Below are 72089 nucleotides of genomic sequence, written 5' to 3' on the forward strand. Positions count from 1 at the left end.
ACAATACTCCAAATTATTTTCATAGATCTATCCCCACAATTGGTTAGGGATTTGATCTAGGGAAAGAGCTTGGAGTATTGTAGGATTTCCTACCTTTCTGGCAGCATACACATTCAGATCTATGAAGACTATACATCATAATTTATCTTTTTACGCCTTTTTTTTATTTGGAATGATTTCTAGTTTGGCATTTGTTATATAGGTGTTAATTTATATTTATGTTTGTCTCTGTGGGCTTTTTAGCAAATAGTTAATAAACTTTGTTTTTAGGGGAATTTATGGTAGTTGAGCTGGCCATGTGTGCAGCAAGGACCAGGACAGCAGGGTATGCAGCAGGGCAGGTGTGAGCAGGTGCGCGGGATGCAGTGACAGACAGGAGGCAGAGCAAAGGGTTAACAAGTTTAGTAACGGGGGAATACTCCACACAGGGTGGTAAAGGGTTAAACAGGGGATTAAACAGTTCAAATGGCAAAATATATTGTGAGTTGAAGAACAACGGTTCAGATAACAGCAGTTCTGATCAAAGTCAGTGTTTCCTAAGTCCATGAAGTAAATAGCACCGACAACGGCTGGCGCAGTGTCTTTTCCAATGGGGTCCTATGGGCAACAATGCCCCATCTTCTGGCGGCAGCGGATGGTCTCCGGTACATTCCGCTGAGCCTAGTCCATATGCTACAATGGCTGACAAGGGTGCGGGCCATGGTACTGTATGAGCCCAACATGGCTCAGCAAATATAAACTGGCAAAACTCAGAGCACAAGTGTCAGTCCCATACCAAGTCCCTCTAATGTGGCCCGTGCGCTGTACTTACAGGCCCAAAGCTTTTGACACCTTGTTCTCTGTAGTCACAGGGCAGACACTGCATTTTCTTCTCCCTCACTGGTCCCTTGCTGCTGGTGTCAGGAGATGGCGGACGTTGGCCTGCATGATGCTGATGCTCCCAAGACTGAACATTTCTCTTCCTGACTGCTGCTGAACATGCAGCTTCCCTGAGCGCAGCAGTCCCTCTACCTCTCTCTCAATTGCTGCAGCACACCCAGCTTCACTTCTGGCAGCGGTCCCTTTTGAGATGGTGGGGCTGTTAGAATCTGTTTAGTGTGTTACAATCCGCCATTTTCTTGTGGAGTTCTGGCTGCTGGTCTTTTTCCTCTGGTGCTGGGTTTGTCTTGGGTCAGGTGTTTGTTTCACTCTTTATTAACCAGCACCTGCCTCCCAGTCCTTGCTGGACAACTGCTTGAGCTCTAGCTTGGTGCTTTGCTTAGTGTTCTGTGTGTGTTATTTGTGCAATGCTGGTACCTCTGGTTCTGCTAGCCTTAGTTTCTGTTTTCTATTGGTTTCTGCAGCCCTCTCTGTGTTCTCTACTAGGAGGTGACCCGCTTCTGTACCCAGTCCTTAGTTCTTTTAGGGTACCCCTTTCCCTTATCTATAGGTCTTCGCTTGAGATTAACCTTGGATCGTCGGTGGGTCTATTCGCAAGGAATGGGTCACCCACTCCATCGTAGGGTTTCAGCCTAGTCGTAGTGCATTGTCAGTTTTCCCCCTTCTACCTTAGTCCTGTATTGCAGATCCGTAACTGGGGCCCTGTTGCAGTGCCGGTACTCAGTGGGGAGGGGATACGGAATGCGCCAGCCGCCTGACTGCGCATTGCCCTCTGTTCGTGCCAAACTCCCCTGCTGCAAGCACTTTTTCCTTTTATCCCCTGCCCCTCTCAGTCAGGAGGAAGGTCCACCCCACTAAAGCTTCCCCCCAGGCAACAGGGGAAGGTCCGCCTCACAAAAGCTTCCCCCAGGCAACAGGGGATGCAGCCTAGATAGTTCTGGCCCTGGCAAGTAGGTACCCGTGGTCCAGTCATCCCTGTTGTGAATTTGGATTCTGGGCTCCCCCGGTGGCTACTGGTGGAATTGAACTGGTGTCTTCATCTTCTCTGTTCACCTGTTTCCATCAAGATGTGGGAGTCGCTATATAACCTTGCTGCTCTGTTAGTTTCTTGCCGGTCAACAATGTTATCAGAAGCCTCTCTGTGCTTGTTCCTGCTCCTAGACAACTACTAGATAAGTTGGACTCTTGTCCATGTTTGTTTTTGCATTTTTGTTCCAGTTCACAGCTGTAGTTTCGTTACTGTGTCTGGAAAGCTCTTGTGAACAGGAATTGCCACTCTGGTGTTATGAGTTAATGCCAGAGTTTTAAAGTAATTTCTGGATGGTGTTTTTGATAGGGTTTTCAGCTGACCATGAAAGTGTCCTTTCTGTCTTCTGCTATGTAGTAAGTGGACCTCAAATTTGCTAAACCTATTTTCATACTACGTTTGTTATTTCATCTCAACTCACCGCCAATACATGTGGGGGGCCTCTGTCTCCTTTCGGGGTATTTCTCTAGAGGTGAGCTAGGACTAATATTTTCCTCTGCTAGCTTTATTTAGTCCTCCAGCTGGTGCTGGGCATCTAGAATCAACGTAGGCATGCTACCCGGCCACTGCTAGTTGTGCGTTAGGTTTAGTTCATGGTCAGCTCAGTTCCCATCTTCCAAGAGCTAGTTCCTATATATGCTTATGCTATGTTCTCTTGCCATTGAGATCATGACAGTTTGACCGGCCACAAAGTGTTAATTGTTTGGGCTGAAGCAGGAGAAAAAGAAGTGTTGAAGGGAAATTTTTTTTTTTTTCCCCTCAGAGTTTTGCTGCCTAGCCCTTAATTGCTGTCTAGCTGCTTCTTACCTCCTCTTAACCCTTGAATGGCTCTGTGTCCACCTGTTTGTAATGGATCTTCAGAGTGTAACTGCAGGTTTGAATAATCTCGCCACGAAGGTACAATATTTGCAAGATTTTGTTTGTCATGCACCTGTATCTGAGCCGAGAATTCCTTTGCCGGAATTTTTCTCGGGAAATAGATCCGGGTTTCAGAATTTTCGAAATAATTGCAAATTATTTTTGTCCCTGAAATCTCGCTCTGCCGGAGACCCTGCACAGCAGGTCAGGATTGTGATTTCCTTGCTCCGGGGCGACCCTCAAGACTGGGCTTTTTCATTGACACCAGGGGATCCTGCGTTGCTCAATGTGGATGCGTTTTTTCTGGCCTTGGGGTTGCTTTATGACGAACCTCATTTGGAGCTTCAGGCAGAAAAAACTTTGATGTCCCTATCTCAGGGGCAAGATGAAGCGGAAATTTACTGCCAAAGATTCCGTAAATGGTCTGTGCTTACTCAGTGGAATGAGTGCGCCCTGGCGGCGACTTTCAGAGAGGGTCTCTCTGATGCCATTAAGGATGTTATGGTGGGGTTCCCTGTGCCTGCGGGTCTGAATGAGTCCATGACAATGGCTATTCAGATCGATAGGCGTTTGCGGGAGCGCAAACCAGTGCACCATCTGGCGGTGTCCACTGAGAAGTCGCCAGAGAGTATGCAGTGTGATAGAATTCTGTCCCGAAGCGAGCGGCAGAATTTTAGACGGAAAAATGGGTTGTGTTTCTATTGTGGTGATTCTACTCATGTTATATCAGCATGCTCTAAGCGCACTAAAAAGCTTGGTAAATCTGTTTCCATTTGCACCTTACCGTCTAAATTTATTCTATCTGTGACCCTGATTTGCTCTTTGTCATCTATTACCACGGACGCCTATGTCGACTCTGGCGCCGCTTTGAGTCTTATGGATTGGTCCTTTGCCAAACGCTGTGGGTATGATTTAGAGCCTTTGGAGACTCCTATTCCTCTGAAGGGGATTGACTCCACCCCATTGGCTAATAATAAACCACAATACTGGACACAAGTAACTATGCGTATTAATCCGGATCACCAGGAGATTATTCGCTTTCTGGTGATGTATAATCTACATGATGATTTGGTGCTAGGATTGCCTTGGCTGCAATCTCACAACCCAGTCCTCGACTGGAGAGCTATGTCTGTGTTGAGCTGGGGATGTAAGGGGGCTCATGGGGATGTACCTGTGGTTTCCATTTCATCATCCATTCCCTCTGAAATTCCTGAGTTCCTGTCTGACTATCGTGACGTCTTTGAAGAATCCAAGCTTGGTTCGTTACCTCCGCACCGAGAGTGCGATTGTGCCATAGATTTAATCCCGGGTAGTAAATACCCAAAGGGTCGTTTATTTAATCTGTCTGTGCCTGAACACGCTGCTATGCGAGAATATATAAAGGAGTCCTTGGAAAAGGGACATATTCGTCCATCGTCATCTCCCTTAGGAGCCGGTTTTTTCTTTGTGTCAAAAAAAGACGGCTCTTTGAGACCATGTATTGATTATCGGCTTTTGAATAAAATCACTGTTAAATATCAATACCCATTGCCGTTGCTGACTGATTTGTTTGCTCGCATAAAGGGGGCCAAGTGGTTCTCTAAGATTGACCTTCGTGGGGCGTATAATTTGGTGCGAATCAGGCAGGGGGATGAGTGGAAAACCGCATTTAATACGCCCGAGGGCCACTTTGAGTATTTAGTGATGCCTTTTGGTCTTTCTAATGCTCCGTCAGTTTTCCAGTCCTTTATGCATGATATTTTTCGCGATTATTTGGATAAATTTATGATTGTGTATCTGGATGATATTCTGATTTTTTCGGATGACTGGGACTCTCATGTCCAGCAAGTCAGGAGGGTTTTTCAGGTTTTGCGGTCTAATTCTTTGTGTGTGAAGGGTTCTAAGTGTGTTTTTGGGGTACAGAGGATTTCCTTTTTGGGATATATTTTTTCCCCCTCTTCCATTGAAATGGATCCTGTCAAGGTTCAAGCTATTTGTGATTGGACGCAGCCCTCTTCTCTTAAGAGTCTTCAGAAATTTTTGGGCTTTGCTAACTTTTATCGTCGATTTATTGCTGGTTTTTCGGATATTGCTAAGCCATTGACCGATTTGACTAAGAAGGGTGCTGATGTTACTGATTGGTCCCCTGATGCTGTGGAGGCCTTTCGGGAGCTTAAGCGCCGTTTTTCCTCTGCCCCTGTGTTGCGTCAGCCTGATGTTGCTCTACCTTTTCAGGTTGAGGTCGACGCTTCTGAGATCGGAGCTGGGGCAGTGTTGTCGCAGAAAAGTTCTGACTGCTCCGTGATGAGGCCTTGTGCCTTCTTTTCCCGTAAATTTTCGCCCGCTGAGCGGAATTATGATGTTGGGAATCGGGAGCTTTTGGCCATGAAGTGGGCTTTTGAGGAGTGGCGCCATTGGCTTGAGGGGGCCAGACATCAGGTGGTGGTATTGACTGACCACAAAAATTTGATTTATCTTGAGACCGCCAGGCGCCTGAATCCTAGACAGGCGCGCTGGTCATTATTTTTCTCTCGGTTTAATTTTGTGGTGTCATACCTACCGGGTTCTAAGAATGTTAAGGCGGATGCCCTTTCTAGGAGTTTTGAGCCTGACTCGCCTGGTAACTCTGAGCCCACAGGTATCCTTAAGGATGGAGTGGTATTGTCAGCCGTTTCTCCAGACCTGCGGCGGGCCTTGCAGGAGTTTCAGGCGGATAGACCTGATCGTTGCCCACCTGATAAACTGTTTGTTCCTGATGATTGGACCAGTAGAGTCATCTCTGAGGTTCATTCTTCTGCGTTGGCAGGTCATCCTGGCATTTTTGGTACCAGGGATTTGGTGGCAAGGTCCTTCTGGTGGCCTTCCCTGTCACGAGATGTGCGAGGCTTTGTGCAGTCTTGTGACGTTTGTGCTCGGGCCAAGCCTTGTTGTTCTCGGGCTAGTGGATTGTTGTTGCCCTTGCCTATTCCTAAGAGGCCTTGGACGCACATCTCGATGGATTTTATTTCAGATCTGCCTGTTTCTCAGAAGATGTCTGTCATCTGGGTGGTGTGTGACCGTTTTTCTAAGATGGTCCATTTGGTTCCTCTGCCCAAGTTACCTTCTTCTTCCGAGTTGGTTCCTCTGTTTTTTCAAAATGTTGTTCGTTTGCATGGTATTCCTGAGAATATCGTTTCTGACAGAGGGACCCAATTCGTGTCTAGATTTTGGCGGGCATTCTGTGCTAGGATGGGCATAGATTTATCTTTTTCGTCCGCTTTCCATCCTCAGACGAATGGCCAGACCGAGCGGATTAATCAGACCCTGGAGACATATCTGAGGTGTTTTGTGTCTGCTGACCAGGATGATTGGGTTGCTTTTTTGCCATTGGCGGAGTTCGCTCTCAATAATCGGGCCAGCTCTGCCACTTTGGTGTCCCCGTTTTTCTGTAATTCGGGGTTTCATCCTCGATTTTCCTCTGGTCAGGTGGAATCTTCGGATTGTCCTGGAGTGGATGCTGTGGTGGAGAGATTGCATCAGATCTGGGGGCAGGTGGTGGACAATTTGAGGTTGTCCCAGGAGAAGACTCAGCTTTTTGCCAACCGCCACCGTCGTGTTGGTCCTCGGCTTTCTGTTGGGGATTTGGTGTGGTTGTCTTCTCGTTTTGTCCCTATGAGGGTCTCTTCTCCTAAGTTTAAGCCTCGGTTTATCGGCCCGTATAGGATATTGGAGATTCTTAACCCTGTTTCCTTCCGTTTGGACCTCCCTGCATCCTTTTCTATTCATAACGTTTTTCATCGGTCATTATTGCGCAGGTATGAGGTACCGGTTGTGCCTTCCGTTGAGCCTCCTGCTCCGGTGTTGGTTGAGGGTGAGTTGGAGTACGTTGTGGAGAAAATCTTGGACTCTCGTGTTTCCAGACGGAGACTCCAGTATCTGGTCAAGTGGAAGGGATACGGCCAGGAGGATAATTCTTGGGTGAATGCATCTGATGTTCATGCCTCCGATCTGGTTCGTGCCTTTCATAGGGCCCATCCTGATCGCCCTGGTGGTTCTGGTGAGGGTTCGGTGCCCCCTCCTTGAGGGGGGGGTACTGTTGTGAATTTGGATTCTGGGCTCCCCCGGTGGCTACTGGTGGAATTGAACTGGTGTCTTCATCTTCTCTGTTCACCTGTTTCCATCAAGATGTGGGAGTCGCTATATAACCTTGCTGCTCTGTTAGTTTCTTGCCGGTCAACAATGTTATCAGAAGCCTCTCTGTGCTTGTTCCTGCTCCTAGACAACTACTAGATAAGTTGGACTCTTGTCCATGTTTGTTTTTGCATTTTTGTTCCAGTTCACAGCTGTAGTTTCGTTACTGTGTCTGGAAAGCTCTTGTGAACAGGAATTGCCACTCTGGTGTTATGAGTTAATGCCAGAGTTTTAAAGTAATTTCTGGATGGTGTTTTTGATAGGGTTTTCAGCTGACCATGAAAGTGTCCTTTCTGTCTTCTGCTATGTAGTAAGTGGACCTCAAATTTGCTAAACCTATTTTCATACTACGTTTGTTATTTCATCTCAACTCACCGCCAATACATGTGGGGGGCCTCTGTCTCCTTTCGGGGTATTTCTCTAGAGGTGAGCTAGGACTAATATTTTCCTCTGCTAGCTTTATTTAGTCCTCCAGCTGGTGCTGGGCATCTAGAATCAACGTAGGCATGCTACCCGGCCACTGCTAGTTGTGCGTTAGGTTTAGTTCATGGTCAGCTCAGTTCCCATCTTCCAAGAGCTAGTTCCTATATATGCTTATGCTATGTTCTCTTGCCATTGAGATCATGACACATCCCCCTTACACTCCCCTCTCCTTTAACTCGCCATTCCATGGGTGACAGTTTTTCATGCTCCTTTATGTTCTTTGGAGGTGGGACCGATGCCCACAATTTTTGCATCCATTCCTGCCTCTCTTGCACCACATTCTGCCAAAAGAAATTGTCCTGTGCATTCTGCAGGGGCAAATCACCAGCATGTTCACACGAAGTACCTTTAAGCTCCTCTTGACTTTGCTCATTAGGAGTACTCGCAACTTCAGGTTGAGTGGTAGACTCAGGTTAGGTCAGGACAGGAGTACGTCCGAGTTCGATGGAGCAGCTATCTCTGGAGTTTCAGGCCTATTTACTTCCCTTGGATTAGCGGGCGGCAAACTATCCACTTCAGAGAACGAGGCAAGGGATTCTTCCTCATCACCATCGGGAACCGTAGGAGTGAGCATTTCAGGGACACTTGACACTTTCTCCCCTTTTTTCAAGATCTTGTGGTAGGCAAGGTCTCAATATACTTCGGTGGACCACTTGGGTAGGTGTCCCTTCTTCCCCTTCGGGTTGAATCTCACAGACGGGACCATTGGATCCAATTTGGCATTCTACCTGATTCACCTCCACGCGATGGAGCAGCGCAGACTTCTCACTGTAGACAGTGGACATCTTCTCCCTCTCTTCCCGGCATCCAATGTTGTAGCTCTGTCTGGCTCTGGGTGCAGCTCCCCTCTGCTCACCATACCATTTCCTCCAGGGGCAGCGCTCCCTCAAGTGGGCATGACCTTTGGAAGGGTGAGTGAATCTCCGCAGTCGGCTGTCTCTTGTAGGGCAACTTCTTAACAAGTATCCCATTCCTCCACACATCCAACACCCACTTCTGCGCCTGTCTGGTGGATGCTTTGGTCTGGATCACCGTCCTCCCTGAGAGGCATACCCCCTTTGTAGTCGCTCTTCGCCCCAGGATATGGAATTAAAATTTGGGGTTGCTGCTGGAGTTTTTCTTATTTTCCTCATCTCTCCTAAAATGTCTTTCATCTCTTGCCATAAGTTACCCTGGGATATGGGAGTTGACTCCAAGGCAGCAGCAAAGGTTTCCTTTAGGCTTTCGATTTTTGCCCTCATTTTCAGCAATCCCTGCCATAATTTGTGGGACCACTCCGGCTCTTCCTCATTCGGAGTGGGTACTAAACAGCTCCAGACCAACCCTGCCAAGGCTGCTGTTCCCTGCACTTGCTCCCTTATGCGTGCCTCTGTCCCGATTTCTGAAAAAGTCTTGGTGGATTAGCTCATGACACGGGCACAGCAGGTAATCTCAGAAGTAGAGCCGGATGTATGGATACACACAGGATCATTGGGTATTCAGATAAGCTGGGCAGCAGTACTCAATATCAAGTTGAAGCTACAAAAGCAAACAAGGGTGTATAAAAAGATAGACAAAATCCTGCGATCCCAATGTAGCGCAGCTGTGTCACAGTGACAACACATGCATGGAGAGCCCAACACACAGGCTCTCCATGCATGTGTTGTGACTCCTTGCAGAGAGTGACATGTTAAGCATGCCAAGATGAGGAGACTTAAAGCCGCAATACTCCTCTGGGAAATATGCAAATTGTTTCTTCAGAGAGAAAGAGGACTAGAACTCTACTGCTACCTATTGGAAGTAGCAATCTTAACAGTCAATGTTGACCCTTTAACGAGCCTTGTCACATGACTTAGGATAAAAGCCAAACCAGAATCTCAATTTGCAGACACTGTTTTGGGGTACTTCCCCTCGTCAGTGCAAAGTGGAGATCTGGTTTGGCTGATTGAGAGGCATCTGACCAGGATCCAAGAAGTATCTTTTCTCTTTGCGGAGAGTGACATGTTAAGCATGTCGAGATGAGGAGACTTAAAGCCGCAATGCTCCTCTGGTAAATATGCAAATTGTCTCTTCAGAGAGATGCCTCTCAATCAGCCAAACCAGATCTCCATTTTGCACTGACGAGGGGCAGTACCCTGAAACACAGTGTCTGCTAATTGAGATTCTGGTTTGGCTTTTATCCTAAGTCATGTGACAAGGCTTGTTAAAGGGTCGACATTGACTGTTAGGATTGCTATTTCCAATAGGTGGCACTAGAGTTCTTGAAAAAAAAAACAATTCTAAAGCCAATCCAAACCCTAACACAAGCCTAGCCTTAACACAAACCTAACCCAACCCTAACCACAACTCTAACTCTTACACAACCCTAACCCGGCTCCTAACCCTAACACCAACCCTAACTGCAAAGTATGAAAAAAATTACAAACATTTTATTTTATAATTTTTATCTAACTAAGGGGGTGACATTGGGAACTTTGATTTTCAATTTTTTTACTTTCATCACTATGATAGACCCTATCCCAGTAATTAAAAGGAACCAATAGGAAAATTTCCCTAATGTTGCCGGGTACCAGCCAGCAGATCTTGGCGGGCGCACTGCGCATGTGCCCTCCATTTTTTTTCCAGGATTATGATGCGGAGTCCCAGGGGACAGAGCAGGAGGGAGCGGGAATGGCAGAGGTATCGGGGGGTGGGTCAGGTGTCCCAATTTCTCTCTTCTCTGATAAGTTAGATCATATCAGAGGCAAAAGAAAATAATTTTAAATCAGACTTTTTTTTATGATCGCTGTTATCCAGTGAATAATGATGATCAAGTGACAGGGGACAGTGAAAACCAGCCCTGATTCTGTTCTCCAGGGGGTAGCTGAGGCCCTAGAGATTTGATGATGCTTGGGAGTGCCATACTCTTATTTTTCACAGTTAAAAAGCGGCACTGACTACTAAATACCCTTAACTGCTGTTAAAAGGCATATCGGCAGTCGTTAAGGGGTTAAAGAAGTGCTGTTGTGAATTTTAAACACTCTTGTGATAGAGAATGTATAACTGGTGGAGAAAGGTTGAACTTGATGGACTTGTCTTGTTTCAACTTATATAACAATGACATCTGCTTTAAATGTTGGTATCTGAGCAATTTTTTTCAAGATTGTTGCTAATCATTGCTTTGTGTGCACTTCTAGACTCATAAAAGAAGAAAAAAAGGTCATGTATTTATTGTTTTATGTCTTCATATAAAGAATATGCTATCTTTTTTAGAATTGTGCAATGTACTGTAGTCCGGGTTCACAAAGGTCTGATTCTTGCTTTATTTCTGAGAGAGTGGATCATTAATAGTTTCAGCTAAAGCTGAAGTCAACTGTACATATCCCATGACACTCCACATCGGGTTAGAACGTTAACTGTACAAACTCAAATTTGGAGTCTTTCAGTGGAGCTGTAAGAAAAAAGTAATCAGATACCCTCTTAATTATTTCTGCAATTAAATGTTCTCAAACTGACAAGGTCCAAAGTATCTTCTCCGGCTTACACTTGGTAAAGCAATGCGGAGTTAGATAATTAGTGAATCAGCAACATATAAATGATGATGACTCTGTCTGAAAACTCAAACAGATAAGCTTCTCACAATGAAAAGTGGAAGGTTGCAGCCCCCCGTCAGGTTGAGAGAGCTAGGGCATTTACTGGATAAAGCCGATGCTTATTAGGTTAATGATGACATATTTGGATGTTCATGACAGGTTCACTTTAAGAAGAGAAAAACTCCACTTTCTTTTCTCCCTATTTATAATACTATAGTACAAGTCATCTCAATCAATGAGAAACGTATTTAAAACTGTAAAATATGTTAATGCTATGTAAATATGCAATATATACTGTATATATCTAACTAAAAAGGTGCAAGTACCTTAAATATTTCATTGACTAAAATGAAAATCTTCAATGCCCCAAGGAAAGATGTAGATATGTTAATTTGTATAAATCTAAAACAAACTCCATTTTCTTGATAAGCAAAAATCAAGCTTTGCATATAATCTTTATTTATATAACCCTAAAGCTTCAGCAAACTGTGCAAAAATGAATTATAGTATATGCCATACGTTTAACAGGTGTTTTAAAGTATGCAATAGACACTTTACCCATACCATGTAAGCATACTTAGCATGTTATAACAGTTATAACCTGAAGGGTTTTTTTTATATATATTTTTGCATAAAAAAATACCTATAACATTTGTGGCGGATTCAAACAATTTTAAAAGTATTTAAAACTCTAAATGGTCATTGGCTTTTCAACAAATGTAGGCTTGTTTGAAGGCCAAATAAATAACAAAATTGCAAGGTACCTAATGTACCTAAATTTATATTTTCAGCCTGAAAAATCACTAGAAAAGTCCTGGCCACTTAACGCATCTCTTTTGTCTAAATGAATATCCAGTATAATCTGTTTGAAGCAGAGCAAATGCAGGAATTACAGGAAGAGGAGGTGGGTCTCTGTCTTCATGCTCCTGCTCTCATGTCTGTCACATTGCATATAGGCATAACGAAGAGGCCGGCTTTCACTTCAGGACAGGTAAACTATTGAACTGTTACAGGCACAATAAAGGCAGAAAAATAAACTGGTTGAACTTCTAGCATCTATAGTGATAGCAGAATGCTGATAAAGAGGAACCACCTACTCATTTAGTGTGGATGGCAAGTTACTTAACATGAGTGCCTGAACAGTTCTTACAGTTGACTTAGGCTGGTTTCATATTTGTGTCTGTGTGCTGAGCATTTCATCCGCAGCAATCCGAATGCGTCATGCGTACCTATCTTTAACATGGTGTACACAGGGACATCCATTTGCATTAGTTCGCATGCGTCAGCGTATGTATGCATTGTTTCTCGGTGTGCGGCGGGGTCTGGCGAAGAGAACACGTTGCATTTTTTGAGGGGGAAAAAATCCGTTAAATATGCGCAGTCATGCGCATGTGGATTAGTGAGTCAAAAAGACGCATTACTGTCTATGGAAACGCATGCATACGCAAGGACATGTGTACGCACTTGCGTTCAATATGCATGCGTAATTTTAATGAGTTGGTCCAGGAAGTGATTCAACCACCTGCTAACTATAGCTTTATAAAAGGAAGTGTGGACACTGCAAGGCAATAACTCTCTGGATGATAGCAGAAGACTGGCTATGTAAGTATAGAACCTTTGAAAATGTCTGTCTCTCTCACTGCTGTTTGTACTTTGCACTAATTTTTTTTCTGTTACTTTTAGACTTGTCGACTCTCCTGGTGCAGTGGTTGAGTCCTGGTGCAGTGGTTGTCTCCTGGTTGTCTCCTGGTGCAGTGGTTTTCTCCTGGTTGTCTCCTGGAGCTGCGGTTGTCTCCTAATGCTGCTTTATGTCCTGGTGAGGACAACACTGTCTATGTAAGTATAGAAGCTTTGAAAAGGACTGCCTCTCTCAATGCTTTTTCTGTTACTTTTAGACTTGTCAACTCTCCTGGTGCAGTGGTTGTCTCCTGGTTGTCCCCTGGTGCAGTGGTTGAGTCCTGGTGTAGTGGTTTTTTCCTGGTTGTCTCCTGGAGCTGTGGTTGTCTCCTGATGCTGCTTTATGTCCTGGTGAGGAAAACACTGTCTATGTAAGTAGGAGAAGCTTTGAAAAGGTCTGCCTCTCTCAATGCTTTTTCTGTTACTTTTAGACTTGTCACCTCTCCTGGTGCCGTGGTTGTCTCCTGGTTGCCTCCTGGTGCAGTGGTTGAGTCCTGGTGCAGTGGTTGTCTCCTGGTACAGCGGTTTTCCCCTGGTTGTCTCCTGATGCTGCTTTATGTCCTGGTGAGGACAACACTGTCTATGTAAGTATAGAAGCTTTGAAAAGGTCTGCCTCTCTCAATGCTTTTTCTGCTATTTTAGACTTGTCAACTCTCCTGGTGCAGTGGTTGTCTCCGGGTGCAGTGGTTGTCTCCTGGTGCAGCAGTTTTCTCCTGGTTGTCTCCTGGTGCTGCCGTCTATCTCTGACCTGTGCTGACTGCTAATGCTGTTGGATTACTGCCTGTGATGTAAGTATTGGTGTGCATGTTTATTTTTTTTTGTCGACATTGTGTTAGGATCTTAACAAGGTTAATTTTTCTTCTCTGTTCTTTTCTGTAGTTGACTGCTGCCTGCTCTGTTATCAAGCGAAGAACTGACTTATTCCCAGGGTGGACTTGACAAAGATTATGTAATCACAATTGCTATACTGATTGGTATGTATTGATTGGCAATACTCCACATGTGTTAAATCATGTAATTTTTTTACAGGTACCTACTAGAGATTTAGAGCAGTCAAGTGGAAATTAAGCTTCCCAGGAACGTCGGGCCCATGTGTCTCAGGAGGAAAGACGGGGTGTAAGTAGTCTTTTCATCAGAGTTGTACTACAATTTTTTTTGCAGTTTTAATTACAATTCTTTTTTTCCAATTTTCTCTATAGGTTTCACAATGGGAAGAAGCCACACTGGTTATAGACAATGAAAAACTAATCCAGAAGAAAAAAAAAAAATGTGACAAAACCAGCTCACCTACTAGGCATTTGTTGTGGGGAAGCCCGGATGACGTGCAGTCTTCACGTGAAGCAATAGAACAAATAGAGGAGAAAATCCAGCTTCCAAAAATATCAAAATTTATTGAAGATAAAATCCAGAGTCCAAAAACATGGTTCACAGGAGAAGAAATAGCAGCAAGCTACATGTTTCGAACAATAAGTTCTTTTTCAAAGCTGCTCACCATGCACCAGAGTGAGGTTTAAATAGCAGCTGTGAAAATCACAGTGAATCACTCCACCACCTGATGCAGCAGTGATTATATACAATAAAAACGCAAAAATATCACAAAAAAACAAAGAAATATATAATATACATATGTAAAACATATAGTACAACTAGACAATGTGGATCTCTCAGTAATGAAACATAATTTCCTTGCGAGCATTTAAGCCCATAGGATAGCAAGTGTTAAGGTAAAACATCTAATAAGCTTCACGCGTCATTAGACGTCTCTTCAAGTCTCCTCCTCTGGCTGTCATCCCAAGCTTCTCAATGCCGACAACCCGAAGGAATGCAGTATTTCTTTGATGACTGGTAATAAAATGCTTAGAGGCATGAGAGACAGAACGATTATTATTAGTAGACACAACAATATCAGTGATATGTTCAGAGATACGCGTCTTTAACATGCGAGTGGTACAACCTATGTAACTTAATTTGCATTTAATGCATGTTATCATATAAACCACATTCTTGCTATTGCAGTTAATAAATTGCTGGATTTTATGTTCTTGTTTATCACTGCTATCAGTAAAAGAATGCGTGACAACGGAATGGGCACATGTGCGACATTTAGAAGCACCACAGTGATAAAAGCCTATATGGTGTAACCATGTATGGGAGACTTTACTGGATTTAAATAGGCTGGGTGAGAGAATGTCAGACAAAGTAGTAGCCTTTTTTGCAATCACCTGACAGCCTGAAGACAGAATTTCGGAAAGAATCTCATCCTCATATAAAATAGGAATGTTTTTCAAGATAAGAGATTTAATATCGTTGTATTGAGGACTATATTTAATAGAGCAAAAGGTTTTTTGATTTTGATACAATTTATTCTCCTTATTCTTTGATAACAGCATATCGCTGCGTTTTTTTTGTTGTACTATGTTTTTAGCTCTATCAAGAGACCAATTAGAATAGCCTCTTTTTTCTAATTTTTTACAACACAGATCGGTCTCTTGCTTTAAAATACTAGCATCATTACAATTCCTGGTTATTCTGGTAAGCTCGCCCACTGGTATGGACTTTATTGTATGTCCAGGATGGCTGCTGGACGCATGTAAAATGCTATTACCAGAAAGGGGTTTGTGAAATGTGGAGGTGGTAATAACATGGCCCACAGTACTGCACAGTGTCAAGTCCAAGAAAGAAATCATATGCGGATTATGACTGCATGTGAAGCGAAGATTGAAATCATTAGAATTGAGATGGACAAGAAACTCTGGTATGGCAGACACATCGCCACTCCAGATAAGGAGTAAATCGTCGATGTATCTACCATACCAGAATATGTCCATCACAAATGGGTTACAGTCCGAATAAAAAAACAATTCCTCCCAATATGACATTACCAAATTAGCAACGGATGGTGAGTGTTTACCTCCCATAGAAACTCCTTTGCATTGGAGAAAGAACTGCTGATCAAAGGAGAAATAATTATGAGTCATTAAGAAAAAGATAACCTGTATAACATAATTGCACAAATCAATAGTGTAGTTACTGTACTTATGCAGATGAAATTCAAGTGCTTGAATGACAATATTTTGTGGAATACAGGTGTACAATGAAATGACATCACAACTTATCCATTGAAAACCATCACACCATGCAATATTAGAGAGCTGATGTAAAACATCTCTTGAGTCTCTCAGGAAACCTGGAACTCTCACAACCAATGGCTGTAGAAGAGAGTCCACCCATTGGCTTAGATGTTCCGTTAGAGAACCCATCCCTGGTAATATAGGGCGCATTGGTGGAGGTGTAATACCTTTGTGTACTTTGGGTAAGCCATACATTGTAGGTATAGTGGGGCAATCAACCTTGAGATACTCAACATGTGTTCTGGTTAGAACACCCAAAGCTGCACCTTCATCTATCAAGCTGAACAGTTCTTTTTTGTAAGCCGATGTAGGATCTGACGGCAGTTTTCTATACGTTGTGGTGTCATTCAAAAGATTGTTCATTTGATCCTTATACATCGATGTGTCCATGACAACAATCAGACCACCTTTGTCTACCTTTTTTATAATGATCTGGTCCATTTTTTTAATTTCCTGAAGAGCTCTGCGCTGCTTCCAATTTAAATTACCTTTATGTGTTCTGTGCTGGACATGTGTGTCTAAAGATCTCAAATCTCGTTCAATGACAGCTTGAAATCTGTCCATGCAGTCCACTCGTGATTGAATAGGGTAAAATGATGGATTTTTTGTTACAAATTGATCAGCTTGATTTACATCTCGGTTTAAAGATACATTAGACCCATTCAAGTCATTCAGATTTCTCAAAAGACATTGTTCATTAAACGTAAGGTCACAAAATTCATTCCTGACAGCAGAGGTATCCACAATGGCAGTAGATTCCTGTTTAAAAAAATGTCTTTTGACTGTCAAATTGCGAATAAATCTGTTGATATCTATCAGTGTATGAAATAAATCAAACCGTTGATCCGGTGCATATTTAAGTCCCAAGGACAACACTTGCAATTGTTCAACTGAGAGATCACAACTAGAAATATTTAAAATATTAGAAAAATCACCTGAAAAAGATGTTACTTTCTGTTGCGGGTAGCCATGCGAAAGTTTCCTGCGGTGTTTGCGGCCCCCGCGCCTCTTGCGTTTTTTTAGTTGAATCTTCTTGGTCTACGGTGGTAGGTGTTGGTGTTAATACAATAAAGTCCATACCAGTGGGCGAGCTTACCAGAATAACCAGGAATTGTAATGATGCTAGTATTTTAAAGCAAGAGACCGATCTGTGTTGTAAAAAATTAGAAAAAAGAGGCTATTCTAATTGGTCTCTTGATAGAGCTAAAAACATAGTACAACAAAAAAAACGCAGCGATATGCTGTTATCAAAGAATAAGGAGAATAAATTGTATCAAAATCAAAAAACCTTTTGCTCTATTAAATATAGTCCTCAATACAACGATATTAAATCTCTTATCTTGAAAAACATTCCTATTTTATATGAGGATGAGATTCTTTCCGAAATTCTGTCTTCAGGCTGTCAGGTGATTGCAAAAAAGGCTACTACTTTGTCTGACATTCTCTCACCCAGCCTATTTAAATCCAGTAAAGTCTCCCATACATGGTTACACCATATAGGCTTTTATCACTGTGGTGCTTCTAAATGTCGCACATGTGCCCATTCCGTTGTCACGCATTCTTTTACTGATAGCAGTGATAAACAAGAACATAAAATCCAGCAATTTATTAACTGCAATAGCAAGAATGTGGTTTATATGATAACATGCATTAAATGCAAATTAAGTTACATAGGTTGTACCACTCGCATGTTAAAGACGCGTATCTCTGAACATATCACTGATATTGTTGTGTCTACTAATAATAATCGTTCTGTCTCTCATGCCTCTAAGCATTTTATTATCAGTCATCAAAGAAATACTGCATTCCTTCGGGTTGTCGGCATTGAGAAGCTTGGGATGACAGCCAGAGGAGGAGACTTGAAGAGACGTCTAATGACGCGTGAAGCTTATTGGATGTTTTACCTTAACACTTGCTATCCTATGGGCTTAAATGCTCGCAAGGAAATTATGTTTCATTACTGAGAGATCCACATTGTCTAGTTGTACTATATGTTTTACATATGTATATTATATATTTCTTTGTTTTTTTGTGATATTTTTGCGTTTTTATTGTATATAATCACTGCTGCATCAGGTGGTGGAGTGATTCACTGTGATTTTCACAGCTGCTATTTAAACCTCACTCTGATGCATGGTGAGCAGCTTTGAAAAAGAACTTATTGTTCGAAACATGTAGCTTGCTGCTATTTCTTCTCCTGTGAACCATGTTTTTGGACTCTGGATTTTATCTTCAATAAATTTTGATATTTTTGGAAGCTGGATTTTCTCCTCTATTTGTTCAAAAACTAATCCACCTTGTGCAAGAGTGAGTACCGTTGTGGGACACCCATGACCGTCAGCACTCCGATAATGTGGTGATTCGACGTCTCTGGGAAGAAGTGGCAACATCGCTGCTGGCTGATTGGGACTGTGCCACTCCACGTGCCAGAAATGATTTTGGTAAGTATTGCAATGTGGTCTGACACGGCAGTGAACCTGTTAATGTATGTGCATTGTTTTCCAATTATTTTTTTCTTTTTTTCCCCCTTCACAGTGAAGAGAATCAAAATCCGTTGGTGCTCTATGAAGGACCGCTTCAACAAGGACATGAGAGAGGAGATTCGAGTTCGAAGTGGTGCTGCTTAAAGGTTACAGAAATACAAATACCACCGGAATCTTGCGTTTCTGAGGCCTGCGCTTGCTCAGCGAACGCAAGTAATTTTTATTTTTTTTTTATTTATTTTTAATAATGTTTTTTTTTTCTCACACAGAACCTGGAGCAGCACAACACAACCTGGATCTTTTCACTAATGTTTTTCTCTTTTCCACACAGAACCTGTTGCAGCACAACACAACCAGGATCATCCTCTGTTGAAGCGGCCCCTCATCTACCAGCCACTGAACAGATGCAGTCCCAATCATCCACTAGCGATGGAGCAACCTTGCAGACTTCACAGGCTGGGGAACAGGCAGCCGGTCGATCAGGTTTTTCCCTCTCCCAGCACTCTGGCGCTGTTTTTGCTGGGTGTTCTCATCAGCGGCAGAGGGCCTGGGAGAGGCCAGGCATGCCCGAGTTTATGCACTTAAGCTCAATATTCCAGGATGGGATTAGGGTGCTTGGTGATAGACTGAAGAGTGGGTTCACCCAAGTGAACACACTTTTACATAATGTCAACAAACGCCTTGACGCCTGGAAGCTGACCTTGAGAGACCGGCGCCAACTTTTTTTTTCTGCAATAGAGCGAAGCGTGTCAGAAAACCTTACACCTCAACTCCAGCTGAACGTCATGCAGGCGTGCCAGGCTGCTTACAGCTACGCATTGCAGCAGCAGTCCCAGCAGCAGTCACAAAGCTACAATGAACAGGCCGGAGGATATTACCAGCAGCCCATCTATTTTCCAAGTCCCACAGCACTGAACTGTCCTCCACCACTGCCGCCTCCAGTACACAGAGCGACCACGCTGCTGAGTTCATCAACCCTGCAACTGGCAGTATCCACCATGCTCCAGAGTCCAGCACCCATGCAGCCAGCGGTATCCACAATGCTGCCCACTCCATCACCCCTGCCCAGTCCTGCACCCTGCAGTCAGCAGAATGCACAATGCGGCCCAGTCCAGCACCATGCCAGATGACTGCTACAGAGGCCACCACTCCCACTCGGCCAAGAAAACAAAGACACAAAAAAATATTTCCATCAGAACGTAAACCAGGGGCCAAAAAACCATTCCTCCACCTCCACCCTCACCTACCAATTTGTCACTATCTTCCCTTGTGTCTGTGTCTGTCCCTTTCAGTTTGTCTATGAATTTCCATGATTCCACTTTGTCATCTATCCCCAATATCTCCACTGCCATCCCTGATCAAATCCTTCAATTTGTTGCCCCTTCCCCTGTAGACCCCATCTCACCCTCACGTAAACCCCGATGCAAAAAACAATCACCCAGACCTTAACAAATATTGTTTGCTAAATTTTGGAAAATAAAAGTTGTATTTTGTTTGCACTATATCTTGTTATATTTGTATCATATTGCGCCGCCACCCCAAACACACACATGTGTATTGTATTTTTGAGGGAAGGTATTTTATTATTTAACTCAGCAAGCATCAAACATTAAAAGTAAATTTTATCATTACATGCAGGGCCAGCTCCAGGTTTTTGAGGGCCCTGGGCAAAAGAGTCTCAGAGGGCCCCCTCTTTAACACATACCACCATTCATGATGCACAGATACAGCAGAGAAATATAGATATAGTACAATGCCAGATTTTACTTCTTACATGAGTGATAGCTATTGTAAACTCTACAATACCATACAGCAGGGGGGCTTTATATAAGTCAACCCCTTCTATGCCAATTTTTGTGATCTACTCCCTTTTCTTCAGTTACCAGTAGGCATTTTGTTAGCTGAACTTGCTGCAAAGAAAAAACTGCATACATTGAATATGACAATTTTTTAATGGAAAACTTTTTAAAGTAAACATTAGAAAGTATTAATGTAGAACATTTGTAAAAGTGCAAACTGGGTAGCATATAGCACAGCCACATAGTATATAGCAGAGCCATATAGTATACAGTACAGCCACGTAATTTATAGCACAGCCCACATAGTATATAACACAGCCCATGTAGCATATAACACAGCCCATGTAGTATATAGCACAGCCACATAGCATATAGTACAGCCCATGCAGTATATAACACAGCCCACATAGCATATAGCACAGCCACATAGTATATAGCACAGCCATGTAGCATATAGCACAGCCATGCAGCATATAGCACAGCCCACATAGTATATAGCCCAGCTACGAAGTATATAGCACAGCCACATAGCATATAACACAGCCCACATAGCATATAGCACAGCCACATAGGATATAGCACAGCCACGTAGCATATAGCACAGCCATGTAGCATATAGCACAGCCCACATAGTATATAGCCCAGCTATGTAGTATATAACACAGCCCACATAGTATATAGCACAGCCACGTAGTATATAGCACAGCCACGTAGCGTATAACACAGCCCACGTAGCGTATAACACAGCCCACGTAGTATATAGCACAGCCACGTAGTATATAGCACAGCCATGTAGTATATAGCACAGCCACGTAGCATATAACACAGCCCACTGTTGTGAACTCTGTTTCCGGGCTCCCTCCTGTGGTCATGAGTGGTACTGTGTGAGTTCTCTCTTTGGGCTCCTTCTGGTGGCTCTTTTTGTTATTTTGCAGGTTTCTGGCAGGATCAGCTGTCTCGTCACTGCTAGTTAGGTTTCCTATTTAATCCACCTGGTCCTTCATTCCTTGCCTGTTGCCGTTGTATTCAGTGCTATTCTGATTGCTCCTGTCTACATCCGTTATCAGTCTCTCCAAGAGAAGCTAAGTTCTGTTTGCTTATTTTTGCTCATCTGTGTTCAAGATGTTTCCTAGTATATGATGAGTTTTTGTCCAGCTTGCTAATATGTGATTTCCCTGCTTGCTGGTGCTCTGGGGTGCTGAGTTGCTCCCCCCACATCGTTAGTTGGTGTGGGGGTTCTCGCATTCTCTGCGTGGATATTTTTGCATAGGGTTTTTTACTGACCGCACAGATCCCTTGCTATTTTCTGCTATCTAGCGTTAGCGGGCCTCATTTGCTTAACCTGTTTCATCTCTGCGTTTGTCTTTTCCTCTTAACTCACCGTTATTATTTGTGGGGGGCTTCTATATCTCTGGGGGATTTCTCTGAGGCAAGTGAGGTCTTTACTTTCTCTTTAGGGGTAGTCAGTTTCTCAGGCCGTGAAGAGACGTCTAGGATTTCAGGAAACGTTCCACGGCTGCCTATAGTGTGTGCGGTTAGGATCAGGTTTGCGGTTAGTCCAGTTACCACATCCCCAGAGCTCGTCCTATTATTTTCTACTTAGCTGGTTAGATTTGTGATCCTAAGCCACTAGGATCAAAACAGCCCACATAGCATATAGCACAGCCATGTAGTATATAGCACAGCCCGCATCCCCCCGAGAATGGCCCCACAGTCCAGTACTCACTGTTATAGTAAAAAAAAACACACTCCTCACCTTTCCTCATGCCTGCGCTGCTCCCTGCCTCTGTCTCAGCGGCTGCACTGGCTGGCACACAGTGAGTGTGTGATGATGTCATCGCGCACTCCTGCAGTGTGAGAGGCAGAGCGGGGAATGATGGGAGAGGGAGCGTCAGCTGACGTTCTCTTCTCCATCATTACTTTGAACTGTACAAATATTTACAAAAAATTTAGATCCCAATTTATCAAGGTGTTTGTGACTTTGACAGATTTTACATCAGTCTCTTACAGTTCTACAAAGGCGGAGGTTGGGCGGGACAGGGAGATGTGAGGCCAGCCTAGCAAATACATCTAAATTTAATAACTAGAATCTAAAAGTCATTAATATTTTCCTGAACTTTTCCATCATGAATGGCACAGTCAGCATGTAATGTACATACCTTCCTTCTGCCTGAAATTTTGGGATTTATTGTAATACTGCTGGATATGGTGGAATAAGTTGCTTTAAAATCTATCTGTCTTATCTATATATATGAGGCATCGTGATTACTCCCTAATCCCGCCCCCTGCACAGTAGCTTTGCCCCCCCACATCAACACACACGATCCCGCCCCCCACCACATTACCACACACAATCCCGCCCCCACCACATTACCACACACAATCACGCACCATCACATAATCCCGCCCCCACCACATTACTACACACAATCCCGCCCCCCACCACATTACCACACACAATCCCACCCCACCACATTACCACACATAATCCCGCTCCCCACCACATTACCACACATAATCCCACCCCCCACCACATCACCACACACAATCCCGCCCCCACCACATTACCACACACAATCCCGCTCCCCACCACATAATCCTGCCCCCCACCACATTACTACACACAATCCTGCCCCCCACCACATTACCACACACAATCCCGCCCCCCACCACATTACCACACACAATCCCGCCCCCCACCACATTACCACACACAATCCTGCCCCACTACATTACCACACATAATCCCGCCCCCCACCACATTACCAAAGATACTCCTGCCCCCCACCATATTACCACACACAATCCCGCCCCCCCACCACATTACCACACATAATCCCACCCCCCACCACATTACCAAAGATACTCCCGCCCCCCACCATATTACCACACACAATCCTGCCCCTCACCACATTACCATAGATAATCCTGCCCCCTGCACAGTAGCTCTGCCCCCCACCCCATCATCACACATAATCCCACCCCCACCACATTACCACACATAATCCCGCCCCCCCACCACATTACCACACATAATCCCGCCCCCCACCACATTACCAAACATAATCCCGCCCCCCACCACATTATCACACACAATCCCACCCCCCCCACCACATTACCACAAATAATCCCACCCCCCCACCATATTACCACACATAATCCCGGCCCCCCACATTACCACACGAGGCTCCGTCCCCACAACATTACCATACGAGGCTCCGTCCCTCCACATTACCACACGAGGCTCCGTCCTCACACATTACCACATGAGGCTCCATCCTCACACATTACCACACGAGGCTCCATCCCCACACATTACCACATGAGGCTCCGTCCACACACATTACCATACGAGGCTCCGTCCCCACACATTACCACATGAGGCTCCATCCTCACACATTACCACATGAGGCTGCATCCTCACACATTACCACACGAGGCTCTGTCCCCACACTTTACCATATGAGGCTCTGTCCCCACACATTACCATATGAGACTCCATCCCTCCACATTACCACACAAGGCTCCGTCCCCACACATTACTATACGAGGCTCCGTCCCCACACATTACCACACGAGGCTCCGTCCCAACACATTACCACACGAATCCAGTTTGCTTTTGATTTTACATAATGTGAATAAAATGTATTAGTATTATTCTGATTTTTAATTATTATTATTATTATCTTCATTTTAAGTTAATTTACCACCTGCGTAAGCGCTATTGAATGTTGTCATTATTTACTTTAGTTTAATCACTAGCAGCGTTAATTAGATAGCAAATGAGCATGCCGAGCATTAGCTGGCTGGAAACAGCTAGTCTCTATATATATGACCAAACTTTATTTATCTAGTATGTCTGAGAGAATATGCTGGAATTGAAAGTCAACAAATTGTGTCAAATTAGGCTGGGAAATTAGAATTGCATCAAATGTATTTTATGTGAATTGAATGTGCATTATTATGCTAGGAGGCCTCTTCATCCTGCAGACCATGTTAAACACAGGCAAATCAAAAAATATATACTCACCTGGCATTTACCTGTCCTGCTGCAGAGCCTAGTCAGTGGTGAGGATACCACAAGGGGGAGGAAATTGCTGTGAAGTGCAAGAAAAAAATAAACAGGAGTACTGCCAGTAGGAGTAACCAGAAGGTTACAAATAACTTTTTTTTAATATTGGACTAAAACATGCTGTATTTCTAAACTGATCTGGTTTCTTTAGCAGGCATTTGTACAAGACACCGCACAGGAAAGAAGAAAATGCCATAATGAACCGGACTATATATCTACATTCTACTCACCCATCAGCTACACTGACAGTTGGAGACTACTCAAGGATTTGTGACCTGGGTACTCCCTGCAGGAAATTCCAGATCACTGTAAAGGTAAAAGGGTGAATATCATGATGACTACAGCCAATCACACAGGTATATGATCATAGACATCTATGCTTCCCTGGATAAAGATCCTGGTTTGGATGAGGAGTCAGACAGTCGGTCCACAGAGACCAGACGTCTAGTAGAGACAGGAAAGGAGCAGAGGAGAGATTTGAGGGCTCCAGGAGGCTGTAAGTAGGCCTCCAAGGAGCCAAAGCGTAGAAACCGGGTACCGGGAGCCCGAGGGTAGAGTGGAACTGTAGGACACCTAGCAGAATCGGAGGGCACAGAACTACACTTATACTGCCCAAATTAAGCCTGTGGTAGAGCAGCACCCTCGAGCCTGGAGTCTCTGTGCAAAGACCCCAGAAGGAACAGCTCAAGCTGCCTACCATACAGGTACCTGTCCCAGGACAGGGGAAAGAACCAGGACCTTGTTAGGACATTACAGACAGCAAGGGACTATAGCAAGGGCACAGTGGAAGGCTCCCAACCTGACTTGCCAAGGGGATTCCACTTGTTTCCAGGCTGCCTGGTTTCCTAATGTACCTGTTGCCGCTACCCTGGACTGTGGCCTGCCAACTACAGTAAACCAGGTAAAGACTTTACAACTTGTGTCCTTTACTCATTGAACATCAAACGCCATCATTACCATACACTCTAGGACCCCTGGGGACCCTGTTTCATCTGGGGTAAGCGTCACCATCATTGCTGCAACAACATCCCCCAGAGGACCCCTTTAAAGCAGCATTGGTCCCCCTATTGACTGAAAACCACAGGTGGTGTCATGACAGACTTATTCACAATTCCCCTTTAAAGACCGTTCCCCTTTACAATGAGTACCCAGGGCACGGACCAAGTCGCAGCCACCATGACATCCCCTTTAAGCGACCGGACCCGGTGCCGAGTACCCCAGGCCCTGGTAGGGCGGCTCATCTTTTTGGAGTCACGAACAGGATTTTGCACCCTGGCATCACCAGGAACTGTGTGCCAGAGACTGTGACAGTTTGTTTGAAAACCGTGATTGCCGTGCCGTGTGGAGCGCGAGGGGGAGGAGACGTACCTTTGTGGGCAGAGCTGGCCGAAAAGAGTGCGAAGAAGGAAAAACGGGTGCCGTGCAGCCAGAGGAATGCCGGAAGTGAAGACGCCGTGCAGCGAAGCCAGAAGTGAGGACGCCGCAAAGTGCTGGACGGAGCATCGGAGGAACCGCTGCAGACTCCGGAGAGGAGACCCCGGCTTTTACCAGGTTAGCAAGGGGGACGAGCCATGTCTGACATGGGAAGAGGATTAGCGCCGGTCGCAGGCGCAGGCCCCATAGTACCCCCAGGCCCCACAGCAGATGCACCCGCAGGCCCGATACCGCTACCAGGCCCTGCAATGCCCGCAGCTCCAATAAGCCGGCCGGACTCCGCTGCCGCCGCGACGCCCATAATGCCGCTGTCCATGCCATATATTCCTGGAGCAGCTTGGCTTCCACAGTATTCTGGAGAGTCCCATACATTAAATGACTTTAAGGAAAGGCTCTGCAGCCTATTTGAAGTTAATCAGAGTATCAGAAAATTAACATCTTAACTGGCCAATTGCTTGGTGTGACCCTAAGAGAGGTAAAATCCTGGCCAGATGTGGAAAAAAGGACTGTGCAGCATATCTTTGCTAAACTCAAAGTCACCTTTGACACCCACACCGCTGCAGAAATAAAAATTAAGTTCTTCAGGTGTAGGCAGAGAGCACAAGACAGCATACCGGACTATGCCCTTAATTTGCAAGAGGCACTCCTGGCCATCAAACAGGTTGACCCTAGCAGTGTACAGGATGGAGATGGACTCTTAAAAGAGCAGTTCATTGAGGGAGGCATTCTGGCCTTGCAAAACCCTGACCTGGACATTGTACAATTTAAGGACTGAGCCATCCGGGTGCTGCACGAACCTCAGCCCAGCCGCACAGTGCCCCCTAAGCATCCAGCCCTCACCACCAGGAGGTGGCATCATATCAACAGGTCCCTGTTGAGACCGATGCGCAGGTCCTAGATGATTCTTCCACAGGACTACGCCTCCAGGTGCAAGAGCTGACCAAAAGTGTTGCTGCATTAGCCCGGACCATACAGGAATCCCCTAAGGAGAAGATCAAGTTGGCTTCCAGACCGTAGGATGTTCCCTGGTGAGGACAAAAGAGGATCCCACCGACCAGAGGGAGAGACGACGACCGCTGTCACCAGGATGGATGATCCATCTGTCGCTGCAACCAGGCAGAACACCTTGCAAGGTACTGTCATTTAAAAGAGCGATCCCTGGGGCAGAGGGCCAACCCCCAGGAATAGGACGACCAGGCCCACACAACTGGCGAGCCCAGTACGTTGGAGGACAACCAGCTCTCCCCATTGTGATCGACGGCATCCCGATGAACGCTTTGTTGGACACCAGTTCTCAGGTTACATGGTAGTGCGCCTTTTTTGTCTTTATAGTGGACACCAGTTCTCAGGTTACAACTATGCCTTACATTCTTTATAAGCATTATTGGGCTGACCCAGACATTACCCGTGGCCCAGATAGTGATTTAACAATAGTAGCCAGTAATGGTCAACCTTTGCCGCAGGTGGGATACAAGGAGGTCACCATTAAAGTGGAGCGGGTGAATTAAAGTCCCACGGAATGGTGATTGTTGATATTGACCGACATGAATGTAACCCCATGATGACCATTGGTACTAATGTTATTGAAAATTGTCTTGGTTCCAGTGAGCAGAGAGTCCTACAAAAGGAAATCAGAGCCCTGGTACAGAGACAGCAGGTAGAACTATCTAGAGGAGAAATTGGCAGAGTCACAGTGAGAGATCCAATCCCCATTGCAATACCCTCCAGGAGTGAAATGTTAATATTGTGTCAGGCAGCAATAGGCCTCAGAGGTAAAGACTACCAGGCCCTGGTAGAACCTGTGTATTCAGATAGTAGGCCCCCAATCCTGACAGCCAGAGGGGTGGTTGAAGTCCACAAGGGAAGGGTACCAGTACATGTCCTTAACTGTGGAGACAAAGAGGTCCACTTAACCAGATATGCCACACTTAAAAAACTGTTTACTGTTGATAATAATGTGATACAGGCAACAGAACCCTTGGTCCCGTCCAACCAGGCAGAGGACAATGGCTCTGCAGGACAAATGGAAGATTGGTGTCAGAAATTACACGTGGGCACTGACTCTACACCTTCACACCAGAAACAAGGGGCTTACCGAGTGGTCCATGAGTATGAACAGGTATTCAGTAAACACCCACTAGATTTTGGGCAGGTAAAAGGGGTACAACATAATATCCCCACGGGAAGTCATCCACCCATTAAGGAGAGGTACCGGCCTGTATCTCCAGCTCATTACCAGTGTGCCAAAAGTATGTTGCGAGAGATGAAGGAGGCTGGGGTAATCAGAGTTAGTTGCAGCCCCTGGGCAGCTACATTAGTCCTCGTCAGGAAAAAGGATGGCACCATGAGAATGTGTGTAGATTATAGGCAGATAAACTGCATTACACACAATGATGCATACCCGTTGCCTAGAATAGAAGAGTCATTAGCTGCCTTAAAATCTGCTAATTACTTTTCCACCTTGGATCTCACTAGTGGCTACTGTCAGGTTCCCATAGCAGGGGCGGATAAGGAGAAGACGGCCTTCACAACACCAATAGGTCTTGCTGAATTTATTTACATGCCATTTGGACTGTGCAATGCCCCAGGAACATTTCAGAGAGTGTTGGAGTGCTGGCCCAAGAACTTCGAAACCGTCTTGTTGTACCTGGACGATGTCATAGTCTTCTCCAAGACATATGAGGACCACCTGAAGAACTTGGCCGAGGTGTTTGAAGCTCTGTCTAACTTTGGCTTGAAGGTAAAACCATCTAAATGTCACCTGTTGAAACCCAAAGTGCAGTACCTGGACCATGTGGTAAGCTCTGAAGGAGTGGCACCAGACCCTGACAAGGTCTCTGTGATGAAGAACTGTCCGAAACCCAGTAATATCCATGAAGTCCGACAGTTCCTCGGGTTGGTAGGCTACTACAGAAGATTTATTAAAGACTTCACCAAGATAGCAGCACCACTGCAAGACCTGATAGTGGGCCAATCTAAGAAAACCAAGGGTAAGAATACCCCATTTGGCTGGAATGACAGGCTGGAAGGATCCTTCCCTCGGTTGAAGTTGGCTCTCATGGGAAATAAGGTACTGGCCTACCCAGAATATGACCAATCGTTTGTGCTGTACACGGATGCCAGCAACGTGGGATTGGAAAGACTACTGTCCCAGGTACAGAAAGGCAAGGAAAGGGTAATTGCTTATGCCAGCAGGAAGCTTCGCCCTACTGAAAGGAACCCCAAAAATTATAGTTCCTTTAAGCTGGAGTTCCTGCGCATGTCATGTCTCCCCCTTTTATGTGGGCTCCCGCGCTGAACTCACATCTTATCTGGCACATGTCAGCTGTTTTGAACAGCTGACATGTGCCCAGAACAGCCGCTGGTGAAATCGCGATCCACCCGTGGCTGTTAACCCTTTAAATGCTGCTGTCAAACTCTGACAGCAGCATTTAACGCACGCTTCCGGCAATTCCGCTGGAAATCCCTCCCATCAGTGACCCCATCACGTGATCGCGGATCATCAATGGGTCGGCATGACAATCAGAGGTCTCCTGCAAACCTCTATGGTTGTCACTGCCAGATTGCTATGAGCATAGCCCGGTGGTGGCGCTCATAGCAAGTCAGCAATTCTGCTACATACAGGCATTCTGTTTATCATCTGTATGTAGCGGGGCCGATCGGGTTATGGCAGCTTCTAGTCTCCCATAGACACTATTGAAAAATGGTAAAAATAAAATATTTTAAAACTGTTAAAAAAAATAATAAAAATATAAACGTTAAAATCACCCCCCTTTCGCCCCATTCAAAATAAAACAATTAAAAAAAATCAAACATACCAAATATGTGTATCACACTATGACACTGTTATAAAAAGAGAAAGATAAACTTAGGTACTCAACTTAAATGAGATTTTTGTGATTTTATTGTAGTCATCAAAATAAACGTTTCAGCCTCAATGCCTAGCCTTCTTCAGTAACTACATGCAAGAAAAAGTGTATTTACAAAAATTATAACAAACAACATGTTGGACAACCAACGTGTAAACAGTGTATAACAAAATAAAGTATATACAAAAAAGGGGAATATATTGATAAGGCCCAATAGTACATTTGAGATACATAGGAAGCAGAGAAAAACGTATTATGATCAGAGAATATTAGTGAACAATTACTCAGGAGAACAATCGGTCAAGCTGGAATATGCACCCAAGACAAAATGGACCCCATTAATAAGATAAACTAAATAAGGTAAGCCGTTTAACTGAAAACATACCAATTTCCATAGGGAAGATATAGAGGCGTCCTTTGGACGTGGTGTGAAATGTACGGCACTAGTGCTGCAAAAGGTGAAAAAAATGCAGCAACAGTGAGTGCCCATATATAGTATATTATATGGTAGTGCACAGGTGGCCGCATAGTAAGTAGTAGAATTACCAGTATACACTGCTCAAGGTAATGAAGTCCGGATAAAAATGTCCACAATAAGATATCTGCAAGGGAATGTGATGGGTCCTTATACAGCAGGTTCCGGAGGTAAAGGTGGGCGGTCCATTTTGTCTTGGGTGCATATTCCAGCTTGACTGATTGTTCTCCTGAGTAATTGTTCGCTAACATTCTCTGAGCATAATACGTTTTTCCTTGCTTCCTATGTATCTCAAATGTACTATTGGGCCTTATCAATATATTTCCCCTTTTCTGTATATACTTTATTTTGTTATACACTGTTTACACGTTGGTTGTCCAACATGTTGCTTGTTATAATTTTTGTAAATAAACTTTTTCTTGCATGTAGTTACTAAAGAAAAACCTCATTTAAGTTGAGTGCCTACGTTTTTTATCTTTCTCTATATACGGCTTTGGACTCTACTAAGGCACCATATCCGGATAGTGCATGCAGTTTTCTCTTATACTGTTATAAAAAGAGCAGCTGTTATCAGTGTTGCAGTTCATTCAATACATTTGCTTTTGGAACTCCTTTTTCCAGTACATCCCTACAGAGGGCATGCCAGGAGTTTTTCCTTGATCTATGATGGGACAGGATCACAGAGAGGTTAGAAAGACCATCCCATCTCCACCCTCCAGTGTTTTTTCTGAAGAGTGCTTCAAGACGCTAGAATCTAGAGTGAAGTTACCTTTTGTTGTAAAGCTTTGTGTTACGGACTTGACAAGTTCCGGCTTTTCCTTCCCTGCCAAGCAGGTCGGGACTGATAACTCTTTGAGTAGAGGTCCTTCAGTCGCTGTATAAGAGTACAGACTCAGGAAGTCTTGGCCTTCCCTTCCACCAGTATAACATTCCAGGGCTGACACCTCTCTGTGTAGAGGGGTCCCTCAGCCAACAGTCAGTAGATCTGCCGCAATAGTGCAATATTCCTGCATTATTCCTCCCTTCATGGGGGGCTCTCAGCATTATCAACTCCTCCTGTTAATCTAATGGTATCTGGAAGCTACGGGATGGTGTGGAGGCAGCACAGATATGTGCATTGTGTAAATGCTGTCTCGAAGGGCTAGGCCTCTGGGCTGATTCTAGCCACATGCCTTTATGCTGAAACTGGGCCTAGGGCCTCATGTGCTGAAGTTTGACTTTAGATATTGAAACTAGGCCTTGGACCTCTGGGCTAAAAATATACCGCATGTATGGGCTAAGTCTTTGGTTTGACTTCAGTTTGCCACATGTCATAGCTACACAGGGCATCATGATTGGATTTCAGAGTTTAACTTATGCCAAGACCTCATGTTTGTCCTCTTTTTGTGGTTGAACACCACTTAGATGTTTCCAGTGTTGTCCCGCCAGACCGATATCAGTCTAAATGCAACATATGTATGAGGGCACATGGTTTTAATACCGTACATTATCTCTGTGAAGATTGCCCTCCAGCTGCACCTCATTAATTGGCTCCTTCAAGTGGAGCTAGTCTGACAATTGAGATGTAACACTTGAAGTGAAAGCACAGATGAATTACTCTCTTAAATGTAAGTTTGATCATAGTCTCGTGACTAGCTCATTCAAGCGCAACCCTTGCCTCATAGTGCCTCCATGCCTCATAGTGCCTCCATGCCTCTTAGTGCCTCCATGGCTCTTAGTGCCTTTGTTCCCCTTTGGGTCTCATGCCTCCAAGCCTCCGTGCCTCCAGCCGCTAGCTATGTGTTTCTGGCTTCATGTCTTCTGCCTTGTGCCTCTGGCTTTATCCCTTTTGCCTATTGTCTCTCGCTTTGTGTCTTGTGCCTTGTTCCTTGAGCTTAGTGCCTCATGCCTTGTACATCTTGCTCCATGCCTCAAGTCTGGTGCCTCTGGCTTTGTGCCTCATGCCTTGTGTCTCTGGCTTCTTTCCTCGTGCCTTGTGTGTTGTGAATTTACCTTTTTGGCTCCCTCTAGTGGTTACTAGTGATTTGACTCTGGGAATGTCTGCCATCCCTTGTATGCTCACCTGGGTCGTTAGGTCAGGGGTGTTGCTATATAAGCTCCCTGGAGCTTCAGTTCAATGCCTGGCAACGTTGTAATCAGAGCTAATCTGTTGTGCTCTTGTCTACTGATCCTGGTTCCTGCTAGATTAAGCTAAGTCTGCTTTCTTGCTTTTTGCTATTTGTTTTTGTTTGCATTTTTGTCCAGCTTGTACATAATCTGTATCCTTACCTTGCTGGAAGCTCTAGGGAGGCTGGAGTTCTCCTCCCGGGCCGTTAGACGGTTCGGGGGTTCTTGAATTTCCAGTGTGGATTTTTGATAGGGTTTTTGTTGACCATATTAGTTATCTTACTACATTCTGCTATTAGTAAGTGGGCCTCTCTTTGCTAAACCTAGTTCATCTCTGTGTTTGTCATTTCCTCTTACCTCACCGTTATTATTTGTGGGGGGCTTGTATCCAACTTTTGGGGTCTATTCTCTGGAGGCAAGAGAGGTCTTTGTTTTCCTCTTCTAGGGGTAGTTAGTCCTCCGGCTGGCGCGAGACATCTAGCGACCAACGTAGGCATGTTCCCCGGCTACTTCTAGTGTTGGCGTTAGGAGTAGATATATGGTCAACCCAGTTACCACTGCCCTATGAGCTGGATTTTTGTACTTCGCAGACTTACTTGTTCCTCTGAGACCCTCGCCATTGGGGTCATAACACTTGTGCATCTGGCTTTGTGCCTCATGCCTCTGGCTTTGTGCTTCATGCCTCTGACTGCATGTCTTGTGCCTCTGGCTGCGTGCCTCATGCCTTGCACCTCTAGCTGTGTGCCTTGTGCTTCTGGCTGTGTGCTTTGTGCATCAGCCTGCGTGCCTCTGGCTTCATGAATCTTGCTTCGTACCATGTGATTTATACCTGGTGCCTTGTACCTTGTGCCTCTGGCCCTGTACATCCAGCTTGCACTCCTGACCTCGTGCACCTGGCTTCTGGGCTCGCACTTCACACCTTGTGTCACTAGCCTTGACTCCAGTAAAAGATACTTTGTTTCTCTGGACACAGCTTCCTTTGCATCATTCCTTGGAACTTGGCTTAGCCAAAAGAGCAATGATACTTGGATTGACCTAGTATTTCTTCTGTTCCAAAACATAAGTCTCAATTCAGCTACTGTTCATACCCTGTCCAGTCAGAAGTGTTCTGACTTGGCCCTTAATTGCTAAATTTGAGACACTGTTTTATAGTTATGGTTGAAGGGAGACATTGCCGCTACCTCCTCTCTGCCAGTGCCCACCAAAAGCAGTGTGCCACTGGTTGGGGAAGTTGGCCCTGGAAGCCCCGAAGCTGCAGCTACTCTAATCCTGGTGAACCAGGGGAAGGGTGAGACTCTGTAATTTGTGTATTTCCTGGGACTGTAATATAATATTATTGACTATTGCTGATCCAATAAATTATCACTGTAGTATGTTACTGGCACTCTGTGTTGCCTAAGTAGTATTTTGCCCACGGGAAAGAATTGAGAGCGTTCTGTGGGATGAGTCCTGGTCCATGCGGTCTCATGGGATGTAGATGAGAGCACCCACTAACCCTTGTGTTTCCACAGAAGGCATCCAGATCCTCTTTGTACATATGTCATAAATCAACAGTAGAGTATCCTGTGTTGGAGAGTCCCATACTCTCACTACTCTTACAGTCAATAATTCACAGTTTCGGGGTCTTGCAGTAAAGAATTCATAGTCTCAGGCTCTTACAGTTAGGAATTCATAGTCTCACTTCCCTCACAGTAGATAATCACTCACTGCGTTTGAAAGAAACCTTCTTTTCCTATAGCTATACATGATAATCACTGTCACCGCTGCAGACCGGGTATAAAAATATCATTGAAAAATATTCGAGCTGTTCCCTCATTTATTTGCACATGGTAGTGGGTTTGCCTTTTAGACCTTTAATTTCACCAGGCTGAGTGAGCCCAAATTTGATAGCTTGTCCTGTTTAGTAAACATAAAAAATAAAAAATTGATAGTGTGTCTGCGCTAATCACTAGTAAAGAGGCAGATTCAAATTTAGTCTATCACATGTGGTAAAGGGTTATTCTTACCAGCCACCTACGTTTTACCAAGGTCCTGTTTTAGAAGCCAGCTGTAGATATAACAAATCAATTCATGAATTTTCTTCCTATAAATATGTATATGGCACGACGAATGGTAAGGGCATTTTTTCAAGTCGTTTTCATCAATTAGAGTCCAGACTCACTGTTTTATTAACATCGGTACCATAGTGGAGATGATCCATACGTCTCCATTAGGTGGTCGGATGATGAACCCAGCTTTGGTAATAATGGCAGGAAATGTTCCCTGCCAGATTGCATATTTCCCTTGTCTTAATAAGGTCCAGGTCCTTACTTGAGTCCTAGTCTGTGGACTTCCGAGTGTGTAATGTATAAGCATACCAAGGCTCTGCCTATTTATATATACAGTATATACTAAAGTTTATTGATTTGCTCTTTTAGCAATCCAGGGCCTTCGTCCTGCAGGATTCATTGTGCTGTGTAAGCTGGTCTGTAACTATGGTTTAGTTTGAGCCCAGGAGGACCAGTGACAGAAGAGTCCTGTGTTCTTAAGCACATGCAAGTTTATCATTGGACAGCAACAGTCCTCATTCATTTTGTGCTGGTGGCTATCATCATACTTTTTTTATTTATCTTTGCATATTTCTATAATTGTCTATATTTTCTTTTGATCTTGAAGATTAATTGCAATATGTAACCTAGTACTTGCCTGGGACTATGGTCCTTTAGGGCTTCTGTACACACCCTGGTGTTATTTCTCTGGTATTGCTACTGGTGTCTTGTCCAGAGGGACATACTGGAAAAAACAGAATTAGACCTACCGGTAATGTTGTTTCCAGGAGTCCATCCTGACAGCACCATGGAGAACGTCCTTCCTTCCTTATAGGGACAGGAAATGCATGAGAGGTTAAAAGTCTCCTCCCCACCCACATCCCCAGTGATTTTCCACGTACCATCTGGATGGATGCAATTGTTATTTATTCAAACTCTGTACAAGTTTAACATCACAAATACTAAATTTAAGGGAGGGAATTACCCGTGCTGTCAGGATGGACTCCTGGAAACAAAATTACCAGTAGGTCTAATTCCGGTTTTCCAGGACGTCCCTCCTGAGAGCACCATGGGGAATACCAAAGTACTCTGAATTTAGGGTGGGACTACAGCTTGCAGAACCTTACAGCCATAGGACAGTTGATCCCTCTCTAAAGTATCCAGCTTATAATGTTTACAGAATATATTTAGGCTAGACCAAGTAGCTGCACTACCAATTTGATCTACCGAGGCACCTGCCCTCTTGGCCCAGGAAGTTGCAACTGCTCTGGTAGAGTGGGCCCTTAATCCTACCGGAATGGGTAACCCCTCAGTTTTGTATGCTAGGGAAATGGCGGTTGTGATCCATCTAGCTAAGGAAGATTTTGATGACTTTCTTCCCTTATTTTTTCCCCGTACTAGACAAATAGATTTGCATCTTGCCTCCACTCTCGGGTTGCTTTCAGATAGTGGATGACCGCCTGTCTAACATTCAAAGAGTGGAAAAACTTCTCTTTTGGGTTTTTTGGGGTTTGGCAGAAAGAGGGAAGTACTATTTCCTGATTTAAAGAGAGGAGACCACTTTGAGCAAAAACCCAGGGTTTAGCCTTAGAGTTATGCAATCATCATAGATTTGGATATATGGGTTTTTTGATTGATAGTCCCTGGATTTCTGCTAGTCTCTTGGCCAAAGTAATGGCCACTAAAAAGACCGTTTTGAATTAAAGGTTCACAATGTCAATGAGTTCTACCTGCTCATAAGGAGACCTTCAAAACGCATTGAGTACAAGATTTAAATCCCATGGAGGAACTTATCTTCTTATTGAGGGCCTTAATCTTTGCATGGCTTTAGAAAAACGTACTACCCAAGGATGAGTTGCCAGAGGGAAATCAAAGAAAATACTTAGGGCCACAATCTGTACTTTTAGTGTGCTTAGTTTTAATCCTTTGTTAAAACCCACCTGGAGAAAATCCAGGATATTTGGGATATCAGGCTGGGATGAATCTATGAAAGAACTACCACATTCCAAACAAAATCTCTTCCAGATTTTGTTGTAGATTGCACAGGTCACAGGTTTATGGCTAGCCTGGATCGTGGAGATCAACTGGTCGGAGAGACCTTTAGATCTTAAAATCTTCCTTTCAGTATCCATGCAGATAACTGAAGTGACTTTGGGTCTGGATGAAGAACTGGTCCCTGGAACAGCAGGTCTTCTTTCTCTGGCAAGAGGAGCAGGCCTCTCTGGGACATCTTCAGCAGAGGAAACCAGCTTCGTTTTGGCCACAATGGAACCATCAACATCACTAATGCACCTTCCTCCTGAATTTTCCTGAGGACTCTTGGTATCAAGGCGATGGGGGAGAGGCAAACAGGAGTTCCTTCCCCCATGTTTGGTTTAAGGCATCGATCCCTACTGACATGACCTTTATATGCCGACCTTGCAGGCGGGACTGAGTTCACATCAGGGTCTCCCAGACCGGGAGTTGGTTACATCCGTCACTATTGTTATGCAAGGTGAGAAAATCCACGGCACTCCCTGTGAGAGGTTCCTGGGACTGGTCCACCATGTCAGGGATGATTTTAATGATGGGGATAGATGGATCTGTTTGTCGAATGATGTCTGTTTGCTGTCCCAGGCTGACAGGATCTCTCTTTGCAGTCCCCTTGTGTGGGACTGACTCTACTGAACACAGGATATGCAGGCCGTCAATGTTCCTAGAACTCTCATTGATGTCCTTATGGAAATTTGGTTCTGAAGCAGAAGATGAATCCTGCTCTTCACCGTCTCTTGCTTCTCTCCTGGAAGTTGTGAGAATCTTTGTCTGGAGTCTAGTATAACTCCGAGAAATTTTTTCATGGTTCTGGGTAACAGGTCTGATTTTCTGATTTTTCTTGGTTCAAGATCCAACCTAGACCTTCTAAAGTAGGGATCACCAGATTGAGATGTTCCTTTAATTCTGCTTCTGAAGTGGATATCTTCAGGAAGTCGTCCAAATATGGGACAATAACCACATCTTTCCATCTCAGGTAGGCCACGATCTCGGTGACTAGTTTCGTAAATACTTGAGGAGCAGAGGTGAGACCAAATGGAAGAGCTCAAAATTGGAAGCGGTAGCATCTGCTTCCTAACTCTAGGATGAACCATAGGTATTTCTGTGAGTGTAGGTGAATCGGACTTTTTGGATCGATTGTGCACATTACCACATTTTTGTCTATGAGGAGAATCGTGGTCTTTAGAGACTCCATTCTGAACCTCTTGTACATGATCCACTGATTTAGCGGTTTTAAGTTTATAATAGTGCGGCTTTCTCTTGAGGGTTTTTTTTTACTGTGAACAGTGTCAAATAATGTCCCACACCCATTTCTGACTGTGGAAATGGGAGTATCACTCCGGCTTTTAAAAGGTCTTTTATGTCTGACTATATGGAGGAGGCGGAGGTACTGGATTGGGAATCTGTCACCAGGAATCTTGCTGGGGAAGTCTGATGAACTCATGAAATGGTGCTTAAGACCCATTGATTCTGAGAGACTAGTCTCCAAGAATCTATGAACTTCCCCAGGTGACCCCCCTACCGACCTGGCATCATTGCCTTCTGTTCTTTGAACCTGAGTCAAATTGTGAGGTCTGAGCTCTACTTCTCCCCCCTTTAGGGATGTCCCAACAATTAGAGTTCCCTTTCCCCCAAAACTCCTGTCTTTGGGAGAGGTGGGACCTCTGAAAGAGATAATGTCTCCTAGGCCTTTACTCAGGGAATCCTTTTTTCATATAGGTGGCATTTTCTAGTATGTCATCTAGAACAGGGCTGAACACTCTTAAACCTGAAAAGGGTATGGCACAAAGCTAATTTTTTTGATTGGTAGTCGCCTGACCAGGTCTTCATCCATGCAGCTCTTCGAGCTGCGTTGGATAGAGGGTTATTTCAGGCAGTGAATCGTACCGATTTTGCTGAAGCATCCGGCAAGAACCCCCACCAGTTTTAACAAGGGAAGACCTTCTAATATAGTATTCCTAGAAGTCTTTCCTTTCAACTGCTCCTCCAGCTGGTCGATCCATATGTACATGGATTTGGCCACTGATGTTGCGGCAATATTTGTTTTCATGACCATCACCGCAGAAGCCTCCCAAGTCCTTTAAAGGAGTCCATCTGCCTTTCTGTCCATAGGCTCTTTGAGGCTAGATGAATCCTCAAATAGAATTGAGGTATTTTTGAGATTCTGGCCACCTGAACATCAGTTTTTGGAATCTCATCCCAAACTTTTATATCGTCCAGGTCAAAGGGCAGATGGAGTTTGAAATCCCAAGGAATGGCCAAACGCTTCCTAGCATCCTCCCACTCCTCCATAATCATTGCTCGGATGTGGCCATTGATAGGAAACACAAGATGAATCTGTGACCCCAGACCTCTGAACATTTCATCTTGTATCGATTGGGGCTTCTGGGATTCCTCTATCTGCATGGTAGCTCTGAGTCCAGAGCAGCTTGTCTACATCATCTGAGGAGAAAATGTATTTCTTGCCCACTTCAGGAGGTTCCGAGGTGATCTCTCCTTCTTCCTCCAAGTTTGAGCATCTGGACTGATCCTCCTCCACTGAAGATTGCTCCATTTCCCATCTCGGTCTTTTAGGACGGGGACCCTGCTGAAGTGGCTGTGCTGGTAAGAGGTTTGAGATGGAAGCCTGAACTTCCTCTCTAACCATTGATCGCATGTCTGTCAGAAAGGAGGATTGTTCATCCCTGATGACCTTACATATGCATGCTTCACACAGCTGTTTAGGCCAAGATTCAAGCAGCTTAAAATTACAGATGCCACATCTCCTGGATTTCCCTGAGGCCTTGGAAGACCTCCTGGCTACCGGTGTCGAAGCTGGGGCTGTATTTTCCTAATAAAACATAGGATCACTTAATCAGCTCAGTCCCATTCCTGGACTGTTTCCCCATATCTTCGCTATTCACAGTCATTGGTGATTCAGGGGGAGCAAGACTCCTCACAGGGTCCTCCATGCTGTTTCAGAGGTATACTCTGTCACAGCGTAACACCGACTAAGGCAGTTTTTATCTCCTACATTGTCATCGCCCGGCAGGTCCTCTCTCGCCTCCATGCTGAATCCGGCATCTGATGTCACCAGAAATCATGTTGCGTCTTGCGTTCCAGCCTGGAATGCATCCCGGAAGTTCATCTCCGGATGTGACGTCAGCGGTGACACCGAGAGAGGGAAGTGTAACACCCCAGGTAACCGGTTGTTACAGTGGCATTGCTTTCCTCATGGGGAGAATTATGTCATGTTTGGAAGTGAGGAAGGATCTCTTTAACAGGTATTCCGCACATACAACACCGTTCTGACTCCAGGCCAGAAGGGGGAGCTCCATACCCGACTTCAGGGAAGCTGATCTCTCTGGTTGGGAGGAGGAGTCAGTTGTTAGGCAGTTGCTAGGCATTTGGGGAGAGTTAGTCAGTTGGTGAGAGGAGAGCGAGGAGTGAGGAAGGAAAGCTGGGGCCCTGCAGACGAGTGATTCTGCAGCTCCTGTGAATGAAAAAGAGAGCAGAGCAACTTGTAAAGAGACTGAAAGGAGGAAGGAGCAAAGGCGAAGTGAAGAGTTGGAAAGAGAAGTTGCGACTGAACTTCCTCCCTGCTGAGCGCATATACTGGTAGCCGGAAGACCAAGGTTGTGGGGGTAACTTCATGCCCCACTGCAGAAACCGGTGGATAGCTAGATTTCAAGTTACCTATTCACCATTAACACCCAAGGACACAGTAACAGATAGAGCCTGGGTCATGATAGAGCTCCAGTAAAAAGGCTCAAGTTACCTGTCATACAGGTTAGTGTCCTACCTGAAGGGTGACAGAGAGAACATGAGGACCTTGTGTGAGGCCTAAGGCAGCAAGGGACTACAACAGCGCAGCACTAGAAAGAAGGCTTCCAACTCCATCTGGTTAGGGGGATTCCTGAGATGCTTCCCAGCCGGCCGGAGCACCACCAGCACCTGAGATCCGGTACCCTGGACCGTGACTGCCTGAATCATACAGTAAAGAGGTAAAGAGACTTCAACCCTGTGTAATCCATTTCTTTCTACACCACCTACCACCTGTCCCTACTACGCTGGGAGCCCTGGGGACCCAGCTTTACCTGTGGGAAGCCATATTGTCCCAGCTGCCATAACATCACCCCAGCGGACCCCATTAAGCAGCGTTGGTCATCCCTGACCGAATACCGCAGGTGGCGTCACAAACTTTTATTATTCACCAATCCCTATAAAGACTTTTCCCTTAACATGAGTGTCCAGAGCCACAGACTGGGTCACCGCCACTGTGACACATCCCTTTAAGTACCGGACCCAGTACCGAGTACTCCACGGCCCTGGTGGGCATTCCAGAAGCAGTACCAGCCCCGCATCTCCCACTTAATGGGGAATCTGGCTGAGGAACCCCCCTTCGGGAGGTGTTGGCCCTGAGCATCTTGACAGGGGGAAGGAGAGGTTGAACCCCCAGACCCCCTGCACCCGTCAGAAAGGTTAGTCTGGCCGGAGCTCCAACCCCCACCTCTCTCTCGTGCCTGTCCTTACAGGGACAGGAAAAACACTGGGGATGTGGGTGTGGAGGGAACTTTAAACCTCTCGTGCATTTCAGGTCCTTATAAGGAAGGAGGACGTACTCCATGGTGCTGTCTTGAGGGACGTCCTGGAAAGAGGAATTAGACTTATCAGTAATTCTATTTCCCAGTAGTCCCTCAGGAAAATCAGCTGTGGAGGATATCCACTATTAAAACATAACTTTTACTAATAACATTAAAAAATATTGTACACCCACAAGGACACAAATAACAAACAGAAAGTGTTCAAGTGAACCAGTGCTCAAGATAATAAAAAGTTTTTTGGATTGATCTCACCCAAACTGACGGACAGTAGTAAACTTCCAAACAGCATATGGGAGGTCCGGGGTTGTGAAGTAGAGGCAGGGCTAGGAGTTCAATATCTACCCTGTTACCCCTGTGTAACTCCTGTCCTGACAAGGACAGGCCCCAAATGGACCTCACTAAAGGGAACTGCCACACCAAATGTAAATGAGGGCCAAGTCCTTTTTCATCCTGGAAATGCAGTTTCTTCCTTCCTACGCGTTTCAACTCCAGTCACGGAGAATCATCAGGGGAGTCACATAGAGAAAGGTGCCAATAGGCACAAAAAGTCCAAGTATAAGTCCGTACAAATCATGGGACCTGCAGTGGCTAGGTATCCCAACGTAGAAACGACCGTCTGTGTCCACAGTCTAAGAAAAGTCCTAAGCCATCCCACAAGGCCTCTCCATATATATCCACAAACCCTCCCCCAATCAATGACGTAAATAAGCAGGTAAAAGCCGGGATGAACCCTGGCTAAATCGCATTAGGTACATAGTAAATGCAAATATGCCAGTGCGGCGGTGGAGGAAAGTATAGTATAGTGCGACGAATATGCCCCACGCACACACAGATTAATGGTATCGGCACCATAATAACAATAACATAGGCAGCAGACCGGCACCAGGATGTGACGTATACAAGATGGCGCGTCCACTTCCGGTGCAGACACGCTCCACGTGTTATAGTTGTCATACACTGTTTCTCCGGCAACCCGGCATAAGCGCGCGGTGAGAAACATGCCAACATTCCACCCCCCGTTTTCCATTTCACCCCTCACTCCAGTTTATTGTCCGGATGGGAAACGGGGGCGGGCAGCGCCATCGTGCCCATCTGTTATTATGGTGCCGATACCATTAATCTGTGTGTGCGTGTGGCATATTCGTCTCACTATACTATACTTCCTCCATCGCCGCATTTGCATTTACTATGTACCTAATGTGATTTAGCCAGGGTTCATCCTGGCTTTTACCTGCTTATTTACGTCATTGATTGGGGGAGGGTTTGTGGATATACAAGGAGAGGCCTTGTGTGATGGCTTAGCACTTTAATTAGACTGTGGACCACAGACGGTCGTTTCTACATTGAGATACCTAGCCACTGCAGGTGCCATGATTTGTACGGACTTATACTTGGACTTTTTGTGCCTATTGGCACTTTTCTCTATGTGACTCCCCTGATGATTCTCCGTGACTGGAGTTGAAACGCATAGGGAGGAAGAAACTGCATTTCCAGGATGAAAAAGGACTTGGCCCTCATTTACAGTTGGTGTGGCGGTTCCCTTTAGTGAGGTCCATTTGGGGTCTGTCCTTGTCAGGACAGGAGTTACACAGGGGTAACAGGGTAGATATTGGACTCCTAGCCCTGCCTCTACTTCACAACCCTGGACCTCCCATATGCTGTTTGGAAGTTTACTACTGTCCGTCAGTTTGGGTGAGATCAATCCCAAAAACTTTTTTTTATCTTGAGCACTGGTTCACTCGAGCACTTTCTGTTTGTTGTTTGTGTCCTTGTGGGTGTACAATATTTTTTAATGTTATTAGTAAAAGTTATGTTTTAATAGTGGATATCCTCCACAGCTGATTCTACTTTGACCCAGAGGGTATATTTATGGTGTGGCTATTTGACATCATTGCTTTCCCAGTAGTCCCTCAGGACAGCCCCTTTATTTCCCCTCCCTTAAGTTTATCTTTAGGTTTGTACAAGAGCGATCAAGAGCGATCTTCCTGCAGATCGTTGATTCATAATGTTGCCAAGGCTCGAGTTTGAGCTGGGATCATTCAAGTGTTTATCTTGCATATGATTTTCTAGTGGCTCACATAGGCCACTTCAATCCATTCTTCTGTGGTACTGTGAAATATACTGAAGGGTGGAGGTGGAAGGGGCCTTTTAATCTCTGTGTGATCCTGTCCTTGTATTGGTCAAGGAAAGACTATGTCCTGGCATGCTATCCTGAGGGACTACCTGGAATTCGAATTACCCATAGTTTAGTTCCCCTTTTTATTACTGTACAGTGTCTGCACTTTCCTAAATGATGTAGCTGTATTATCCACATTAAACTACTAACATTTAAACACACCACCACTAATTCTAGTTTAGTCTGCAAGAAGTTAGTGTGATTTTCACAGCACTCATTTTCTGCTCCTGTGCAGTGTCTGCTTTTGCTGCACCCAATATCACTATAATTTTTTGTGAACCTACTAGCATGTAAGTGCAGCGCCCCAGAGTCCTGGTTGCTGCAGTAATGTTATTCTTCCACCAGGGGGAGTGATATTACGTCTGATGGCACTAAAGGAGTTCATCTTTCCAGGTATCACAGCATCACAACACACTTCACACTCCAGACCACCAGGGGAAGCCATGCTCCTATCTAGTAGGGCACTCCTCACAGAAGGGTAAAACTGGTGGTTTGGATAGAAAGTTAGAGAGATGCTGGCTGGGCTTTGCCCAGGCAACACCTGTCAGGCAGACAGGGGGAAAGGAGGAACATAAGCTGCAGACAGAGGGTCCCTGTGAGGGGTGGGATCCTGACAGAGGCCTAGCATGAGAGAGAAAGCTACGGAGCTGCGCCTGCCCCACGTGCGGCAGTATCCTAAGAAAGGACACGAAGAGAAGTGTATTGTAGAGAGTGAGAAACGAAGTCACAGCACAAGGAGAAATCACCGGGAGGAGTTCTGCCCCGAGATAGGCAGCCTCCTTCTGAGGCGCGTAGCCAGTGGCCGGAACACAGAGGGAGTAATTGACTCTATGCATTACTTCAGAGACTGGCAGGACAGTCAATTCCATGTTGGCTGCCTGACCTTAATACCTAAGAAGACACGGTGGCAAATTGTTGGGGTCGGGGTGTCTCTAGGGTCCCTATAAACAAGCCTCAGGCCATTCCAGTCATACGGGTTTGTCCTATCCATACCATCTGGGGGACAGACAGAGAAAACATCAGAAACATCCACGAAAGTTGTGAGGACTATCCCGTGGTGCTCAGCAGGGAAGTACTACAACACACAGGCGCTAGTAGGAAAGCTACTGATTTCCACCTGGATAAGAAAACTCTGGATTTGCCTTCAGACCGGCTGGACTCTGCCTGCCCTGTGATCTGTTCTCTGGACTGCGGATGCTGAAGTCTTCAGTAAAAGGTAAAGAGACTGCAACCTTGTGTCCTCGTTATTCATTGCGCCTTACATCGTCCACCATCACCACCTACACATCTGGGAAGCCCTGGGGACATACTTTACCTGTGGGAAGGTATACCATCTAGCTGCCATTCCATCACCCCAGCGGACCCCTAGCAGCGTCGGTCACCCTGACCGAATGCCACAGGTGGCGTCACGAACACCAGACAAACTACACCTTTAATTGGGCACCCCTCAACAGGGCCACGGACTGGGTCGGGCCACCGTGACATTCCCCTGAATGGAGAAAGGACCCGGTACCAAGTACCCCATTGCCCTGATGTGGGGGCGATCCAACTTTGGCGTCACGAACAGGATCTACTTAAGCCTGAAGAATCAGGTCATGTGTGCATAAGAATTGTGCCAGAACTGTATTGGAACTGTGATTTGCTTAAGGACTGTGTATTGCCATTTGCCACCAAAATTCCCGCCAAAACCACCACCATTACAGTGCCATGAGGAGCGCAGGAGAAGAAGAAGGGCGTGGAGTTGTGGGCGTGAACGAACTGAGAAGCGCGAAAAATAATGGCCGCCCAGTCTAAATATCTCTGTACATTGAGGACGTGTCCGTCAGCAGCCGAGATCCGCCTCCTGATCCTCAATGGCGGGCGGACACAAAGAAAACGAACACCAGACAAACTACACCTTTAATTGGGCGCCCCTCTCAACAGGGCCACGGACCGGGTCGGGCCACCGTGACATTCCCCTGAACTGAGAAAGGACCCGGTACCGAGTACCCCATTGCCCTGACGTGGGGGTGATCCATAAACACATATCATCTTTTATTTTAGTTTAGTCGGCGGCAACTTAATGTGAATACCATAGCTTTCATTTTCAGACAGCGTCTGTATTTGCTACACCCATTTTTGCTGCATATTATGCATCCGAACTATCAGCATTTAACCCCTTAATCCCATATGACCTACTATCCCGTCGAGGTGGGGTGGGCCTTAATTCCCACCAACGGGATAGTACGTCATATGCGATCGGCCGTGCTCACTGGGGAGCGCGGCCGATCGCGGCCGGGTGTCAGCTGACTATCACAGCTGACATCCGGCACTATGTGCCAGGAGCGGTCACGGACCGCCCCCCGGCGCATTAACCCCCGGCACACTGCGATCAAACATGATCGCAGTGTTTCGGCGGTATAGGGAAGCATCGCGCAGGGAGGGGGCTTGCTTCCCTGAGACCCTCGGAGCAACGCAATGTGATCGCATTGCTCCGAGCGTCTCTTATCTCCTATCCCTGCAGGCCCCGGATCAATAATGGCCGCGGAGCTGCATCCGGGTCCTGCAGGGACTACTTCCGGGTCCAGAGCAGGCGCTGGTAAGCCTGCAGCACTGTAAGTCAGATCGCTGATCTGACAGAGTGCTGTGCAAACTGTCAGATCAGCGATCTGTGATGTTCCCCCTGGGACAAAGTAAAAAAAAATTCCACACGTGTAAAAAAATATATATATATTATCCCCATAAATACATTTCTTTATCTAAATAAAAAAAAACAATAAAAGTACACATATTTAGTATCGCCACATCCGTAACGTCCCAACCTATAAAACTGTCCCACGAGTTAACCCCTTCAGTGAACACCGTAAGAAAAAAAAGAGGCTAAAAACAACGCTTTATTATCATACCTCCGAACAAAAAGTGGAATAACACGCGATAAAAAAGACGGATATAAATAACCATGGTACCACTGAAAACGTCATCTTGTCCCGCAAAAAACGAGCCACTACACAGCATCATAAGCAAAAAAAAAAAAACGGTATAGTCCTCAGAATAAAGCGATGCCAAAATAATTATTTTTTTCTATAAAATAGCTTTTAACGTATAAAAGCGCCAAAACATAAAAAAAATGATATAAACGAGATATCGCTGTAATCGTACTGACCCAAAGAATAAAACTGCTTTATCAATTCTACCAAATGTGGAACGGTATAAACGCCTCCCCCAAAAGAAATTGATGAATAGCTGGTTTTTGGTAATTCTGCCTCACAAAAATCAGAATAAAAAGTGATGAAAAACTGTCATGTGTCTGAAAATGTTACCAATAAAAACGTCAACTTGTTCTGCAAAAAACAAGACCTCACATGACTGTGTGGACCAAAATATGGAAAAATTATAGATCTCAAAATGTGGAGACGCAAAAACTTTTTTGCTATAAAAAGCGACTTTTAGTGTGTGACAACTGCCAATCATAAAAATCCAGCTATAAAAAAATGCTGTAAAAGTAAATCAAACCCCCCTTCATCACCCCCTTAGTTAGGGAAAAATAATAAAATTAAAAAAATGTATTTATTTCCATTTTCCCTTTAGGGTTAGGGCTAGGGTTAGGGTTAAGGTTAGGGTTAGGGCTAGGGCTAGGGTTAGGGTTGGGGCTAGGGTTGGAGCTAAAGTTAGGGTTAGGGTTGGGGCTAAAGTCAGGGTTAGGGCTAAAGTTAGGGTTAGGTTTGGGGCTAAAGTTAGGGTTAGGGTTGGGGCTAAAGTTAGGGTTAGGGTTGAGGCTAAAGTTAGGATTAGGGTTTGGATTACATTTATGGTTGGGATTAGAGTTAGGGGTGTGTCAGGGTTAGGGGTGTGGTTAGGGTTACCGTTGGGATTAGGGTTAGGGGTGTGTTTGGATTAGGGTTTCAGGTAGAATTGGGGAGTTTCCACTGCAGGAACATCAGGGGCTCTCCAATCGCGACATGGTGTCCGATCTCAATTCCAGCTAATTCTGCATTGAAAAAGTAAAACAGTGCTCCTTCCCTTCCGAGCTCTCCCGTGCACCCAAACAGGGGTTTACCCCAACATATGGGATATCAGCGTACTTGGGACAAATTGGACAACAACTTTTAAGGTCCAAGTTCTCTTGTTATCCTTGGGAAAATAAAAATTTGGGGGACTAAAAATCATTTTTGTGGGAAAAAAAAGGATTTTTTATTTTCACGGCTCTGCGTTGTAAACTGTAGTGAAACACTTGGGGTTCAAAGTTCTCGCAACACATCTATATAAGTTCCTTGGGAGGTCTAGTTTCCAATATGGGGTCACGTGTGGGGGGTTTCTACTGTTTGGGTACATCAGGGGCTCTGCAAATGCAACGTGATGCCTGAAGACCAATCCATCTAAGTCTGCATTCCAAATGGCGCTCCTTCCCTTCCGAGCTCTGCCATGCGCCCAAACAGTGGTTCCCCCCACATATGGGGTATCAGCGTACTCAGGACAAATTGGACAACTATTGGGGTCCAATTTATCCTGTTACCCTTGTGAAAATACAAAACTGGGGGCTAGCTAAAATAATCAAAAATTATTTTCACGGCTCTGCGTTATAAACTGTAGTGAAACACTTTGGGGTTCAAAGCTCTCAAAACACATCTAGATAAGTTCCTTAGGGGGTCTACTTTCCAAAATGGTGTCAATTGTGGGGGGTTTTAATGTTTAGGCACATCAGGGGCTCTCCAAACGCAACATGGTGTCCCATCTCAATTCCAGTCAATTTAGCATTGAAAAGTCAAACGGAGCTCCTTCCATTCCGGGCTCTGCCATGCGCCCAAACAGTCGTTAACCCCCACATATGGGGTATCAGCGTACTCAGGACAAATTGCACAAAAACGCTTGGGGTCCAATTTCTTCTCTTACCCTTGGGAAAATAAAAAATTGGGGGAGAAAAGATCATTTTTGTGAAAAAATATGATTTTTTATTTTTACAGCTCTGCGTTATAAACTTCTGTGAAGCACTTGTTGAGTCAAAGTGCTCACCACACATCTAGATAAGTTCCTTAAGGGGTCTACTTTCCAAAATGGTGTCACTTGGGGGGGTTTCAATGTTTAGGCACATCAGGGGCTCTCCAAACGCAACATGGCATCCCATCTTAATTCCAGTCAATTTTGCAATGAAAAGTAAAATGGCGCTCCTACCCTTCGAGCTCTGCTATGCGCCCAAACAGTGGTTTACCCCACATATGGGGTATCGTCGTACTCAGGACAAATTGCACAACAACTTTTGTGGTCTAATTTCTTCTCCTACCCTTGGGAAAAAAATTGGGGGCAAAAAGATCATTTTTTGTGAAAAAATATGATTTTTTATTTTTACGGCTCTGCATTATAAACTTCTGTGAAGCACTTGTTGGGTCAAAGTGCTCACCACACATCTATATAAGTTTCTTAAGGGGTCTACTTTCCAAAATGGTGTCACTTGTGGGGGTTTCAATGTTTACGCACATCAGGGGCTCTCCAAACGCAACATGGCGTCCCATCTCAATTCCAGTCAATTTTGCATTGAAAAGTAAAATGGCTCTCCTTTACTTCTGAGCTCTACCATGCACCCAAACAGTGGTTTACCCCCACATATGGGGTATCACCGTACTCAGGACAAATTGTACAACAACTTTTGCGGTCCATTTTCTCCTGTTACCCTTGGTAAAATAAAACAAATTGAAGCTGAAATAAATTTTGTGTGAAAAAAAGTTAAATGTTCATTTTTATTTAAACATTCCAAAAATTCCTGTGAAACACCTGAAGGGTTAATAAACTTCTTGAATGTGGTTTTGAGCACCTTGAGGGGTGCAGTTTTTAGAATGGTGTCACACTTGGGTATTTTCTATCATATAGACCCCTCAAAATGACTTCAAATGAGATGTGGTCCCTAAAAAAAATGGTGTTGTAAAATTCTGGTCAAATTTTAACCCTTATAATTCCCTAACAAAAAAAAATTTTGGTTCCAAAATTGTGCTGATGTAAAGTAGACATGTGGGAAATGTTACTTATTAAGTATTTTGTGTGACATATCTCTGTAATATAAGGGCATAAAAATTCAAAGTTGGAAAATTGCGAAATTTTCAAAATTTTCGCCAAATTTCCATTTTTTTCACAAATAAATGCAAGATATATCGAAGACATTTTACCACTATCATGAAGTACAATGTGTCTGGAGAAAACAATGTCTGAATCGCTAAGATCTGTTGAAGCGTTCCAGAGTAATAACCTCATAAAGGGACAGTGGTCAGAATTGTAAAAATTGGCCCGGTCATTAACGTGCAAACCACCCTCGGGACTTAAGGGGTTAAATACCACACCACTGATAAAGGAATTGTCCACTACTAGCAAAACCACTTCTTGAACTAAATGTTTGGCCCCAATAAAATGAAAAACCTACACTAGCCTCCTTTGCCAACGCCGTTCCCGCGGTGTCGACACTGGCTGTCCCTAGGGCTCTCGTGCTGTGCTGTTTTGTGACATGTGACCCAGGGCTCCAAATCAGCCCTGGCATCATTGTCCCTCGTATGCATGGGTTGAACATAAAGAGGAAGTCAGAGCGCAGCTGCAACCCAGACTTCCTATTCATGTTCAATCTGTATGTAAGCGGGGACAAAGAGTGATTGAGCACCACAGTCCGAACACTGTCACATGTCACAACACTGCACGAGAGCCCCAGGGAGAACAAGTGCCGACACCTAAGGAACGGCGCTGGCATTGGAGGGGAGTGTAGTTTTTTTATTTTATGGGGGCCAAACATTTAGTTAAAGAAGGGGTTGTCCTGGTAGTGGACACCCCCTTTAATTATAGTTCAAAGTTAGTTTGAGCACTCATTTTTGCATCTGTTTAGCATGCTTTGTTAGTATCCTACATTGCTGTATTTTCGGTCCACTATCTATCACATTCTACACTGGAAAGTTAATCAGCTAGTAAACTACTAATAGAAGCAATACTACTTTAGATTAGGGAAATACTAGGTCTCATGGTCAACTCACCTCAACTCTGTGTGCAAAACATTTACTTATAAGAATGTCCTTGGACTAAATCATAAGTTGGAGTTTAAAGAAAATCATTAAACTTGAACCACAGCTAATTTACTTTCAAATTAAACTTTTGTTTTGGCATTTTGGGTAAATGGGTGCAATTATGCCAAAAATTCATATTCTGTGAAAAAAAAATCAATGAAATCTATACTTTACACTACTAGATTTATAATATGCCTATTTAAATGTTTTTTATTTTATGTTAATTGCTTTAATGACGATATTAGTTGTATTTTCAATTTACTGTTTTCATTCCACTTTTAATCAGTACTCAATATAGCCTTATGTAGCAGAGTATATTGCCGAACTTCAAAACTTTATTTTTTTAAAGCGTGAAGAAAAAAAATAAAATACTAATACTCTCTGTACTATGCAAATGTTCTAAGTGTTGACTGAAATCTATTTTAAAGAAATGGGGCAATTTAATACTTTGCATAAATAGGTTATTTTAAAATAAATAGGTCTGAGGCAATATTTGCCATAGTTGTCTTTAATTATTTTCTGTGCCAACGGATGAAATACAAATCATTGGCTGATATATCTTGGGAAAAAAAAATATAGGAAAATAAAAAGGTCTTAAAAACAAATATGAAATGCAAATGAGAATGGTCATCCATTAAATGATGGAATGCTATCAAGGTATATTTATTATATTTCGGTTTCAGTTCAATATATTAGTTAGCATTGCAAAATGATTATAATATTTTACGTTTCTTCCATATTTAACAAAAGTTACAAAGGTTACAGTGCTCATATTTTACATTACATATATCTTCAGATATTAATAAAAATGCTACAATAGCCATTTAACGACAATATATCCACTGGGGTTCTCACCAATTAAGAAAAACTAGCTGCTGATCTCACTACTTATTCACGCACCCCAGGATATCACAATTGGACTTGGGAGCTATTTCTTACAATAAATGCATGTAATTATCCTGAGCTCCCTAAGATATTTTTCTTTTTGTTATAACAACACAAATATAATAGGGGACATTGATGTTATTCCTAACTGATTTTCCTGCAAATTTACAGAAACTCTGTTATCACCTTTGGCGACATTTTCTTTAAATTAAACAGTGAGAAATAATGGATCTTAAACAAAGGAGTGTTAACAATATTGTGGCATCGTAGGGTTTTGGTTCTATTTCTTTTTGGCTACAAAATACAGAATTTTGAGCGCGGCTTGAATTTTAAGATATTAGAGGTGAACGAATTGATTTGATGTGAGTTGAATTTGAGTGGGCTTTTTAGGAATTGGGTGAACTCGGCAAACAAATTTGATCAATTTGTGACTTGCTTTGCATGATCCACCTAAAATGGCTGCTGATATTTTACACACTGCAAAAAATGATGCCACGTATGAAAAATTTCATGATTTTAAGTAGTGCCAAAATTTTGCAACTTTTCAAAGCAGATTACACCAGAATTGCTTTGTGGAATCAGAGCCATGGTGTCTAATCCTTAGTTCCTGGGGATTAATTAGCAGGGATTCTATGAGATATTTCCACTAACTATGTTTTCTCAACAGCAACAGAAACGCTAAAACTGATCAGCATGAGATAAACTGATCATAATAGTAGTATACCCATAGAAATCTTGACTTTAATGTCATCAATTTAAGACATAAAATATTTAGAGTATTTTAACTAAATTTGATAGTAACAAACGTTTCTTCCACTTCATGTCAAGATAATGCGCCCTGCCTCAGATACCTGCATACGATGCCAATGCCAACATTTCTGCTTTAGCCTGTCAGTGCTAAAAAATATTTTACAGTTACGGATGTGCCCAGTTTTATATAATGCAATGTCATTGTAAGTAGCACACTATTACTGTAACCTAAGGAACTTGTTATTTCTACACTGTTTTCTTTAAACCTTTTTGCTGAACTAGCCAATCATCTTCAAGTTATTCTGTAATTTCTTATTTTATTTGTAAATAATATTGCCTAATGATAGGGATCTGCTACATATAACATAAGCAAGAATTGAAGCACGAGTTGGGATTTATGTAACCCGAGACACAACGGTCCCGAAACAAGACTATTTTGGAGTCAGTTGGGTCTCTAGAAAGAGAACCAGCACCTTCCAAGAATTAAGTGCTGTAAAAAAATAACCAGAACAACAGTTATAGTAAGTAAATCACCATTAAAAATTTGTCATATATTGTCAGTGTGAAATTACATAGCATACATGGCATCTATAGTATTTGGCAATCAACTTTTAGCAGTTCTCCCACCAGCAGCTTGGTACTTCAGCTTGGCACAATACCAATGCTGACATTCACCAACTGGTTGACAAGCAAACTATGGTATGTAGGAGATCTCCTCGAATGCCAATATTGACAAGTACTATGTGATATACGTAGAGCAACATTTTGCTAAATTGAATTTTATACATAAATTAATTATTGCATTGAAATAACATATTTCTCCATGTTCCATTTTCATTACACCAACAGATTTGGACTAATTAAGATTGTGAGGCATATACCAATGTCTTTGCTAAATCAAAAGATAGAAAAATCCCTAGGCAATTTTATTGGTCTTTATTAATGACCACGCATCCATATTCATAAAAAAAGTTAAGATTACTAATGCCATATTTTGTCTGATATGAAGACAATACTGTAGTGTTTGCAGGATTGCAATTGAATTTCCCATTTAGATAATAAAGGAAGAATGCACAACACATGTTTACCTTTGACCAACCGTGCATTCTCTTGTAATGAAATTACCGTGCTAGCCATCACAATGATGTATCTATAATGAGGACTAATATCATAATTGAATACAATAAATGTGAAAATATTACTTCAACTTTCCTTGAGAGGAAGACATTTTGAAAAGAGCCTGAGCAGACTCATACCTAATTGTGGAACAACTATGCAGTGCTTCTGAAAGGAAGCAAATCTGATTAACTGTGGCAGGTCTCATGTGTTCTGCTCATAAATCTCACACCTGCTAATGCATTAGAGATGGCAGGTGTAAACATGATGAAAAAGTGCAATTTCATAATGTCATGTGAGATTAAGATAAGCAAATTAAATCTAGTCTTGTACCCAGCAAAACCAGCAAAATGAAATGCAGCCGGATACAGGGTTATACCAGAATTAATTTTCATCCTGATAATAATACATTTTTAGCACTGAGTTCACTTGTTATTCTTCACCTCAAAATTACAATCAGCAATAAAAAGTGGTTTTGAGTTCAGAAATATGCACATACTTAATATCCAGGAAATATTGCTGAGCTATTAAAAAGGAAAATGTTAAAGATTGTAGAACACTGCAGTTTTCCACTGGGGCCAAAAATAGATAGTATGTTATGTTCAAGGTATCCTTGTGGGAAAAAAAAGAACTCGCTAGTTACTGAGCTACCAAAGGCGGAAGATGTTTCCTATGGTAACCTAAACAAATATTTCTCTCATTCTGCCTCTATGGACAACAAATTAGGTCTCCCAGGTTTTTTAACTTTACTTATAATGACCTTATTGAACTGAGGAGAGGATTTTGGTAAGATATATTTTAACACCTTAACCCCTTAGTGACTGAGCCAATTTTAACTTTATATAATAACAACTCTGGAATGCTTCAACACATGCCAGTGAATCTGAGATTGTTTTTTGTGACGCATTGTACTTTGTTAGTTGTAAATTTAGGTTGACATGATTTGCATTTATTTGTGAAAATATAAGATTTTTGGCCAAACAGTTTAAAATATTCTCAATTTTCAATCAACTTTCAATTTTAATATCCTTAACCCCTTCCCGACATCTGACGTTATAGTACGTCAGATGTCGGGTCCCCTGCTTTGATGTGCGCTCCGGCGGTGAGCGCACATCAAAGTCACGACATGTCAGCTGTTTTTTACAGCTGACATGTGCGCGCAATAGCGGCGGGTGAAATCGCGATCACCCGCCGCTATTAACTAGTTAAATGCCGCTGTCAAACGCATACAGCGGCATTTAACTACCGCATCCGGCCGTGCGGCCGGATATGAGCGCATCGCCGACCCCCGTCACATGATCGGGGGTCGGCGATGCTTGTACATTGTAACCATAGAGGTCCTGGAAGACCTCTATGGTTACTGATCGCCGGTGGCTGTGAGCGCCCCCCTGTGGTCGGCGCTCACAGCACACCGGCATTTCTGCTGTGTAGCAGCGATCTTATGATCGCAGCTGCATAGCAGAGCCGATCGCGTTGTGCCTGCTTCTAGCCTCCCATGGAGGCTATAAAAGCATGGCAAAAGTAAAAAAAAAAAGTAAAAAAAAATGTGAAAAAAAAAAATATATAAAAGTTTAAATCACCCCCCTTTCGCCCCAATCAAAATAAATCAATAAAAAAAAACCCCAACCTACACATATTTGGTATCGCCGCGTTCAGAATCGCCCGATCTATCAATAAAAAAACAGCATTAACCTGATCGCTAAACGGCGTAATGAGAAAAAAAATCGAAACGCCAGATTTACGTTTTTTTGGTCGCCACAACATTGCATTAAAATGCAATAACGGGCGATCAAAAGAACGTATCTGCACCAAAATGCTATCATTAAAAATGCCAGCTCGGCATGCAAAAAATAAGCCCTCACCTGACCCCAGATCACGAAAAATGGAGACGCTACGAGTATCGGAAAATTGCACAATTTTGTTTTGTTTTGTTTTTTGCAAAGTTTGGAATTTTTTTTCACCACTTAGGTGAAAAATAACCTAGTCATGTTAGGTGTCTATGAACTCGTAGTGACCTGGAGAATCATAATGGCAGGTCAGTTTTAGCATTTAGTGAACCTAGCAAAATAGGCAAGCAAAAAACAAGTGTGGGATTGCACTTTTTTTGCAATTTCACTGCACTTGGAATTTTTTTCCTGTTTTCTAGTACACAACATGGTAAAACCAATGATGTCGTTCAAAAGTACAACTCGTCCCGCAAAAAATAAGCCCTCACATGGCCAAATTGACGGAAAAGTAAAAAAGTTATGGCTCTGGGAAGGAGGGGAGCGAAAAACGAAAACGGAAAAACGGAAAAAGCTCCGGGGGTGTTAGCCACGCTGTACAAACTCATCTGCATCATTTTTTAAACAAAAAGTAATTAATGCAAAGTAGAATGAAAAAAATAGCAATTTTTGCTCTAAAATCTTACCTTAGCCCCATATTTTCACTTTTACAATTGATAGCATGATAAAAATGGACCCCATACAGTTTGTTACCCCGTTTCTTCTGAGTGTGCTGATACCCCACAGGTGAAGAAAAAGTTCCGTTTGGACATACAGCAGGGTTCGTTTGAATTTTGGAACACAAATTTGACTGAAATAGATTGGGGCACCATGTCACATTTGAATGGCCCCTAAGGCACCCAAACAGCAGAAAACCCCCATAAATGACCGCATTTTGGAAACTAAACCCCTGAAGGATTTTACTCAGGGGTATAATGAGCATTTTAAACTTGCAGGTACTGCACAAAATGTGATAACATTAAGTTGTCATATTGAAAGTGTTCATGTTTTACTTCACAAGAATGTTGCTTTAGCCCCAAATTTTTCACTTTTACAAGTGGTAACATGAAAAAGTGGCAACATGAAAAAGTGGCCTGCACTGTTTGTTACCACTTTGTTCTGAGCATGTAGTCAAAAAGTTCTGTTTGGATAAATGGCAGGGCTCGGAAGGCAAGAAGCGGCAATTGGTATTTGAAATGTAAATTTGGTCAGAATAGATTGCAGACACCATGTATCATTTGCAGAGCCCCTGAGGTACCAAAAAAGCAGAAACACCCTGAAGTTACCCCATTTTGAAAACTAGGCCCATCAAAAAATTCCTCTAGGCGTGTGATGAGCTTGTTAAACTTTTTAAGATGTGGATGTGAAACCGAAAATAATTTGTTTTCCTCTAAAATGTTGTTTTAGCCCCAAATTTGTAATTTTCACAATAGATAATATAAAAAAGACTCCACAATGTGTTACATAATTTCTTCTGAACATAAAGATACCCCCTATAAGGTCAAAAGCTGCTGTTTTGGCACATGGCAGGCCTCCGAAAGGAAAAAGCATTATTTGATTTTTGGAACGTAAATTTGTCTTGAATTTATTGTAAATGCCATGTCGTATTTGCAGAGCCTGGAAACTAGACACTACAAGGAATTCATCTAGGGGTTAACTGAACATTTTTAACCTACAGGTGATTCACAAAACTTTATAACATTTAGATGTGAAACAAAAAAAAATATATTTTTCTAAAATACTGTATTAGTACCAATTTATAATTTCAGTGAATTCATTTGAATAGATAGTGGCTGCCATTAGCAGAGCTCCTGATGTGCCAGAACAGCAGAACCCCCACAAATGACCCCATGTAAGAAACTTTACTGCTTAAGGATTTGTCCTAGGGGTGTAGTGAGCACTGTGAATGAACAGGTGCCTCACAGAATTTTACAACTTTGGGATGTAGAAATATAACATTTTAGTGGTAAAAATGTAATATTTTTACTTGTTGCAAATTTGTAACTTATGCAAGGGTTAATGGGTGAAACTGGACCTCACAATTTATTTTGCAATTTCTCTCGAACGCAGTGGCACACATCAGGGCTCAGATGGTAGAAGCTCTATTCGGTATTTGGAGCCCTAGAATAATTTAAGTGTGACATTTGTAGAGCCCCTAAGGTGGCAGAACAGCACATAAAACCAAAAGTGACCCCATTGTGAAAAATGCACCTCATGTATGGCTGCAGCAACTACAGGGTGGGCCATTTATATGGATACAGCTAAATAAAATGGGAATGGTTGGTGATATCAACTTCCTGTTCGTGACACATTAGTATATGGGAGGGGTAAAACTTTTCAAGATGGGTGGTGACCTCATAAATTGCTAATGGGGCTCTCACCGCTATAATAATGCCAAACATGTGACTGCTTATTGCGGTTTAGGCACATTGCGGCTTAGAAGGAGGGAGGCATTAGGATGTTGGATAGCAGATTTCACTTGATTTTATTTGAGGGGGTGGGAGCCATGTTCCCCTTTTAGAGTCTTTATTCTGCCAGTAACGTGGGAACCTCTGTATTTCCAGTTACAGATTATGAAGCTGAGTGGGGGTTAGTTTTGTGTGGGATAAGTTAGGGTTTTTATTGATAACATATTGTGGTACATAGCATTTTTTGATCGCTTTCAGTATACAGTAAGGATCACATTCTTGTCTTCTACACTGAGCAATTAAGTCAGCGTTTCCGTATAAATCTCAAAAAAATGTAATTCAGACTAAACCCTGACAGAACCACTCAATATAATGATGCAGATGGAGACTCTTTGGACTCTGTTTACCGTCTGTTTCGGTAGTATCAATCTTTTTAGGCATGCACAGTACTGTAGATCACCACACTTGTGCGCTAAATAGACACCTAAAATGATGGGACAACTTCAGAACAGAGACCAGATGGAGTCCAAAGTTGACTCCATGTGCCTCATAAGTGAGTAGTTCCATCGATGGTTTCATATGAATCTAATTTTTGGGGATTTACATGGAAACCCCTTACGTAAGAGCTCAGCAGAAAGAGCTTAGGATAAATGTGAGCCAAGCCTTGTCCTGATTTTTGGGAAGCAAAATGAACAGCAGCACAAGAATAATTCTTATTTGTATTCTTGTGCTGTTCACCATGTGCTATTAATGATAAGACCGCTTTATTCTTAGAGTTGGTGCGCTATACAGTATGTATACCAAATTTATATAGAATTTTTTATGTTTTGCTGCTATCACATAGTAAAAATGCTTTTTTATAAAAAATATTTTTGGCAAACCGAGCTGTATGAAGGCTTATTTTTTGTGCGACAAGTTGGAGTTTTTTTGTACTATTTTGGGGTACATAACATTTATTGATCGCTTTTTAGTCACACTTTTTAGATGTAGAATGAACAAAAACCAGCAATTCAATTATTGTGTTTTGTGTTTTTCTTGCGACGTTCACTGATGTTTTGACATTGAAAGTGATCAGAACAATTTGTTTCGGCGGGTCAGTACGATTACAGTGATACCAGATTAATTTTGTTTTCTTTATGCTTTGCTACTTTTACAGGCTAAAAAAACCCAATATTTTACAAAAATGTATTTGTTTTTGCATAGCCATATTCTGAGAGCTGTAACTTTTTAATTTTTTTCCCAAATGAGCCATATTAGGGCTCATTTTTTGGTGATGGTTTGGAGTTTTCATTTATACAATTTATTTTTACATATGTCTTTTTTGATCACTTTTTATTCAATTTTTTGTGTGTCAGTATGATGAAAAAGTGATATTTTTGACGTTTTTTTTTACAGTGTTCACTGCACGGAATAAACATGACAGTTTTATAGAGCTGGTCATTCTGGACACAGCAATGCCAATTATGTGTATGTTTTCTTGTTTATTTTTGTTTTAACACACACACGCTGCATTTTTAGTGCCAAAACAGCTTTTCAAGCTTTGTGTGCATTCTTTTTTTTTTTACTTTTTTATACATATTATGTTTTTCTTTCACCTTTTTCCTAAGTCCCATTGTGGGAAATGTATACTTTTTACTTTGATAGCTGGTCTCACATTATGCTTTGCAGTACTCATTTACTGCACTGTATGAAACCTGTGACTCACTGACTGTGCCTGTGAGACCCAACGTATAGCAGGATCTTACAAGCCACTGTACCCTGTGTTCATCAAATGACCTCACAGTACCATGGCAGCAATTGGTGCCTGTGTTTACAATCGTGGTCGGTCAATCCGGCCATAGGGGTGTTTTAACTCTTTTTTAACCACTTGGATACCCCTGGCTACAACAGTATTTCAGGGATTAATTGGAGCCGATAGGTTCCAACACCATCCGGGGCTGATGCTGCAGGTTGTCAACTGTCATGTACATTTGCTACCCACAGGAATTGCGAATGTGGCAGGGCGCTACTTACTTATTCCTGACAGCCATTTAAAAACATTGATAAGGAATAATGCCCCTTAACTAGTGATGAGCGAATATACTCGGTACTTGAGATTTCCCGAGCATGCTCAGGTGTCCTCCGAGTATTTGTAAGTGCTCGGAAATTTCGTTTTCCTTGCAGCAGCTGGATGATTTACATCTGTTATCCAGCTTGATTACATGTGGGGATTCCCTAGCAACCAGGCAACCCCCACAGGCACTTATGCTGGCTAACAGATGTAAATCATTCAGCTGAGGTGAGGAAAACTAAATCTCTGAGTACTTACAAATACTCGGAGGTCACCCGAGCGTGCTCGAGAAATCTCGAGTACCGAGTATATTCGCCCAATCACTACCCTTAACGAACTCCATTTTAATGTGTATTGTCAGTCATTAAACATACCTTCTCACAAACGTTTTTTATCCTGAAACATATCACTTGTGACACATGGAATTTCTCAAAATAATAATTAAAAATTAATTAAACATTAATGTATTGTCAAATAAAATGCTATAAATTTTTTGTATTGATATGCCCATGAAATATTGTCATCACTGCCATGTTAAAAAAAAAGACATTTGGCATATTGATTTGACATGCCATATATGACAGTGGAGGTCTAGCCATAGAATCTTCACAGATTCTGAGAACTTGAGTGTCTTTTCACCTATGGCCATGCATGTGTAGTAATTTTTCATAATAGTTTATGGGATATACAGAAGTAGGGATCAGTCAGATTAGTATGAGTGAATCCAGTAATTTTAGTATTGTAAATGTATTTTTCCTACCTTTGATAAGGCTATAACTCCCTTCTTGTGAACTGCTTCATAATAAATTGTTTACTAGCACCAATCACCTAGTTTATCCCCTTAATGACCAAGCCAAATTTTACAGTTCTGACCACTGTCACTTTGAGGTTACAACTCTGGAATGCTTCAATGTATCCCACTGATTCTGTGACTGTAATTTTGTGACATATTGCACTTCATGATGGTGATAAAATTTATTTGCTATGACTTGAGTTTATTTGTGAAAAAAATGGAAATTTGGCAAAAAATTTAGAAAATTTAGCAATTGTCAAACTTTGAGTTCTTATGCCCTTAAATCAGAGAGATATTTCACACAAAATAGTTAATAAATAACATTTCCCACTTATCTACTTATCATTAGCACAATTTTTGCAACAATTTTTTTTTTGGTAGGAAGGTAAAAGGGTTAAAAGTCAACCAGCGATTTCTAATTTTTCCAACAAAATTTACAAAACCATTTCTTTTAGGAACCACATCGCATTTGAATTGACTTTTAGGGCCCATAAGTGACAGCATTCTAAAATCTGCACCCTTAAAGGTGCTCAAAACCACATTTAAGGAGTTCATTAATCCTTCAGTTGCTTCACAAGAAAAAATTACGTAATTATTTTTCTCAAAAAATTTACTTTAGACCCAAACATTTTAATTTTTTACAAAGGTAACAAGAGAAAATGGACACCAAATTTTTTGTGCATTTTCTCCTGAGCAATGCCTTGTCTGTGGGGGAAATCCACTATTTAGGCGTACAGCAGAGCTTGGAAGGAAAGGAAGGCCATTTGACTTTTTGAATGTAAAGTTAGCTGGAATAATTAGCAGATGCCATGTCGAATTTGGAGAGCCCCTGATGTGCCTAAACAGTTGAAACCCCCCACAAGTGACATTTTGGAAACCACACCCCTCACAGATTTTATTCAGGGATGTAGAGAGCATTTTGAACCCACAGGTATGACACATAATTTGATAACATTAGGTGGTCATATTGAATATGTCATCATTAGTGTTGAGCGCAAGTGCTCACTACTCCAATTTGCATGGACTGCTCAGATATGCACCAAATATCATGGGTGATCAAGTGACATGCTTGTGTCCCCACACAGCATGTTTTGTAACTATTAGACACCCCAAAAAATGCAGTGATCCATGATATTTTGTGCATACCATAGCACCTGATGCAAAGTTGAGTAGCGAGCACTTGTGTTCAACACGTCATTCCTTTTCTTTTTTTACTTTTGAAAATAAAAACAATTCTAACCCTAACCACAGCCCTAACCCTAATGCAACCCTAACCCCAGCCCTAACCCAACTCTAACTCCATCTGCATCTGCAAAGAATGGAAAAGATTTTTAAAAATGTATTTTATAATTTTTAACTAAGCGGGTAGCAAAGGGGGATTTAATGTTCTTTTTTTATTTTGATCACTGTGATAGGGTCTATCACAGTCATCTAAAGGAACCAATAGGAAAAATGTTGTATTGTTGCCGATTGCCTGGTACCAGCCGGCAGATCTCAGCGGGCACACTGCGCATGCACCCACCATTATTTTTTCCAAGGAAGAGGGCACAGAGCCGGTGGATGGAGCAGGAGGGCCCGTGGATGACAGAGATATCTGGAAATCTCAGGGGCATTATTTCTCTCTTCTTTGACATATATATCATGTCAGTAACAGCAGGAAATCATTTTTTGCGATTGCCATTATTCACCAAATAATTGCAATCATGTTATCGGGGGATTGGAAAATCCAACCCTGATCATGTTCTCTGGGTTCTCGGCTACCTCTGGAGATTTTCTGAATCTTGGGGGTGCTACAACCTTTTTTCCAATCGATGTGAGTGGCCGCCGTTTTAATGTGTATCAGTAGTCATTAAGAGGTTAAACATGGGGGCTATTCATCAAAGCACCATATTTCTATTGAAAAAAGTTTTGAAAAGGCACTTTTTTGTGCAGCGTAAGGTTGTGCAAAAAAAATATGAGACCTCTGGCATTTTCACATCATTCTCGCATCAGATCTGACAAAGTTAGCAGAGCTGGGGTGGTATGGGAGTGTGACAGAGTCTTGTGACCCCTACTTATCAACTTCATTATGAGCAGTGGCATTCGCTATGCCACAAATCTTTCTCTAGCAGGGACTGGAGTAAGATTTGTGGTGAGGCGCAAATAGGGACACACTTCACTATGCGCCTTGTGGTATGTGGTATGATCACACCATGTTCCTGTATGGTCAGACACAGCCATTACACAGTACACAACAGGAGCACTTTTATCTCAGCACAGCAACATTTTATTTAAACATATCAAATTGTGGAAATTATTGTTATTGCAAAATCTATTGATTAAAATTAACTTTTGCTTGTAGGAAAACCCCTTTAAATTTATCCACAGTAAATGTGAATCTTTGATACAGCAAGCTGCTGCTCCTGCTCCATTTTATCAATATCACCTACCAACTCAGCAAGGTCAGCCAAGTGATCAGAAAAAAAGATCTCCAGATGCATATAAAATGAAACTGACAAACATAAAAAATTGAGACCTTGGATAATGACCATTATATACTGTTTTCTATTAAATGAATATTTACCATAGCACATATTCCAGATAATTAATATGTTTTTAATAAACAGAATACTTGTAAGACCCATATAAAAACACTTGGGCATTTATCTTAGATGTTACATTATGGACCTTGAAGAAACCTATGTTTACTAAGTGATAAAGGAGCCTGGTGATAGATAATAGGAAAATAGCTCATCAATAACACATTGTGCTGCTTGACTGACTTAGTATGGGAGTATGTGTTTTATGATATAATGTAGTACAATGCAGCACTATGAAATGCAATAAGCATAGTAATAAACATACACAGTCAAGTATTTTTAATACATGAATCGTCCGTATATATTTCTAAAGATAAAGACTTCTTCTGAAACATTTAATTTAACTGCTGTGAGGCAGTGACTGATATTATTTGCGAGGGTCGCTATGTGTCCCCCAGGATGTGTTCAGAAGTATATTAGATCTGCTGGAGTGCCTTGTAGTCACAGTGCGCTGTCTGTGGTCACAAGGCAGGATAAAAGTAAGCATGAACCTGGCCAGATTATGTGACCAAGGAATTATTCATGAAAACCTGGTATGGGCTTTTATTTTTTAAACAGACTGCAGGAAGGTAGTGGGGCCACTCCTTTTCCTCTGGGCCGGATCTTGCAAGTGGCCAATGGACACAGATTCCAGTTGAGAGGAAAAAAAACCCTGCGAGAAGGGTTTGGGTGTGTCAGTTTGGGTTCTGGAGGAGTACAGAGCAGTCGGTTCTCTGAATCTCCATCTTTGTGAGACAACACAGGCAAGCAGAGCCAAAAAAACTGGCACTCTCACTATACATGGCGGTGCAGTCGCCCATGGCAACAGTTACTGTCTATCTTCTGTTTTCCCGGCTGCGAACCGAAGGACACCATTTATTTTGCTTGTGAGTTGGACATTAAACCTACATTTACTTTGAACTTTCCTAAGTCCCTGCCTCATCACTGCACAGTGTGGACACCGCTATGCTACACTGTGTAAAATCCAAGATGTTATAATCAATAACAAATATGCATTCTAAATATTAAATGGTAGAATTTAAGTAAATGTAAATCTTCTATAACTCAAAAACAAATACATACATATAAAAATAATACATACAATATACAATACAGTCATGACCAAAAGTTTGGAGACTGACACAAATTTTCATTTTTACAAAGTTTGCTGCTTTACTTTTTGTAATGGCAATTGCACCAACTTTAGATTGATATGAAAAATGATTTAATGAATTGACAAAAACTTTAGTTATCCTTTGCCATGAAAATTAACTTAATCAGAAAAACCTAATTTCCACTGAATTTCAGCCCTTCTACAAAATGACCTGCATGCATAATTTCAGTGATCATCTCGTTAGCTTAGGAGAAAGTGTTAGAGGGGTTATCCAGCCTTAGGCTACAAGTCTGCAGTCTTGTTAATCCTCACATTGCACGCATTGAGCGTTCACCGGTCTGGGAGGTAATGCGATCGCAAGTATGTGATTTGCACACTTCAGGCCACATTCTGGCTAGACTTATCTGGCATCACTCAATACACTTTTGGAGCGCCCCCACGTTAGGGCAATGGGGTACTCGGCACCGGGTCCTTCAGTGTTCTGCGGGGATGTCACGGTGGCCCGACCCGGTCCGTGGCCCTTCGAGGGATGTCCAATAAAAGGAATAGTTTTTATATGGTTTTGGGAAAGGTCTTTAAAGGGGAAGTTCGTGACGCCACCTGTGGTATTCGGTCAGGGTGACCGACGCTGCTTAGGGGTCCGCTGGGGTGATGTTATGGCAGCAAGATGATATACCTTCCCACAGGTGAAGTGTATCCCCAGGGCTTCCCAGAAGTGTAGATGGTGATGGTGGATGATGTGAGGCGCAATGAATAATGAGGACACAAGGTTGCAGTCTCTTTACCTTTACTGGAGGCTTCAGCATCCACAGTCCAGGGTAAAGACCACAGGGTAGGCAGAGTCCGGCCGGTCTGAAGGCAAATCCAGAGTCCCCTTATCCAGGTGGAAATCAGTAGCCTTCCTCTAGCACCTGTGTGTTGTAGTACCTCCCTGCTGAGCTTCTCGGTAAGGTCCTCACAACTGTTGTAGACGTTCTAGATGTTATTTCTTCCTCTCTGTCCCCAGATGGTATGGATAGGACAAACCCGTATAACTGATGGCCTGAGGCTTGTTTATAGGGACCCTATAGACGCACTGACCCCCACAAGTTGCCACCATGTCTCCTAGGTATTAAGGTCGGGCAGCCAACTTGGAACTGATTGTCCTGCCGGTCTCTGGAGCAAGGCTTGGAGACGGTTGCTCCCTCGGTGTTCCGGCCACCGGCTTCGCGCCTCAGAAGGAGGCAGCCTATTGCATGGCAGAACTCCTTCTGGTGTTATCTCCTTGTGCTATGACTTCGTTTCTCACCCTCTACAAGACAATTCTCTTCGTGTCCTTTCTTAGGATGCTGCCGCATGTGGGGCAGGCACAGCTCCGTGTCTGCCTAGCTAGGCCTCTGACAGGATCCCACCCCTGTCAGGGACCCTCTGTCTGCAGTTCCGATGTTCCTCCTTCCCCTGTCTGCCTGACAGGTGTTGCCTGGGCAAAGCCCAGCTAGCTTCTCTCTCACTTCCTATCCAGCCCACCAGTTTTACCCTATTGTGAGGAGTGTCCTAGTAGATAGGAGCAAGGCTCCCCCTGGTGGTATGAAGTGTGAAGTGTGGTGTATGGTTTGTGATACCTGGTAGGAAGATCTCCTTTATTGCCATCAGACGTAATATCACTCCCCATGGTGGGAGAACGACATTACTGCAATGACCAGGACTCTGGGGCGCTGCACTTGCATTTACCAGGGTTGTTTACTTCTAGTCTGTACGTGACCACATATATGACATCCTTGCACTCAAGTACCCGCCACTCCGAGTAACGGCATTGGAGAATCCCTACAGCATGCAGTGCACGTGATGTGAGGACAAGTCTGCACTCACATAAAATGACTGCTGAATTGTAGCCTAAGACTGGACATTATCTTTCATGAGGAAGAAATTAAGCACGGTACTGTAAGAAATGCAATCAGAAAATCACATATGAGGGAACTTATTGTGCAGTGCTGACCAATGTCCACCGATGACTGAAACATAGGTCACTGTATTTTTCAAACTTTATGCTGCCACTACAAAAAAGCCATATTTAATTTTCTAATTGCATCTACTAAAGTACTGTGGTTAATTTATTATTCATTGGAGTGATATCAGTTGCATTTTCCCTGTTAACACTTTCTCCTGACCTAATGAGAAGATCACTGAAATTATGCATGCAGGTCTTTTTGTGGTAGGGCTGAAATTCAGTGGTAAATTTCATACATTTGGGCTCATGCCCACTTGCGATGAAATCGGACGAATGCAATCCGATAAAAAGAATCGTATATTCTATGTTATTCTATGATTGTGTCTTCATCTGCATTTTTTTTCTAGCTCTGATCGGATCACGATCGGACTGGAAAAAAATCGCAGCATGCTGCGATTGTAATCAGAAATCAGATCGCATCCCGCAATAGAAGTCAATGGGTGTGAGAAAAAAAAATCTCACAGCACTCGCAGCCGGCAATTCAAATGCAGGTACCGTAAAGACACACTGACAGGTTAGAATAGAATAGATATATACACATAGAATACATATATACTGTATGTATATATATATATATGTCAGTGACAAACATATATACAGTATATATGTCTTAATATTTCATAGAGAAATAGAAGAATAGCCAGTAATTCGTCGGCTTCTGTAAAATCACTGCAGGAGCCAAATGGATAGAAGACATGGTTTACATACAGTAAATAGATGCAGAATAGGTAGATATATAGATGTCAATGACCAATCCAATTAGTAGTGTGTGTGCAAATTAGGGGATATGTATGTAATTAATAAAAGCTTATTTTTGGAGAAAAAAATGGCATGGGCTCCCGCACAATTTTCAAAACCAGCAGAGGGAAAGTGACTGGGGGTAGATATTTACAGCCTGGGAAGAGGGTAATACCCATGAAGCTTCCCAGGCTATCAATATCAGCTCACAACTGTATACTTAGCCTTTACTCGCTATTAAAATGGGGGACCCCCTCAAAAAAATGACATGGGGTTCCCCCATAATTGATAACCAGCAAAGGCTATACAGACAACTGCGGGCTGATATTAATAGACTAGGAAGGGACCATGGATATTGCCCCCCGGCTAAAAACATCAGCACTCAACTGCAGCAGAAAAAGCGCATCTCTAAGACGCACCAATTCCGGCACTTAGCCTTGCTCTTCCCACTTGCCCTCTAGCAGTGGCAAATGGGGTAATACCGTGTTTCCCCGAAAGTAGGACCCCCCCCGAAAGTAAGACAGGGTGGGGGTTACGGGGGGGTCCTTCAATGTAAGGCCTCCCCCGAATGTAAGGCAGGGTTGGGGGGCCGCTGTGAAATGTAAGGCCCTTACCTTTGGGCCGCCGCTGTCCCCCATTGGGTCCCCAGGCTCCAGAGGTGTCCTCAGGTGCAGCTGGGCGGGTCCAGCGCTCATGGGGTTAACTCGCCGTGTTAACCCCGCAATCCACCCAGCTCAACAGCTCATTGGCCGCCCCTGCTCCCCACATCACCGAGCGCTGATTGGCCCAGCAGCTCGGGCTGTAATTGGCCGCCCCTGCTCCCCACGTCACCGAGCGCTGATTGGCCCAGCAGAAAAAAAAAAAAATTGAGACGCGGGCCCTTTAAATCTTCGGGCGGCGCCGCCGCGACCAGGGCCGCCATACCAGCGCTGGCATTGGGCCCCCCTTTAATACTCACCTCCCCTGGTTCCTGCGGCAGCTGCAGCGTCTTCGGCGCCCTCTGACTCTGCGACGTCTCAGGGCAGAGGGTGCGATGACGTCATCACTGCGCGCTCAGCCTCTCTGTCCTGAGCGTTGCAGAGCCGGAGAGATGCTGAGTGCACGGGACCTGCGCTGGGAACGGGAGAGGTGAGGATTTAACTTTTTTTTTTTTCTTTATGTTTGACTCAGACAGACTGGGGGCAATATGCTGGAGACAGACTGGGGGCAATATGCTGGAGACAGACTGGGGGCAATATGCTGGAGACAGACTGGGGGCAATATGCTGGAGACAGACTGGGGGCAATATGCTGGAGACAGACTGGGGGCAATATGCTGGAGACAGACTGCGGGCAGATTGCTGGAGACAGACTGGGGGCAGATTGCTGGAGACAGACTGGGGGCAGATTGCTGGAGACAGACTGGGGGCAGATTGCTGGAGACAGACTGGGGGCAGATTGCTGGAGACAGACTGGGGGCAGATTGCTGGAGACACTGGGGGCAATGCTGGACACACTGGGGGCAATGCTGGACACACTGGGGGCAATGCTGGACACTGGGGCAGATTGCTGGACACACTGGGGGCAATGATGGACACTGGGGCAGATTGCTGGACACACTGGGGGCAATGCTGGACACTGCAATGCTGGACACATTGTCATTTTTTTTCGGCTAATGTAAGACCTCCCCCGAAAGTAAGACAGGATGGGACTTTTTGGGGTAAAATTAATGTAAAACAGGGTCTTACTTTCGGGGAAACACGGTAGTTGTGGGGTTGATGTCACCTTTGTATTGTAAGGTGACATCAAGCCCACATCTTAGTAATGCAGAGGTGTCAATAAGACACCTATCCATTACTAATCCTATAGTTGTTACATGTTAAATAAAGACACAGCCAGAATAAGGTATTTTAATGAAATAAAACACAACACAGTTTTACCAATTTATTGGTACTCCTAATCCATGTGACGCCCTCAATCTCCTGTAATAAAAGTAAAATAATAAACCAACAATATACCCATAACCTGTCCATAGTTGTGTCCCACACCATAATTCATATCTGGGGCATATACAGTTTTCAACCAGGACGGTGTTAAGATGCAACAACCACGGCTGAAAACCACTGGTGAATGAGGAGATACTGGGAGCGGAGCTTCAGTGACTAGCGGTGCCATCACTGAAGCTGCGCTCCCTCACAGCCTGACCTGTGCTGAACTCTGAAGCGAAGGAAAATGAGCTGGCATTTTCCCACGCTCTAGAGGTCATTCCAGTTCAGCACGGCTGCGAGCAGCAGCTTCAGTGATTAGCGGTGCGGTCACTGATGCTGCGCTGCCTCATAGCCTGACCTGCTCTGAACTCTGGAGCATGGGAAAATGAAACCTGTAACGTTTTCATTTCTCAGTCGATAGAGCTGTTTGACAGCTTATTTTTTGCAGAATACGACAGTGTTTTTATTGATGCTGTTTTGAGGTAGATATGATACTTTGATCTCTTGTTACAGCACTTTTGTTGTATTGCATCCACCAAAATTTTGGCGTACTTTAATTTTTTCGGTAACGATGTTTACCAATCTGGTTAATTATTTTTTTATGTTTTGATAGATTGGACTTTTCTGATCACTTGTGCTATATACAGCAATGACACAGCATTGCTGTATATAGCGAAGATCACTGTTTCCTTGGAAGCCACAGACAGGGTTTCAAAGGAGCTCAGTAATGACAAGCACGGAGATCTTTAAAAAAAAAACTGTTGTCATAGCAATCCATTGGCTACTTGTGATCAAGTCATGGGTATGCCGATGGACTTATGGAATGAGGTGCCCCCATGCCGGTGCTTGCTAAATGCCAGTGTCAGAGTTTGACAGCAACTTTTGATATGTTAACAACCGCAGGCGGAATTCTACTGCAATTGCAATTGTTAGGGTTGAGACAGACTGCCGTATTTATTGTGCGAGAATTGCATCATAAAACTTGTACTGGCTGTCAGCTCTCCAGACCTGAGCTTGATAGCCGCATAGAAATACATCATACTGTCTTGCTCAGGTCAGGAGACGTGCCAGGCCAGTCTGTGCAGAGTGATGCGATCCTTGCACAAGTTATCCGCCAGTCTGACTCAGCCCTTAGAGGCAGTTCCTGGCTGTAACACACAACCATGATGTGCCAGGCATGGGCGATATATGTATGATGCATGTCAAGAGAGGGTTAAAAGGAATCTGTCACCTTTTTTACTCCTTCATTTAGAGAAACATGATGTAGGGTAAGAGATCCTGATTCCAGCAATGTATCACTTATTTTTTTGGGTGCTACAGTTTTAATAAATAACAATAGTAAATAATTTTATTTATACAGCGTCAATGATTCTGCAGCACTTTACAATTACGTGGTGACATTTGCAAACAATAAAGACATCACAAAGTAACACATAATTCAATAGTTACAGGAGGAGTGAGTGCAATCTATAAGAAAATAGGAGGGGGGGGGCACAGTAGGTAAAAAGTGCTTGACATGCATGGTCCGGCCATCATTATAATAAATAGGGCATTTCAAATAATGCTGAAGTTTTGATTAAAAATTGTTTTATTTGCTGAATACATACCAGGTCTGTGAATGTTAAGCTCTGTATAACTCCACCCACATCACTAATTGATAGCTTTCTGTGTACATTGTATAGGCAAAAATTTGCCAATTACTGGTGATGAATGTAATACTACATGGCAGCAGGTTTACTAATCCTCTGCTAATAATCTCCTGCTAATAAAACTGTAATTTCATCAAAACTACAGCAAGCAACTCAGGAAGCGACACATCAACCGGAATCAGGGTTTCTCTCCAGATTATTCTGCTCTCAGATTAGGTGGCAAAAAGCTGGTGACAGATTCCTTTCAGGGTTTGGTCTTAGCACTAACCTATCAGGAAATACTACATAAAAGGAGGATCAATAGATAGAGCCTGTATGTCACTAACTTTTCAAGCTGATGTTAATGCGACTAACAGGGCAGTCTCTCTGGGCAGAGGGTAGGATGTGTCGGCAGTCTGGCTATCTCGGGGCATAGGCACAGCTAGCGGGCGTGGGTCCGAGAGGGAGTTAACTGTCTCACTACTCACAAGCTCGCTCCCCGCCAAGTGTCCCGTCTTCCCGCTCAAACTGCTATTTATGTTGGACCCGCCCCCATCAGTAAGGTGCCCTGAACTGACCGGTCAGCAATCTCTTCCCCCTGAAACACTGGTGACAACCCTGACACAGGAGAGACCATTAGCTTGGCTCTTCTCCCTACATAAGTGCAATGATTTGCTTATCTCTAGAGCTAGACTGAATCCATTTCTCTAAACCGTAAATTAATATGAACAGCTTTAGCTGAGCTATAGGTGTCACCGAGTTCTGTAAAACTTCTCTCACGTGAGGTTGCTACCGTGACAGCGCATCCTAGAAAACATAATATCAAGTGTCATGCTATTTTACAGCATTTGCTGTAGTAGTTTGTAATTAAATAAACTTGCTTAGATCTTCCAGCTCGTTTTACTCTTTCATTTACCATACTTCATAAATAAAAGCGGGATGTGCAAGTCATCAGATGTCAATGCCATCATAATGAATGGATATACTTGCGGTTAAGTGTTATCAAAGGAGGAATTATCATCTCTGCTCATTTTGGTAGAAACACGCAGGTCAATGCATCAATCTATGCGGTAATGATTATTTTATTTCCACAATCACCTTATCTTAACTTATACAATAACGATGTTGTCAAGATAATAAACTCAGTATTCTGTCTAAACACAAATAGCTTTTCCTAATTGAATCCCTCAGGGTCCAGACTGATCACACAGCGTGCTAATCAGATTATTGTCATAAGATAAGGCAGATACTAAAGAAATTACAAATATTGTGGAGTTTGACACCTCCTCTGCAGGTGGAAGATGAGAGATAAGCTAATACTTAATGTAGTTGGCTAGATATCGTGACATACACATTTAAATAAAAATAATAGCATAAAAAACACTTTACTTCATTTACTTCCATCATATGATAAGCACACCTCAGCCTTGAGTATATTATAAATTAACTGATTTATTTCTAACTAAGATATAAGTAAAATGGAAAAGTTATTAATTGCATTGCTAACAATGCATGGCATCAATATAACATGGTCTGTTACATAAGTTACTTAGGTAGGAAGTTTCAGATTATTAATCAGAAGATAAAACAATATATCTGACCAGGCAATGAATCCATTGATCTCAGCGCCATACGACGTGTACTGTACAAATAACAGCAGGGTTATGTTTTCGATTGAGAAAAACTCATCTTTTGTTTAAAATATTTAGTAGATCCTCATTTTGCAAAAATAACAGCCTCTAGTCGCTTCCTGTAGCTTTTAATGAGTTCCTGGATCCTGGATGAAGGTATTTTTGACTATTCCTCTTTACAAAACAATTCCAGTTCAGTTAAGTTTGATGGTCGCCGAGCATGGACAGCCGTCTTCAAATGATCCCACAGATGTTCAATGATATTCAGGTCTGGGGACTGGGATGGCCATTCCAGAACAGTGTATTTGTTCCTCTGCATGAATGCCTGAGTAGATTTGGAGCGGTGTTTTGGATCATTGTCTTGCTGAAAGATCCATCCCCTGCGTAACTTCAATTTTGTCACTGATTCATGAACATTATTGTCAAGAATCTGCTGATACTGAGAGGAATCCATGCGTCCCTCAACTTTATCAAGATTCCCGGTGCCGGCATTGGCCACACAGCCCCAAAGCATGATGGAACCTCCACCAAATTTTACTGTGGGTAGCAAGTGTTTTTCTTGGAATGCTGTGTTTTTTGCCACCATGGATAACGCCTTTTTGTATGACTAAACAACTCAATCTTGGTTTCATCAGTCCACAGGACCTTCTTCCAAAAAGAAATTGGCTTCTCCAAATGTGCTTTTGCATACCTCAGCCGACTCAGCTTGTGGCGTTCTTGCAGAAACGGCTTCTTTCGCATCACTCTCCCATACAGCTTCTCCTTGTGCAAAGTGCATTGCATAGTTGACCGATGCACAGTGACACCATCTGCAGCAAGTTGATGCTGCAGCTCTCTGGAGGTGGTCTGAGGATTGTCCTTGACTGATCTCACCATTCTTCT

Source organism: Ranitomeya variabilis, chromosome 5, assembly GCF_051348905.1.
Source record: "Ranitomeya variabilis isolate aRanVar5 chromosome 5, aRanVar5.hap1, whole genome shotgun sequence".
NCBI lineage: Eukaryota > Metazoa > Chordata > Amphibia > Anura > Dendrobatidae > Ranitomeya > Ranitomeya variabilis.